This window comes from Delphinapterus leucas, chromosome 7, assembly GCF_059928025.1.
Source record: "Delphinapterus leucas isolate spDelLeu-1000000601 "Yukka" chromosome 7, BTC_Dleu_Yukka2, whole genome shotgun sequence".
Classification (NCBI taxonomy): Eukaryota; Metazoa; Chordata; class Mammalia; order Artiodactyla; family Monodontidae; genus Delphinapterus; species Delphinapterus leucas.
Genome location: NC_143135.1, coordinates 28,812,779 through 28,884,867, shown reverse-complemented (window position 1 = coordinate 28,884,867; position 72,089 = coordinate 28,812,779).

The window sequence follows — 72,089 nt, the reverse complement described above, 5'->3', positions numbered from 1 at the left end:
AATGAAACTGAAATAAAAAAATATTTAGAAATGAGTAACAATGAGGACAGAGCATTTTAAATATCTGGGAAGAGATCAGAATAATAAGAGGAAAAATTATAGCCATAAATGCCTTTGTTAGAAATAAATATTTATTTAAAAAAATATGAAATAAGCATTTAAATCAAGAAATTAGGGATGGGAGAACAATAAAATAAATCCAAAATACTTATAAATGTGGACTTTATAAAGGTTAAATAGAAATTTTTAATTCTTTTAATTAAAAGAATAAAGTGATAACAAAATAGATTTGATCAATAAAACTGTTTTTAACAGTGACAAATTAGCTGAAAAATTGACAAGTCTACTACAAAAAACAAGGGAAATTATTGATAAACAACTAAGAAAAAATGTACTTATAATAAATACAGTGTACAACTTTAAAGCATTAAATTTAATAATCAGATGAAATGGACAGTTTTCTAGGAAGAGCTGACATAAGAATAAGTAGAATCAATTTTTAGTTTTAAAAAATCTAATTAGATCAATAAACTGAGAAGATATTTTTAAAGCAGTAGAAGACCTATTAAAAAGAAAGCACAAACTCATTTATGAGCATAATCAAGATTACTTCCAGGATAAAAACCACATATTATATAGAGGAAATTCTCTTATCTAAGAGAGAATACACTGGAGTATATTTTTTTAAAAAAGGAATAGTGTGCTGTGCTTCAACGTGGAAATATCCTGTATCATAAAGATGTCAGTTTTTTCCAATCAACATTTACAGTGCAATTCTACTCATAATCTTTAAAGGATTTTCATGAAACTACCAAGAATATTTGAAAACCAACCTGGAAGGTCAAACATAAAAATGGCAAAGAAAAACCCAAAGAGAGAAGAAAAGCTAGTTGCATACAAAAGATGAGGAATTAGAACAGCATCAGATTTCTCAGCAACACTAGAAAGTGGAATACAGTAAAATTCTGAAACAAATTAATTGTGCCAGTTTTCTACCATTTGTTCCTCCAGGTATTTCTCCACTGTAGTCTCTACCTCAGGAAACAAATCTGTATGCAAAACTTCAGTGGGATCTCTCGGCCCCCTCCTTTAAGGTGTGTGTGTGGCCAATGCAAAGCCAAGCAAGAAATTCAAGGAAGAGGCAGCCTTGTATAGCTTTGACATTCAACTAAAGATTGCTCCTCCTGAAAGCTGCATTCTCTACACATACTTTTCTTAAGAATTTCAATAACCACCCCCTCTTTGTTCCCTTGGGCCTAAAAGTGGTAATAGTTTGACTCTTAACTATTCCAGGGTGCTGCACTATTCACGGTAAACATTTTCTGTATTAACTCTTTGAATTATTCTAATATGATACTTATTTCCCTCTGCGACCCTGACTGGGGCAGTGTTAGATAATTAGAAATAAGAGATAATATAACAAAAGGAGACAATCAATTTAGGGGATGAAATACTTAATTGAGAATAGTTCTAAAATGAGAAAAGTGAAAATAAGGGAAGATGTTAACTAACAATTTATTCAAGAAAACTTTCCCTAAGTGATAGACTTGACTTCTAAAAGTCTCCCAGATTACAGTAGCCTTCTACCTGTTTGCACAAATGGGTAAAAATCTCGACTGATGGTGGGTGGATGGATGGATAGATAATGGGTAGGCCAAAAAGTTCGTTTGGGTTCTTCCATACAATGTTATGGAAAAACCCAAACGAACTTTTTGGCCAATATAGAGAGATATGTCAATCCTAATACATTTGTTTTATATATATATATATATATATATATATATATATATATATATATATAAAACAAACTATTAAAAACTTAACTAATTAAAGTAGTAGTACTGGCTCAAGAATTGATGTATAGTTCTATGTAATGAATAAATAGTTCAGAAACAGGTCTTCGTGAACATGAGGTTTTATTTCATTGCATAAGTGACATTTCAGTACAATTGAGAAATAAATTGTAACATCAAATAGCCATCCCTTTGGAGAGGGGAACAGAAGGAAATAAAATTCTGTAAACTAGAGAGTATTTAAAGAAAAATTACTTACATAATCTTAAAAAAGGCAAATTAGGACAGAAAAAAGGTGGTACACATAAATAGTAAGATGGTAGATTTAAATATGCATGCACACGTGTGTAGATGATTATTCACGTGTAAATGAGTTAAATACTCCAACAGAAGACAAAGTTTGTTTGAATTCTTAAAACCCTATATATTGTTTTAAAAAATAAAATCTTAAATATGAGTAAATAGAAATTGAAATAAAAGTAAACAGCAAAGACATATGATGAAAATGCCAACCAATATAATACAGATATAAATGTACAAATATTAGAAAAAGTAGATTTAATAATTTTTAACTTTGTGTGTACCTGAAAACAGCTGTAAATATATATACAGCAAAAGTTTACAGAACTAAAGTCTATAGTCATAGAGTGAAATGTCCACAGGCTTTCATAGTATTAAGTGAAATATGGGGAAAAATTAAGTTTATAGGGGATTTGAACACAATGAACAAATTTGACCTTATTGACATATATAGAGCATTGTTTCCAACTTCTGCAGAATATACATTCTTTTAAGAGCACATATAGAATTTACTATAATTGGTCATATTCTGGACCATGAAACAATTCTCAACAGCTTTCTTGGGGCTAAAATCATAGTAAAATCCAAGGACTTAACACAGTGTGACTAAATTATACATAATAACAAGATCTACAAATGTTTGGAAATTAAAGAATTAACTTCTAGATAATACAATGGAATAACATGTTCGGATCTTACATCAACCTAAAAAAAATGCACATCAAATTAAACCAATGGAAGAAGATGAGAAAAATTATTAAGAATAGAAATTAATGAAATAGAGATAAAATGTTCGAAAGAGAGAATCGATAAACTAAAAGTTGGTTCCTTGAAAAATGATATAATAAAATGGTTAACCTCCTGGTAAGTCTAATCAAAAAAAGACCTGTTACAAATATATCAAAAATGAGAAAAAAGATAACATTACACATCACACAGAAAATAAAAGAAAGATATTATAAACAATTTTATGAACATAATTTTAAAAATTTAGAGGAAATGAACATATGTCTGATAGAATAAAACCTGCTAAAACTGACATAAGAAAAAGAGAATATCTGAATATTACTATTATCTGCTAAAGAAATTGAATCTGTAATTAAAAACCTTCCTACAAATAAAATTCCAAACTTAGATAGCTTGGCCAGTTTAGAAAAACAATCATATATTTATAAACTCTTTCTGAAAATAAAAAAATTGAGTTGAATTTCTGAGTCATTTCATAAGGCCAGCATAATATTGATATAAAACCTGATAAAAACATTGCAAGAAAGGATATCATAATCCACCTCAAACACAAAAACATAAAAAAATTCTAAACAAAATATTTGAGGATTCCAGTGAAATGTATCTTTTAAAGTTTGGAGGGATACTAAATTATGACAAAGTTGGATTGATTCCATGAATGCAAGGTTGATTTAACGTTTGAAAATTAATATAAGGGATGGCGCATTAATAGCACAAAGGAAAAAGTAATAATAATTTCAAAAGATTCAAAAGAAGCACTCAAGCAAAAAATCATCAATTTACACTTTAAAAAATAGAAAACTAATAGTAAAAGGAAACTTCTCCATCTAATACTGAGTATCTTTCAGCAAATATCTTATTTAATGAAATGATATTGAAAATTTATCCCCTAAATTCAGGCAGGAGAAAGGAGATGCCCATTGTTATCATTCATATTCCACATGTACTGCATAAACTTGCTAGTGAAATAAGGCAAGAAAATAAGTAAAAGATACACTGACTGGAAAGGAATGAATAAGACTACTCATTCATAAACCTGATTATACACATTAAAATGTCCCCAAAGAATCTATAGATAAACAAGTAGAATTAATAAATTATTTTATCAAAGATACAACTTGGCTTGTGGATACATGGTCATGTTCATTTTGTGATCATTTATTGAACTGTATACTTAATGACTTATTCAATTTTTTTGTCTATATGTTATACTTCAATAAAAATTGTTAACAGAAAATGCAGAGAAGTATGGCTATAATCTTGGAATAAAGACCTTCCTAAGGAATTTGTAACTTGCATAAAGAAAGATAATTTTGCTTCACAAATCAGAAATCTTCTAAAGTATAAAAAATAATGAAAGACAAGTGGTACATTGGGAAAATATTTGCCAAAATAAATTAAAACATAGCATAGCTATCCAGATTACAGAACAAAAAATTTCCTCAAAACAAATTTTAAAAAGAAAAGTCAGAGAAGTACCTAAATATTCCAAAAGCCCATGATCAAGCATCTCACAGGAGAAGTAATTGACTAAAAAACATATGGAAATAATTTCAACTTCAGTAATACTTAGGAAAATGCAAAGTAAAGAAAATATAAGATTTAAAAAATGATTACCAATATCAAATGTTGGCTAATATGTGGGGAATAGATGTAAGTGTGTACAGCCCTTTTGGAAGGCCAATATGATAATGCCTATCCACGATAAAAATGAGTATTGTCTTTGACCCAGCAATTACATTCCAGTGTGCTTACTTGTAAAATTATACATGTGCTCACAATTAGTCATTTGCATGGACTTTCACTAATAGGAAAAAATGGAAATAATCTAAATTCATCAATTCATGAATAGTAATACAAACTCTGGTATATCTGTATTGTATAGCTCCAAGAATAGGGTAGATGTTATGTGTAGTGATATAAAAAGATCCTTAGTCATATTAGGAAGTAAAAATAGTAAATTACAGAGTAATATGTCTAGTTGGATTCTATCTCTCTATTAAAGAAAATAAGCTATCAGTATATTTAAGATTGTATGTGCATTTATGTGCTTGTTTTGTTTTTGTAAAATAAAGGAAAAAGTCTAGAGAAATATACAACAAAACAACTGCAGGGTCAGTTCTGGGGAAGGAATTAAGAGGATAAAAGAATTCAGGACCTTTGCTTTTTTTCCTATTGCTGGAATTTGTTTTAATTTTTTACATAAAGTATCTATTCTTGCATTACTTGAATAATTAAAAGGGAGGAAGAAAACAATGAAAAGCTCAGTACAAATGTGACATGGTTTTTATTGTAATGTCCATGTTTTATAATATTGCTTTTTGGTGGTATATTGAAGGGGTTAGCATTTGCACAAGTACTTAGTCATACAATAATACAAGAGATTCAGAGGTGATAAATAACATTCCCACTTGTAGTGACTGCAAGGGAAAGTGCTAATGAAATTACACAGGAAATGCCAAGAGAGACATCCAGGTGTAGACAGAACACTAGTAGTGAATATAGACAAAATCAACATTTCCATGGTCCTTACTGTATGTTTTTTGGTTTCCTCTAACTTTTCTTCTCTCTTTTAGGGAGACATTAAAAAATGGAAGTAGTTTCTTGCTACAAAGAGACTACTTTAAAAAGTATGCTTAGAATGCTAAATACGGATTTTGATGAGTATCTAAAGAATTCTCAAAGCCAAGGCACATTTGTCTGAACATACAGTATATATATTTTAATTACATTAAGTGAGATTTCTAAGCATCTGACATCAGTTTACTAGTAAACATTTAATTAAGTATTTGAACATACAGTGTCAAATAAAATGTTTTAAAGAAGCCATTAGGACTCTGCAGTTCTAACTGCAGTCATAACTGATGCGCGGAAGAGCAGTAGAATCTCTTCCTGTAATCAGGGACAATAGAGCCCATTTGCTCTGTGTTCTCCCTTTATTCGCTTGATTCCTTGACTGTTGTCTGGTTTTTCTTACACCTCTTCCTCAGTGATGTTGCATTATTCATCAAACCCTGTGTTTGAGAAGAGTTGCATCTTGTAATCAGCGCAGTGGGTCCTAAGTTTTTCACTCAGAGACCATTGTGCATATGTACATTTAAAAATCATTTGTTCCCCTAGTAAAAGTAAAAAGTGAGTCTCATTAAATTTTTTCACTTGGGGCATTGTCTAGCTACTGGAAGTTACAAGACTGACTTTTATCTGGTGATTAAATATGAATCAAGCATTGCAGCTTTAGCAGATTCCATGTAAACACTGCAGACACAAACTCTTTTATCCTGTGCTGTACTGTTTTTAAGAGGGAGTGTATGAGGTTAGATACATGGGAACAGGCCTCCCAAGTGCAGGGTATTTACATACAGCTATGATGACCTCTCTCAGGACAAAGCTGCAAAGGGGGTATCTGTAACCTCTCATATCGGACACCCTATTACATTCCAGCACCCTTGAGGGCCTACAGCCCTACTATTTCCCAGTCCATACAATGTCACTTGGGACTTTCCAGTGTGGTCCTCCTGAGAGCCCAGGCCTCCAAAACAGCCATCATTATGCAGACTTTCCAGATCCTGCTCTCCTTATTGAATATCAAAATTTACTATTGCTCATTTCTTTTCCCTTAAGATATACTTATGTGACTATAGTTCAGCTGGGGATGGGTGAAAAACAAATTTTGGTCTTAGTAGCTGATAAATGACTTAACCAGGTCTCCCTTTCAAATAACACTGGTATTTGAAAAGTAATTTTTTAACATCGTTAGACAGCATGAAATATTGCATGCAAGCATCTAGCACAGAATCCCCAGTGCCTGCTTTTGTTGATGACTATAGAAAATGCTGGCTGGTCTGGACACATTTGCCCCAAATTCCAACTATGCATGAAAACTTCAGAATATTTTTAAAATCCAATTTTTTTTTTTCTTAGGAGCAGGAAGAAAACACTCCTTGAAAGGGTGTTAGCAAAGGGAGGTGAGGGTAGGGAGAACCTTAATTTGGATCCTTTTTTAGTTGAAATGCAACCTTTAAGAAACTTTTGACAACCACAGACCAGAACTTTATCTAAATTGCTTCCCTATCTATCAACTGTTTTTGGAAGAAAAACCCATCCCTGAAACCACTTCTTGGAACTGTCTTGATTTTTTCATGTGGTGAAAAATTTAGCATGTGGTGTCTGGCAAATAAGGTGGCTATCGTTATTGTTGTTCTGCTGTCATAAAGAGCACAGGGGCAGCAGGTTGGGGGAGGGTCTCATTTTGAGATTTGGCTTCTTTATCTGCAGTGCTTATTGGCTCTGTGGTTTGTATTTGTTCTCTAAATGTTGGCTCATTGTCTAGTTGTCAGTACATTCTGGCCCTATATCCTCAACAACAGCAAAGTATAATCCAGATTCTAGAAGGGCTTAAATATTGTTTTCCTCTAATGGTAATGACAATGATGGTTAATATTCACTGGTGTCATATGATGTGCTAAGGGCTACATTAAGCCCTTTCTGTAGATTATCCTGTTTAATCCTTACAACAATTCCATGAGGGAGTTATTATTATTACAGTTTTATAGATAGAGAATCCACAGGTCAGAGAAGTTAACTAATTTGTCAAAGGTCATATGCTAGTAAGTAACAGAATTAGAATCAAAACTCCAGGTCTACATTATTAAGATACTCTGCTTCAGTCATTCCTTGAGTGGTCTCTTCCTCCCACTCCACACATTGCCTGCCCTAGCTTGTTGCTAAGTTATGTCTGGCAGAAGATATCTCTTCCACCCATGAAATGGAAAACCACTGCCTTTGCAGCTTATCTCCTTTTACAATAAGGGCTGCTTCCTCATCTTCCTTTTCAAAAATCATTAACCACAATTCAGGTGTTTTAAAGGGGCAGAACAAAAACATTCATTCAACAAATGAGCTTCTACCAAGTGCCAGGCACTGTTCTAGGTAATGCGGATATAGCAAAACAAACAAAATATCTGGCTTCATCGTGCCTATACATCAGGGTGGGAAGACAGGAAATAAGCAAGTCAATGATCAAGATAACTGTTGTAGTGATACATGCTTCAAGAAAAATAAAACAGAATGATAAAAGCAAGTGACTTACAGAAGGCTACTCTACTTCAGATTGCAGCAGACGACTGGCAGCAACACCAGGGACCAGCAGTAAGGGTCTTGTTGACTGGGTTTTGCTTTATCCACACATTGGAGCACTAATTAGCTGCAAAAGTAACAAGCGAAGGGGGGGTGCATCTCTGAATACTGATACGGAATGATTGCCAGAGTAGTTTGTTCTTTAATATTACTACCTTTTGCATAAGAAAGGGGAAATATGGCTCTCTCTCTATATATACATATGTTGATATGTGTGTATACAAAGATATACATGTATAAACCAAAGCATATATTTGCTTATATTTTTTAAAAGACACAGTGGCTGAATAAAACAAAACTAATGAAAAAGGTAACTCGTAGGAGAGAAGGGACAAGAGCAGAATGGAAAGAAATGGGAGTGAGATTTTTGTGAATGTGTGTGCCTTGGTACATAATTTTGACTGTAGAAGATAAATGTTTTCCAAAATTTGAAGAAAGTTATTGATTCCAAAAATAGTGAAGAAGATTGAAAACAAGATTCAATGAGATTTTTAATAAAAATTAAATACTAAGTAGATGCCATCTATACTGTTTCCTTACTGGTTCTTGAATCCACAAGCATATTCCTGCCTTAGGGCCTTTGCATTGAACACACTCTGTTTGGAGCAATCTTCTCCTGTATCCCATAGCTTATTCCCTTACTCTATCAGGTATCTGATGGTATTTCCTGAGTCATCTGTGTAAAGATGACTTCACTCTTTTACAGCATTTATTACCATTTGGCAAGCCATGTGATATGGGAAAAGGGTGGCTGAAACACTGCAAGAAGCTGTTAATATTCAGCAATAGCTGTATTCTTCTGTTCTTTCCAGGCGTAGAGCTACATTATATTTTCCAGCCTCCTTTGCAATTAGGTATATGTGGCCAGTCATGTGGGTAGACTAAGTTCTGGCCAATTGAATATGGGTAGAAATGATGTTCAAACAATTGCAGACCTGGTCCATACAATTACTTTACCCAATCCTCCATCCTTTTGCTGTTTTCCCATATATCACTGAATGGAGGAAACTTCAAAGACATAGATATGGGTAGAGTTTCAAGAGCAAAGGATGTTGAACCTGAAGACCTAGGAGCAGGGGCCCACTACTACCATATTTTTCCCTGGAACATGAGCATGACATAAAACTTAATTTTGTTAAGCCCCATATCTGTCAAAGTCTAAACAGTAAAACAGAAATAACAACTTCATTTACAGCAAAAGAAAATTAACTCAGGGAATTAGTTGACATAGATGATGGCCAAGATGAGAGCCAAATGAGACAGAGATAAACCAGAGGTTAGTGTCAGCAGGAACCTCTGCCATGCTAGCCAAGAGATCCCAGGGCCTGGCAGAAGCCTGGACCATGTACAGGGTACTCTGCGGGACGTATAGCCACTGTATCTTGGAAGGGTTACCAGGGGAAGGAAATATCCTAGACTCTCCTTTCCCTGACCTCCAGTCTCTTGGCAATGCCTTCCATTAGCTGGATTGAACTGGAAGTGAGACGAGAATGGAACCCGTGAAGAGCAACCTGTAGGGATCAGCTCACCTACAATCAGAGCAGAGTAGGAAGAGGGTAAGGCTCAGGCCGTTACTAATATTGAATTTCTCGGTTTCTTTAGGTCTTGGTGAATATGCTAGCTTCTATTTCCAGTATAACAAAAAGCTTCTGGAGGGTTGGAGGCTTGTGAGCAGAATAATGCCATGATCTGACTTAAAATACAATAACATTACTCTGGCAGCAATGGAGAATATACTATAAACCGTGTAGGAGAAGGAGCGGGGAACGGTAGGCTATACTGAAGAAATCTAGGCAGAAGATACAGATTGCTTGGACTAGGGTGGAAATGGTAGAGGGAATGAGAAGTGGTTGGATATTTGGAAGCTTGAGCTAACAGGGTTTTTGAAAGATTGAATATGAGGTGTGAGGGAAAGAGAGGAGCCAATGAGGCTTCAAGATTTTTGGTCTGAACCACTAGGTGAAAGATAGTACAAGTTACTAGACTGGGAAACCATTAGGTTTAGAGTTTAGAGGAAGGAATGAGGAGTTACTAGATTTTTGAGATGCTTATAGGAATACCAGGGTTCATTGGGTGCCTTAGACAGTTACTCACCTACTACACTTCCAGTAGTGGGGAGTCTCCACTAGGAAGTACGGGAAGATCTCATTTCATTGACAGTATCTACTTCGATCATCGCCATCCTTCTAAGAGGTAAAAGAAAAAGCCCTATCTATAGTAGCTAGAGATACCTTTTCATAGAATCATCATTTCACAGTGTTACCATGTCACAATAATAACGTCAAGCTAAATCTGAGTTCCTTTGGTGGATAGATTAGTATTACCATTTTTCTTCATGAAAAATTGTAATGAGATCTGAGCCTTGGAATGGAAGGGAAGAATTTGAGGAGAGAAGGAAGAAAATCAGGTTTTAGACCAAAGTGGAACTGAGTCGTAAAATTCAAATACTCAGAGTAATGATTTGAATTAGTTCCCTAAGAACTGAAACTAATCAATATCTCTTCTATAATTATAATCTCACCTAAAATACTAAAATTAAGATATATAATTTATAAGACTCACCTATAAAATATTTTTAAATAATTATTAATGATAATGATGACCTGAGAATGATGAGATTTATTATACCATATTTTAAAAAAGTATTCTCACATCTTTTACTTTGGATTGCCCTTAGAATAGCTTCTTATGTAAGCATGGCTGGAACTAGTAATAAGAAATGGATTTCAGTTTGTTACCACCCTAGTCTCCTTTTTGAGGGTGTTCAAATTAGTGTTTCAGATAAGTAATGATGTCTTGAAATGGACACAATACTCCTGATGAGGTCTAAGTAAGGCACTATGGTTTCTTTGATCTGGATGCATGACTAGACAATGGCAGTATAACATGGTGATTTTAACTAGGTACTCCGCTTCTATCATTCCTTGGGTGATGTGTTATTTCTTTGCTTTTCTGTTTTCTTGTCTAAAAAAGTCATATCCTAGGAGGCACTGCATCTTAGCAATTGGGTTATAACTCTCTTCACTTGCCTATCTCTTTCTCTGTGTACTTTCCCAAAGTAAAATGGGAACCTGATAACTCAGAGCAAAAGTCTATAAAAACTGACTTGCCAAATGAATGCAATGATCCATGATGAAAGCCATCATTATCTACCCCTGGGGCAAAAAATCAGGTAGATGAGAAGTCATTTTTTTGCTGGCTGTGGGTTGAGGGGGTCCTGTAACTATATTCTTGTGTATTACCCGTCGCTTTCCCTAGGGTGAATTATTGATAACTTTTTTGGTAAATTCTCCTTAGATTGATTAAAGTTTATAAATGAAGCAAATAGTCACAAAACATGACAGCTATTGTGGGGGTAGGACGTGGATAGATTAAGTCAGAATGGGGGAAACAGCTGTTTCTTTAGTAACAACATATATGAGATACTGGCTTCATTAATTTTACTGCCTTTGTAAACTTAATTAACAAACATCTGTATCCTGTTATCTATTCCCCGAGGTTCTGACATTTTCCACATATTCAAATACATTCACTTTTATTGATTGAACATTTCCCAAGCAGCTATTTTGACAAAGTTACCAACTGGTGATGTGTCAGGGGTAGAACTATATTTTTGAGACTTTAATTGGTCAGAATATCAGCACAATTTTTGACCACTAATCATGGGATATGGGAGAAAAACTGGGTACATCACATTTTTCTTTCTTTCTGTCCAATTCCACAGATGTCAGCAAAAAATTCAAGATGACTTCCATGTCTGTAGTGCACAGATAACTAAGTTTCAGATCAATTCAGTTTCAGTTTTAAAAATAACCAGTGATTCACTATGCAGATCTTAGATGTATTTTTATCCTCCCAGGCATGTGCCTTTGTCCCTTTGGTGCCCCTTCAAAAACTACCCAGGGCTTGATCTCCTCAATAATGGCAGATTTATTGCTGTGATTACAAGGAATGGGGAAATCTGTCTTCTTCTCTTTCATATGAATGTGAGGGCCTAGAAGTGGATTTTGATGGAGGTGGACAAAATTATTTTACCTCCTAAAGACCTCTGGTGAGTGAGTTTGTGGGCAAAAGATACTAACTGTGTCTAAAAGCCCTCTGAACTATGCCCATTTCTCTTAAAGTTATTTCAAAGGACATCCCTGGCAACCAACTGATCGCTCAGCCTGCATTATCAATGGCCTTTGTAGGTGCCACAATTTAAATTGGCTCCCTGGCTTCTTGGGTTGATAGTTAATATTTTCGAGGGATATATCTCAGTGCCAATGGAATACAGTTTGGAAATGGAAAATTACAGGCATATAGGTAAAAAAAAAATTATTCATTTTTATGGAAGAAAATGTGTTCTTTTAATATGCTGCGATTATTTTTAGATGTTAAGATGAGAGCATGACTCACCACCCTTCCATTTCATCCACCGCTTGTGCCGGCCCCCACTCATCTTTCCTGACACGTTGTGCTGATGAAGGGAGTGACAGCCTGTTCTCCACAGTGTGGTCATCAGTGCATGTTGCAGCTGCTTTGGGAAAATATGAGGTGCTCTACATCTTGAATACAGACTCCCAGACCGAACATTAGTATTCTGTGGGTCAGTCCACTCTGTGACCTCAAGTGTATAACATCGCATAGGGCATTCACTGGGAACACTTCTTCCTAGCGTTTTTTTTTTTTTTTTCTTCGCCACACCTCGTGGCTTGCAGGATCTTAGTTCCCCGACCATGAGGGCCATGGCAGTGAAAGTGCCAAATCCTAACCATTGGACCATCAGGGAAGTCCTCTACTGGTTGACAATAATGTTTCACAATCTTAGAGATCTGGGTTCAAATCTGGCCCTCACCTCTTAGAAGTTACTGACTCTAGGTGGGGTTTGTAACCACACTGAACATCTTTTCTGCAGGGCAATGAATAATACCAACTCAGTGGGGTTATTTGAAATATTAAATGAGATCATGATTACAAAGAATTTAGCACAGTGCTTTGCACAGAGTATGCAAGCCATCACTCTTATAATACTGAGAATCACTGTTGCAATCATGATGATTTCAACTGTAGCCCCTCCCATTTTCTCACCTGCAAAACTAAAATATGCCTATAGCACCCACTAGAATATCATGAGGCTAAATTTCTACATCCTCATATGAGCATGGTGTGCTTTTGGAGAAGGAACCTTAGAAAATCCAACTCGTTATTGCTGTTACTGATATTTAAATCCAGGGGCTATTTGATTTGTGGTATTAAAAATTTTCCTTTGCTGTTTATTTTTCTTATGCTTAAGAGACAATTGTTTATTTGCAGTCAGTTTTATCAAGCCTGAGGCATGATTCATGTCCTGTCCCATCCTTGGCCAAGATGCCTGTCCACCTGCTCCCCACACTCCCCAGTTCTGTTTCTTTACTGGCCCACTGCTCATATTTTCTGAATTACCCTTTGTGCCAGTCTTTCTATTGCTCCTCTGCCCACCTTGCTTCTTCCAAAAGTAGTCTGTCCTTAGAATAATTTCACCGACTGACCAGAAGGAATATAATCACTGTAAAACACTCTTTAAAAAAAAAAAAAAGAAAGAACAGAAGATTGTTCAAAATATTGTATACATCATTATCCTCATGTGAAACTCCTCCCCAGGGTCCTTGATTTTCATTGCTTGTAAGACTGGTGGTTAGACAGGTGTTAGAATTTCTTTATCAAGCCAGCAAAGGGACAAACAATTATTGTAGTAAGATTATATCAAATTATTATATTCAGAAGGATTTATGCTACAATGTATAGTTCTCCCTCCTTAGACATCATGCTTCATCATATAAACCTAAATGTCATAAAATTATAGGGGACGTTTCAGAAAAAAACATGCCCATAGTGATTTGTCTGGTGATCCCTTCTTTTCTCACCTCCTTTTCTCTCTTGGCAAAGAGAAAGAGAGAGAAAAAAGATTCTTAAAACTAGCAACATATTGAAAATGAAACTGGCAAACTGCCCTCCTTCTAAGGGGAGGGTGAAAATACCAGTTGACTGTTAGTGATTCAGAAATGAAATTTTGGTATATTTAAGACCATTTTAGAAGGAGGGATGGAAAATGTGAAGCTAAGAAGAAAAATAAAATTTAGGAAAAAGATTATTCTAGTTTCTACATTGGTATGGATATCTGTGTGGTAAAATGAAGGAGAGAAATGACCAAATATAGCTTTCCCACTACTGCTTCTGGCACCCCAGATCCAATCCCTTCCTTAAACAATGCCTTCAAAAGTGAGTCTATTTTACTTCTAGATGACGCCTAGATTAGACACCCAAAACTTCTAGAAGTCCTAAATGGTAGAAAACATGGTAGTGCCCACTGTCCAAGACCTGTCACATAGAATCCGAATTAGATGTAATACTAAACCTTAAAACACAAATATTAACTTAGCTTCCTTTTAGAATGAACTTTTCTCATTGTGTTTATCTTAATAATATGCTATGTATAGACTTAGTGTGAAAAACCTGCATTGCCTTAAAGTTTAACAGATAAGGAATGACAGGTTGTAAATAGTTGAAGTGCTCAGTTTTAGGGTAGTCCTCTAGCTTTTTATTGATAAGCTTGGGGTAAGTTCCCTAAGCCTCAGGTTTTTATAAGGGACATGTAGATAATAGTACATACAGCATAGAGTTTTCGAGAGAATTAACTGACATAATGCTCAATAAATGTCACTGTTATTATCCAAATTATTTGAGTTCTCACTTCTTAATCAAGTAATCATGAGCAATGGGGCCAAATACCTGAGCCACCAATACTTCTCCTATAAAAAAAGAAAATGAATATCAGCAAAATGGGAGTCATGAAAGAGTGATATTGTGGAGAGGTGGAGAGAAATCATATATGATTAAAAAAAGTAGTCTGGCACATAATAGACATGCAATAAATCTTGATTCTCTTTTACCGGCCTACCTTACCAGTACCAGTGCTGACCAGTGGCTTTATTTATTTATTTGTCTGGAAGTGTAGTACAAATTGTGTGAGAGTTGCTAAGGAGAGGGGATGGAGAGAAGGTCACAGGAATCAGGAAATTCTTTTCTTCATTTTGCTTCAAGTTACCTTGATGATCCGGAGCTACTTTACCAAAGAGAGATTAGAGAAAATCATCATGGGTATAGCTTGGGCTCTTACTCTGTTTCACTGGGATTTTACAGAATTTTAAGTAGAGAAATAGTTTCATAATAGTATAGAACATTAAACCTGGAATTGGTTAGCAAAATAGGAAGATCTGAAAAGGACAATTTTCTTCTCGAGTTGAAATTAAACACCTACACCATCAGCAGTGGCACCAGGGGGTAGACTTCAGGAAACCTGAACATTTAATTGAAGTAAAAGTTTGCCAGAACAAATGGATTGTCTTAATTCTTTTCTTACTTTCTTGATAGTTGTTTGGTTTTATATTGATTACTAGTAGCTTTGCTGTGTTATTTATAGGAATTTACTAAAATTAGAAAAATTTTAAGGCCTAATAAATATTTTTTAAAGTGCTCAACTAAATATCTAATATTCATAATAGGACATTCACAATAAAATCTAGCCATATTTTGATGAAAGCCCCACGTGCTTGTTGTGACTGTACTAAATATATTGTTATAAAGGCAAGTCTCAACTATTGTATCTTCAAAATGTTTTCTATAATTAACTTTTATAGCAAACTTACCACTTGCCAGGTTCCATTCTAAAAACTCTGTGTTTACAACATAACATATATTAACTTCTTTAATAATTAGTAAAACTTGTCTAGTAGGTAGTGTTAATTTCTTTACTTTATACATGGGAAAATTAAGGCACATAATGATTTTTTAACTCTATCAAACTTCTGGAGCCAAGATACAAATCCAGTGCCTATTTGTAATTATTTTGTTGTATTTCCTCCCTGTAAAACAGACATGGAACAAAAAAGTTCATTTCTCCAACCCCATTTGGAATTCAGAGCCAAAATATATTTCTTAATTTGTGGGGGGAAAGCCATTGGGATCTCTCAATTCAAATCATAATTGTTCAAGAAATAAAGAAATAGACAAAATATTTGAAAATAGTTTTAAAACTGGGCATGAAGGGATGAAGGACAGTGAACCCTGAAAGAAGGAAAATAAATAAAGTGAGCCGAACAAATTCCCCAGATTACTAATTTAAGAGAGTATCAAAGCCCTCATACACGGGGGAGAAAACTATATGAAGCCTAAGTTAAGGAGTTAGGGAGACAGAGCTGTGAATCCAGGCAGACAAATGCAGCTATAGTACAGGATAGATGACCAGAGAGAACATGTGGAAAGAGGATTCCAGAGATCTGTAGAGGCTTTCCCTCAAGTATTCAGTTGCACATGCATGTGGGAAAATGCTTCAAGACTAGGGAAATGACTACCAAAGAGGATTAGGAGTAGCAATGTCTGGCATTCACACGGGACCAGGAATAGTGCCTATTTGCATCAGGCAGATTGAAAAATCTCATGATTCACAGAGAACTGGGCAGATCTTGCCTCACTAGTGGGGAATAATTATTTCTAGGATGAGTATTTTTCCAGAAGGAACTAACAATCATTAAGCAAGACATGAAGGAATCAAACTATTTCTAAGTAATTGCATCCCAGAACAAAGTTCAATGATATTTATAAGAATATAATAGTACTCAGCATCCAGTAAAGTAAAATTTGTAATGTCTGGCATTCAAAGATTATCTGATATATAAGAAAATATTACCCACAGTGAGGAGAAAAATAGTCAGTTGAAACCATTCCAGATCTAAGCCATATGTTAGAATTAACAGGTTAGGACTTTAAAAACAGTTATTATAGATATATTCTGTAGGTTTAAAAAGTTAAATAGGGCTATAGAAGATATAAAAAAGACCCAAGTCAAACTTGGTGAGATGAGAACAATGTGTGGGATGAAATATACACAATATATGAGTGGATGTGATTAACAGCATATTAGTGTAGAAGAAAAAAATGAGTGAATCTGAAGACATAACAAAACTGAAGAGAACATTACGGAGCTGTGGGATAACTTCAAATGACCTAATGTATATTTGGAATCCCTAAAGGAGTGAGAGGGAGAAAAATATTTGGAAAAGTTGGTCTAGAAAATTTTTCCAAATTTGATGGAAATTATAAACTTACAGTACCAAGAAGCTTAATAATCCCCAGGCACAAAAAACATCGAGAAAGCTACACCAAGGTACACAATACTAAATTACTCAAAATCAGTGATAAAGAGAAAATCTTTAAAGCAAATAGAAAAAACTAGTAAATACAAAATATCAAAAATAAGTATGATGGCAGATTTCTCATCAAAAACAATGCAATCAGGAAGACAGTGAGCAGGGGCTTCCCTGGTGGCGTAGTGGTTGAGAGTCCGCCTGCCAATGCAGGCGACGCGGGTTCGTGCCCCGAGCCGTGAGGATCCCACATGCCATGGAGAGGCTGGGCCCGTGAGCCGTGGCCGCTGGGCCTGCGTGTCCGGAGCCTGTGCTCCGCAGCGGGAGAGGCCACAGCGGTGAGAGGCCCACGTACCGCAAAAAAAAAAAAAGAAGACAGTGAGCAACCTCTTTAATGTACTGAGGGAAAAAGATGTTAAACATGAATTTTGTATCCAATAAAAATATTTTTTCATACGTGAAAATGAAATAAAAACTTTTGTAGACAAAGCTGAAAGAATTCATTGCCAGAAGACCTGCACTACAGGAAATGTTAAAGAAAGTTCTTTAGTCAGATGGATAAGTAAGCAAGACAGAAATATGAATCTATACAAAGTATGAATAGCATTAAAAGTGGCAACCACATGAATTCTGTTCCTAGAACACTCCTCAATAATCTTCTTGCATGCAAATCTCAGAATATCAAATTATACAATGACCTGCATCAATAATGGGGAAAATGGTAGTAATTAAATCCTAATGCTTTAAAATATCAAACCAAATCTAACTATTGACAAAATTTTTTTTAAAAAAATTAAAACTAATGGCAAATTCATTAATTGGGTAATATTTACTATCTCTTCTGAGGTATGCTGTTTGTTTATTTGAAGTTTCTCTAAGAAAGAGACTGTATGTACTTGAATTTCACAAATGTGTGATAATTACACAAGTATGATACTTTCTTAACAAAAACCAAGTTCAGGTTCCTTTCAGATATTGACTTTTCTTAGCAAGGCACAGAGTCTTTGTAGAAAAATTTATTCTTTACATTAGGAAAAAAACTGAAGACTAATTCATGAAATCACTAATAAATCTTGTTTCCTATTTCTAGACTTCCTACATTTGACCTAAGTCATATATATATATGTGTGTGTGTATATATGTGTGTGTGTGTGTGTGTGTGTGTGTGTATATATATCTTCCATTATAAAATCACTTAGACAAAGTAATATTTTAATTAATAAAGTTGTCATATTAACAAATGCACTTGGGGAGGTGTATAAACATTTATAATACATGGAAGGATCCTGGAAGAAGGCATTCCAAATTGATAACAGAAGTCCCTTCAAGAGAAGGTACTGTCTGGAACTGGGGATTGGAGACTGAAGATGAGGGGCAAAGAAGAATTATCAATTTTCTACATTCTGTGTGTTAGCGTTCATTTAAACCACAATGTATTGTCTCATAACAAAAAAAAAGTCACGACAAGTTGGCAATGTTAAATCAATATATCTATAGAAAGATATAGATATATATATGTTATTACATTTATATATTATATATAATTATAACATATAAACATATATCCCATAAGTTATATATGCTTGTTATATATACACATTATATATACATATATACATAGTTATACATATATGCATGTACACATATATGTATATGTGTATGTGTATTTGTAGTCATATATAAAACTTACGATGCCATAAGCACAGCCATTTTTGGGGAGAATACACAAGACACCATTAATAGTTGTGCATCTGGGGAGGGGGCTTGTAGGTCTAGGTACGAGACTTCCTATTCTTTGTTCAGTACCTTTTGTACTATTTGAGTTCTCTTGAGCACTTGATGTGTGGTTAGTCCAAATTGAGATGTGTTGAAAATGTAATATATACATTGGGTTTTGAATACTCAGTATGAAAAAATAAAGGAAGGTAAAAATCTTACGAATAATATCAATATTATAATGATTATATGTTGAAATTATAATATTGTAGGTATATTAACTAAGTAAAATCTACTTACTAAAATTAAAAAATCATAACTGTCACCTGAGTTGGGTGTACATTCAGAATGAATACTTTGTATAAGGGATAGTATTTCAGTATTCCTACATAGCAATATTTCTTAGAACATGCCTTAAAAGTGTCTTGATGTGTGTTATTTTCTTCACTTTAAAGATGACAAGATAGAGGCAGAAAAGGTTTAGGAGAATTTTAAAAATTTCATAATGAATGAAATTTAACTTTATGAGTTAATTTTTTTCAGTTGGCAAGATATATGAGCAAATTACATTTTCTTAGAAATATAGATGAAACAGAAATATTAAACATTTAATCAGTTCATTACTCTAGCATTTAAAGGAAGGTTTTTAATGTCATTTCTACAGAGAGATCTTTCTTTATCCCAAACTAGGTTAGGTGACACTGGTATGTGCTTAAAGAAGTCTGGAGATCTCATAATTCTTGCTATAATTTCAGTGAATTATTTTTCTCTTATTAAACTAAGCACCAAAAAAAACCCCACTAAGCACCAAGAGAGCATTGTCTTTCTATGTTGTCTACCATTTTACATCTAGTCATTAGGGTATTAGGAAACTAGCTGATACTCAGCAACCATTTAACAAATGAATTAAGCAAGCAAGCAAGCAACCCTGGAAATTAGGAATTCTTTATTTTAAAAAATATAATAGATCTCTTTGCAATGCTCCATTGCATTAATTACTCATTTATTTATTTTACAAATAATTTATTGATATACCTTCATAGAACTGTGCTAGGAAACATACTCAGTGCTCATGGACTTGTGTACTTGAGTAAAACCTAAATCTGCTTCATAGGTTTTTTTCATTGTTTACAGGGGTAGAAAATAATTGCACTTTCCTCATCTCACACCTGGAGTTAATGCTAACTTCTTTTATTAGTAAACACTTAACATTTACATTTCAGAAGCTTTCAAATTCTCTTCTTGTCACAGTGTCATGCTGGCATTAGCAGAAGTATTGGATGCTGTTGCATATCTCACCCTCTTTTGTGGGTGGTATGACATTAAAGATGACATAGTACTCATCATGCAGATGAAGAAATAAATATTTTGTAACTCTAAAGAGTGAAGATTGATAGATATGTAATTTCTCAGTGTGCCAAGAAGGACATTCTACAATCTGCGTAAATCTTGAGGTTGTTAAACTTATAAGGCAACGTGAAATAAATCAATGCCTTAAAGATAGCTGGTAATGAATTGTTATGGAATTGACAATAGCATGATATTTTACAATTTTATAAGAGCAAGCTAGCTCTGTATCTCATTGGCTGTACAAGTGAGCAGCTTTGCTTTTCCTTCTTAGGCAGATATTTAGATCTCTTTTGAGATGAGGCAAACCAGGTTCTCCCTTTCCCCAGCGTGTTGATGAGAATGCACAAATATTCACGGTTTATTAATCAATTTTAAATCTTTGAATAATAAATGAAATGAAATAAACTAAAAGGATAATGTAGCAAGGTATCATGGATTTTTAAAATCAAACAAATCATCCCCTATGGACAGATTCTGAAGGCTTTAGGACTCACAGGACTTATTTATGCAATTCATTGAAAACCTCTTAGAAAGACTGACTCTTGGGGAATCATTTCTTCAAAATGATGAGCTTTCCTGCATTTCTGTATCTCCTCCTAGAATGCGCACTTTACAATACTGATGCAGTACAGCCTCTGATCTTTGCTACCTGACTCATGAACACACACACACACACACACACACACACACACACACACACACACAGGGATAGCAGCCACATAAAATCTGATAAAGAGAATTTTGGAGAGATATATGGAATAAATTACAGAAGTATGAGAATCATTCTCAGTTTTAAATAGGATCTACATAACACGGAAGAAACCAATGAAAAACATTCAGTTAATAAATGTTATATTTTTCACATATGAAAGCAAATACATTGTTTTGATCTTTTCTTTCCAAACTGAGTTGACATTTTAATATCTTATTCACAGACAATGAAAGCATTAAGAAAGTTGCTATATTTGCCTCTGGAAAATTATCACTTCTGACTTCATGAATTTCTTCAAGTGATAGGACTATGGCTGAATAGAAAGAGCAAGGGACTTGTACTAGAAAACATGGGTTCAATTACTATTATTTTCATTTATTATCTCTGCAAACTTTTGTAAGTATAATTTTAAAGAAATACATTTAGAGATATGATCAAAGTCTCTTAATGTACCATGCTGCACTTTCTCCAGAGAGAAAATAATCGCTCTCTTGAAGCAGTGTGGTATTCTCATGGAGATTTTCATAATTTGTGTTCTTTCTTGCTCTCTCTTCATATATATATGACAAAATATTCAGTATTTTCTGAACTTTTTTTCCCATAAATGGTCTTAAATTATACAGATCATATGATACTTTATTCTCATTATTTATATTATGACATTTTTCCAATTTAAATTTTTACAATTTAGCAGTTGTATTTTGTATTACTATTTTTATAGCTGTTTGAAAAACAGATTTCTAGATCCTTACTCTGCCTTTGCTTTGTTAGGTGACTGCTTTTCCTCTGCCCCAGTAATGTCTAGGGATTTACTACACTGAAAGAGTAATTAAGAGCATCTTTGAACTGATGATGCTGGTGCAGTTGAGATCAGGGGAACCCCCCTGAGAAAGAGGAAGATGAGGTAACAATATATATACTGAAGGGTAAAAATAGAGACCATTAAATCTATACCCCCATTTGACCTCCTGCATACTGGGAATCAAATTCTTTCTCCAAAATTATGGAGATTGGAGGACTCTTCTAAAGATGTCCGACTAGCTCAAGAAACAAATGACACATCTCTATCATGCTGTAAAGCACAATTTTAAAATTGCCAATTCTTAATCATTTCTACAGAACCAAATATGTTCATACAAGATAGGAAAGTTAACAAGGAAGAACTAGACAAAAACAAATAAACCAGAGAAACCAGCTTGGTGGAAAAGATACTAAAAACAAATCTTCTAAAATACTATCATTAATATTCTTAGAAAAAATAGAGAATATATTGCATCTATGAAACATGATGCTATAAAAAAGAATATTCAGTCAACAGTAAAGGATTCTTGGAAATTATAAATATGAAGATAATATAAAAATAATAGTAGAAGTTTTAGAAAATATAGAGGAATTATTCTCAAAGTTAGAGCAAAATTTTTAAAAGGTGAAAAAGGGAAAAGGAAATTGTCATATAAATAATAGGTGCCATAAAGAAAGAGAACAGAAGGGAGGAAATTATCAAAGAAACAATACAAAAAATTTTCCCAGAATTTCAGACTAGAAATTGTCAAACTGAAAAGGGCAATTGGATTAAACTAATTACTATTGAACATATAGAGACAATGTTCTTGAATATTCTTGTTCTTGGAATAATTAATATCATACGTATATCAATTATTTGAACTGGTCTGTAGCTTCAATGCAATCACACATACACAGAAACACACACAATAATGATAGTCTTTTCAAGGAACAAAATGGTTTTATGATATTTATTGCTGCTGAGGGTACTTTATAAAAAATTACGATTGCTAATCATTTGTTATTGTTAAGTGGGAAAGCTTTGTTTTTGTATATTGATCTTATTGTAATGAAACAAACAACCTTAGTTAATTTTTTTTACTTGCTTTTAATGATGTTTGTATAGATATTTCCAAATATGCTCTGCAGAAAATTAAACTATCCATGAGTAAAGACAATTACATTTCTTCCTTTGCTATCCTTAGAGCCATTCTTATACAATGCAGTGGCTAGAATTTCCAGTTCAATGTTAACTGATATATTCAGTGAATTCTGTGAATTGAATTCAGCAGGTTAAGGAAAACTTTGCTACTTCTAGTTTGCTAAGAAGTTTTCTTTTCATGGCTGAGTATTGAACTTTACCCTTCTTTTTAATCTATTAATGTGGCTAATTACATTAATAAGTTTTGGGTCATGCTATGACTTTTGAAAAATGTATTTCCTGAATTTACTTTTTAATATTTTAATTAAGATTTTGTGTATATGTTTATAAGTGAGATCTGTCTATATTTTTACTCTCTCGCACAGTCACTTTTGGGCTTCGTCACTAAGCTCGTACATGCTAAACTCAAAATAAGTTTGGAAATCTTCACTTTTTTTCTGTTCTCTTGAACAGGTTATATAAAATACAGATTATTTTATCTGTTCATTGAATATTTGGAAAAATCTACTCTCATCAGGATATGATGTTTATTCTGTAGATAGATTTTTTTAAAAATATAGCCTATTTATTTATTCTTGAAAAGCTTATCCAATTACTACAGCATTAAATTGGAACTCTGACTTTAAGTTACCTTTTAATCATTATCACATGGGAATTATGAGGATTTTTTCTTTTTTAAATGTTTTGCCCTGCTTAATGTTCAAATTTTCTAATTCAATTAATTAATTTTCAGATTAAACTGATTCAGTGGGTGTAACTTACTTCCATAAAAATCTTTGAAGGGATTGCAACAGCTATTGGTTTTCTCACTGCTTAATATTTGAGTATTTTAAGCCAAACTCTTTTAAATGTCAAAGAATAGAGCAATACAGTTGATATCTGGATTTCATTAGGACGAATAAGGCACTGCCTTGTCCTTGAGGAGCCAAAGGATTTAAGACCAAGCAAATGTAGATATATTGAATAAAACATTTCAGAACAGGATAATGCCCTAGGAGAAGTTGAAACACATTGCTGTGACCTTGTATGATCGGATTCCTACTCTGTGATTTCTCCTGTTTGACTTATGCTCCTACTTTTTAATGTCACGCTTACTATGCTCTGACCATCCTGAACTTTCTTCTGAATCTCAAACATTCTAAAGTGATTTGCACCTTAAGTTCTTCATACTTCCTACTCTCTGTATGAAGTGCTTTCCCTAGATCCCACATGCCAGCTCCTTTCTCATTAGCTGAATTTCAGCTCAGAGGATTTTTATCCCCACCCTAGTTATAGAAGCCCCTACACATAGTCATTCTCTATTACCCTGTTTTATTTTCTTCAGAACTCTAGTCTGAAATGATCTGTTCGCTTATTTGTTCATAAACTTATTGCCTGTGTACTCTCACTAGAATGTAAGTGCTATGAAAGAAGTGTTTCCTTCATTACTGCATCTGTGGCACCTCTAAAAGCACCTTGCAAAAATTATGCTCTTCCATAAATATTTGTTTAACGAAAGTTAACTTTGTACTTTCTCTACTTCTGAGCCTTTGTTGGATGTTGAATTCTTTTTTATTTTTAATGTTTTTACATTTTATTTTATTTATTTATTCTTAACATCTTTATTGGAGTATAATTGCTTTACAATGGTGTGTTAGTTTCTGCTTTATAACAAACTGAATCAGTTATACATATACATATGTCTCCATATCTCTTTTCTCTTGCATCTCCCTCCCTCCCACCCTCCCTATCCTACCTCTCTAGGTGGACACAAAGCACTGAGCTGATCTCCCTGTGCTATGGAATTCTTTTTTTTAAATCTTTAAATGGTGGTTATCTTTATTATTTTTCAGGCAGTTTCTACCTTTTTATTTACTTATTTATTTTTTAATTGAAGTATAGTTGATTTGTAATGTCCTGTTTCAGGTATACAGCACATTGTATATTCTTTTTCAGATTCTTTTCCCTTATAGGTTATTACAAAATATTGAGTAGAGCTCCCTGTGCTATACAGTAGGTCCTTGTTGGTTATCTATTGCATATATAGTAGTGTGTATGTGTTAATCCCAACCTCCTAATTTATCCCTACCCTGCACCCTTTCCCCTTTGGTAACTCTACGTTTGTTTTCTATGCCTGTGAGTCCTTTTCTGTTTTGTAAATAAGTTCATTTGTATCTTTTATTTTTAAAGACCATATCAAAGCAGTATCATATGATATTTGTCTTTCACTGTCTAATTTACTTCATTTAGTATGATAATATCTAGGTCCATCCATCTTGCTGCAAATGGCATTATTTCATTCTTTTTTACGGCTGAGTAATATTCCATTATATATATGTACCACATCTTCTTTATCTATTAATCTGTCAACAGACATTTAGGTTGCTTCCATGTCTTGGCTGTTGTAAATAGGACTGCTATGAACATTGGGTGCATGTATCTTTTAATTACGGTTTTCTCCAGATATATGCACAGGAGTGGGATTGCTGGGTCGTATGGCAATTCTATTTTTAGTTTTTTTATATTTTTTTCGGTACATGGGCCTCTCACTGTTGTGGCCTCTCCCGTTGCAGAGCACAGGCTCCAGACGCACAGGCTCAGCGGCCATGGCTCACAGGCCCAGCCGCTCCGCGGCATGTGGGATCTTCCCAGACCAGGGCACGAACCCGTGTCCCCTGCATCGGCAGGCAGACTCTCAACCACTGCGCCACCAGGGAAGCCCTATTTTTAGTTTTTTTAAGGAAGCTCCATATTGTTGTCCAGAGTGGCTGCACCAATTTACATTCCCACCAACAGTGTAGGAGGGTTCCCTTTTCTCCACACCTTCCCCAGTATTATTATTTGGAATTCCTTAAATTAATACTGGAAGATGCATGCTCTTCATTTTAGAGACAATAGTATAATAAGGATTAGGTGTTCAGCAATAATACCCCAAACAGCCCCAGAGAGCTCATAATTACAGCACAGCATACAACAAAATCATTTCATACATAAAAAATAACAAGGAATATTTTGAATTTTACAATAGAATAAAGGTGAAATTTCCCAATCTTCAAATTTCATTTGGTTGTTCTTATAATTTGACAAACTTTCTGAAAAGCAAATTGCCTGAAAAATAACTGTCAATTTTTAATATGTACTGTTTTCAGAAGGTATACTCTAGAGCTATAGATAGAGAATGATGTTTTAAATTATATTTACAGGGAAACAACCTCTAAAAGGAGTGTTTCCGAGATCAGGTACACAACAGCATCTCGCATCACTTCAAGTCCTTCACAAGTAGTGAGTTCTATTATAGTTATTGCTGATACCAAATTATCTCCTTTGTAAAGGATGTTCATCTAGGTCCAACTGTATTTTCCTGTTCCACACGTAGCAAAGCTAATTGGCTAAGTAACATCAAGATGGCATTTACTAAATGTTTTAGACTTCATTTCTCCCCTATAGCACCAATAGTTCTACACTATATTGAGACCAATGTGATCTCTTCATTGTTATGGCTCAAACAATACTGTATGCTCCTATAGATGTTCAATAAGGCGATTTCTAGCTAGACAGATGAAATGGATATGCTATGTACATCATCATCATCTATTTTTAAAGACATGTATGGGGAATTGCTCAGTCAAAAAGAACACAGATGGCAAAAATCGGTGAAAATCTAAAATATATATATAAAGAACTCAACTTCTCCAAGGCAAAATCAAGTATAAAGCACGATACATTTTATTTGTACTCGTATTCAGATCCAGATATTCCCCAGCTTGTGAGAGTGAAGAAATCAATTTTAATGTAATTGAGCACTATCTTCCCACCGTGGAGAAGCACTCAGTAAAAAGTAAGCAGTTTTTAGGACTGATTCTGACTGCTCTCCCCCAGCTTTGCCATCCTGTCATCCAGCCACATGTGCTCCTGAGACAAATCACCATGCATATGCATGGCCATATGTTTCCTCCTCGTGGGCCTCCTCAGTCTCATCATTTGGTTCAATGTCAACATTCCCATCCTCTTCCTTGCAATTCCACACATTACATTTCACTCATTACACCTCTAACCACACCTCAGGAAAACTGTCGCTCTCAAGAGGGAAATGGTATTGCCTGGGACGTGTGAAGGTTGTCATATTCTGACCATCTATGCTATAATGCTGTTTCTGACAGCCTTCTCCTCTGACTGTCATCACAGAAAAGCCAGTGTTTTTCTCTGCTTTGTAAGTTGGAGTGTAGGCTGAAGTTCTTTGCCATCCTCCGGTTCTCAAGTGAATTAAGGTTCTCAGAATAACTCTGAGGGGAACTGAGTTTTGCATGTGTTTCTAGCAGCTTTGTCTGCAATGGAGGTGATCTAAACTGCGAGGATACCCAAGGGAGCTTTGGCGAGAAATGCCATCTGACTCGTCATCACCCATGAAATTTAAGTGTGAAGTAGTAGGGGTGGGGTCCAGTGGGAAGGGAACAAAACAAAGTATAAATATGGAGAGAGAGTGGTGTTTCTTTCCATGCATGTCAACAGGGAAACTAAACAAACATTTCAATAATAAACAGTTGTTCTTTTTAACTAAGATCTCCTGAGAAACACAGTTGCCCAGAAAAGCAAAATGCTATGTAGCTTTAGAGAAAAAAAAAGCACTTCAGAAAAGGAAACTAAGTGCCAAGACATGGCTCACATTTCCTACATCAAATTTCTTAGTTAATTGATTTTACTCTTAGGTCCAGATACATAGTTCTCAAGGCCCAGTGCAAAAGGAAAATGTGGGTTCCCTTGTACAAAAAGCAGAAAAAAAATTATGTTAAATGTACTAAAAATTGTTTATTTCTTCCGTGATCTCGCTCTCAATTTGTGATGGCATTTATTATTGGCTGTTACATGTGATCCTAAGTAAACAAAAATTAAAATGTTAAACTCTTAGCATGGATTTTGCCATTCATCCTAATATTGTGCAATGCCAGTTTTAAATGCAATTATATAAGCGTTAACTCTTATGTGGACTCTCTGAAGTTTTATAATTTGCATTTTGTAGCTCATACGTTCATATGTGTTTTGTTCTTACGAACAGTAGAAACATTTCACAAAACTAACTCAACTTTTAAATTTTATTCCTTGATAAAGTTCCTTAATTCCTTGATGCTCATCTACCAGTACTTTCTATCTGTGGATTGTTGATAAGTAAGGAAAGACAGAAAGGAAAAGAACAATTGTTGCTCTATATTTCCCTTTCCCAGCCCTAAGTAGCTGACTAATACAGGGAAGTAACATGAGTAAGAAGGATATGATAGGGTTCCTTGGTCACTCATTTCTTAGAATGCCGTTTTCTACTTTCTACATTTGGAGCAAGTTCTGGTTCAAATGAAGTGTGGCCTCAGGGCTGTCAGCACCCCTGATTACTCTGTTCTAAGCTTAACAGGTTTACCTTTCACTTCTGTGAGTTTCAATAAAATACCACACATTTTGAGTCTATTGGAATTCTGTCCTCATGGGACATCATGAATGCTATATGCAAATGGAGTGACAAGGAACAGGGGACACACAGATTGTAAGAATCCTCTCTGCTCTAGTGTTCTGTTGTATTTCACTTTTAAGGTTCAAGTTTAAAAATAAAATCATTAAGAATTGCTGAGACAGTGACAAAAGAGCGTTAAACCAAGTACAAAGCCTTTCTGATTTCAAGGCCCTGTGTGACTACACAATTGTACTCCCATAAAGGTGGCCCCACCTACTCTTGTTTGTTGCCTTTGTAACTTGGAATCTCAATCTGAGGACCTAAAGTTGAATATTATGTTCACCTTTGTATTCAGTCATGCCTGGATATATCCTGAAACTATGAGTATAAACTCTCCAGTCTAGTTACTTGAAGACAAAGGAACTCCCTGAGAAAAAAGAATTGAGAATAAATTCATTCAGGTAAATTTTGCTCAAACAGTTGTTGGAGGTTAAAGATATATGAATCTAAGAGTACCCAGAATCAGTGGATTTATCCTAACGCCTAAGGAAAGGATGACATATTAAAAAGTGAGCACAACTCAGTATAGGGATGTCTTAATACAATCTCCATAACACTTTAGAAGCGAAAGTTTCTATTGTTTGTCACCTGTGTGAGGAAGATTAGTACCACACCAGGGGGAAGAATACTTGAAGTTCTTAGAGGATTAATATTGAAGTATGAAATTCATGCAGTGAGATCCTCCAACCCAGAGAAGAAACTTAATAGTATTTCAGGCTCTAGGTGATATTAATGCTTTTAGTACAGTTTGTCACTAGGAATAATAGTTATTGTAATAATGTAATAATTGTAATGATTATAAATAATAATTATGGCTAATATTAGAAGAGCAAAAATTTTAAACTCTGTGCTATAGTGTGCCCAGAGTATGAATTATCTGATGGAAAACCCACAATAAATCTGTAGAAGAGACAGAAAGTAAAATTTATTAAGAACCCATTTAAAGTATGATAAATATGAGGTCCAGAGAGTTAATTATCTCGCCTAAGGTCACACCGAGGTTAGGTTCTGGAGGCAAGGTTTGAGAGCAGATGCCATGGATGACTCCTGGGATTTCTGCACCATCTATGTGTGATGTTTCTCTTCTTTAAGAACTGTACTACACCCCTCCCCAGAGGTGGAATCCCATAGCCAGGTATATAAGGCATTTTAGTTCCTTTTTCAAAGATATACATGATTCGATTAGTTAGGCATAAACATCTCCTCCAAATTGTTCTATAAATGTGTTTTCAAACTTTTTGACTCAGACATATAGTACATTTTACATCAGTACCAAGTATACATGCTCACATATATATATGTATATATGTGAAACATCTACTATGTGCCTTGCTGTCTGGTATTTTCTGTTCAAGTTTTCATTTCTAAAAATGCAAATTACACAAATCACTCAGTAGACTGAGTAACAAATTCATGGTAATTTGAAAAAAAATTACTAGCTGACAAAAATCTGTCTCCCAGGATTTTGGAATTGTGACTGAGAGACAGCTTAATTAGGATGGCTAATTAAGTTTTATGTGACTCTAACAATGACACGTGAATTTTATTTATTGTTGTTCTGGGGCAGCCATGTCCTGCCACCTTTGACCTGCCATAAACCAAAATAAGTAAATTCATGCATACATACATAGAAGGCTGATATGGGAATAGAGGGAGGGAGCGAGAGAAAGAAAGAAAGAGAGGAGAGGGGACAGAGAGATCATTTTCAGAAAGAAACAGATAAATGTATTGAATAGGAGCAAATGAGACAACTACCCAGTTCTTGGTTCCGTGTCTTCCTGAAGGCTGGTTATATTTCTGTCTTTGAATTTTACTGAGACTCCTTTAGTTTAAATGGGCTCTAATTTACTTTTGCTGGGTTTACAACAAGTAGAGATTCTCTGGTTGCACAAACAGGGGAAACCCATCAAGATAGTCCTGAAATAGCTGGGAGGAATTTGATGAGGGAAGAAGTCTCCGCACCCTCACGCTTGCCATGTTTGTAAAAGGTGAAGAGGAAGAGGATGAGTTACTGCACTAAATTTTGACTTTTGACTCCTGATTAGTCCAGCCAATTACTGGTTTGCTGTCTGCATTAGAGCAGTGGAAAGACTAGACTCCAAAGAACCAGATGAGAGTCAGTTCTCTGACTCTGCCTGGGTTTTGTTAAGTCATCGTCTCTTACTTCTACAGGTAAAACAGGAGAAGTAAATATTGCCCAAATATAGAAACACTCCACTTACCCAGAGGACGAGATTATAACAGTCTCGATAAACTGGAAACAGGAACATATTCCACAGTCAGAAATATGTGAGTACTGTAAAAACTAATAATCTAAAGCCTTGAGTAAATATTTTAATTTTTTCCCTTTTTTACTGTTGATTCTCACAGGAGTGCCTAGAAACAATACATTTGAGAAATCCTTATGAATCCTATAGTATGGTTAGCTCTAGTTGACTGTAAATTCAGTGTTGCAGGAACTGCCAATTCTGTTTTTGTCCCCTCTTCTCGACAAAAGGGAGAAGCCATTGCCCATTGTTTCAATGACACTTGTAAATCCCATAGTTAACAGGTGGCTTATCCTGTGGGATGCATGGATGTTTCAACTAATCTTGAGTGACAGAGGCAATTCCAAATACTACTTACTGGCATTAACCTCTTCTAATCACCACCCACTCATCCCCCAAAGTGATGATCTCTTGTATCTGTAGGAAGAAGCTGGCACAATTAAGAACCAAACTATATGCCGTCTTCAATTCAAATTCGTGGGGATGGAGCTGGTTTGAGAAGTTTCCAGCCATCTCTAACCCTTTCTCTAGTTCATAGGCTTCAATACTTATATAACAGAAAAACTCACATGTAATAGTGACTGAGTTGCCAGGAATCCAGTGAATTGTATGCTGGGTCACATCTCCTTAGAACAACTTAAAAATATCTGGGAATGAACTAATGTATTCTACATAGGACATTTCACATTCTAGCCTTCATGATTTGGCCTCTTAACTTCGTCCATTAATTACTCCATTCAATAGATTTTAATGAACACTTACTACATACAAGATGAGGTAATAAGATTATAATAATGTGTGTGGACAATTGTATTTTCCAAAGATGAATATGTGTGGTGTGCACAAGTGTGCATATTCTATTCTATGATGCTTTTCCTACGATGCGATTGACGCTCTTCCCACTAAGATGTGGGTGTGTGGGGGTGTCTCTGCACCCTTACCTTGAACCTGAACAAACTTTCACAACTACCTCAATCAATAAAATGCAGCAGAAGTGACACTACATGACATCTAAGGGACGCTCATATAAGGCGATCTAGCTCCACCTGGCTCTCTCTCAGAAAGTTCATTGGTGGAATCCATGTAGGCATAAAGTTTACATGTAGAGGTCCAGGAACATTGGAACTGAGATTCCCAGCCAACAGTCCGAACCAATGATCCAATATGAGACTTACGATAACTCAAGTCCTCAGTGTTTGATCCTCTGGCTAAGGTCTTTGCTGTCCAACCTCCTGATTCACAGAAACCAGGAAAGATAAGAAATGACAATTACTTGTTTAGCACCACTAAGTTTTAGAGTAATTTGTTTATTAGAATTAGAATAATTTGTGAGGCCAAAATAACTGTGACAGAGAGGAAAAAGAGGCCTCCATCCTCATGGTGACAATAGTTTGTTGAGAGAGTCAGATATTAATTCAATATAAATACAAACAATTGTAACTCTAATTACAAATTACTGAAGCTAGAATTGTCAATGCAGTGAGAGCAGAAATAGCTCCTGTTTCATTCATTGTCTTATCTGCAAGGCCTATTGCAACAACATAGTAACTCCATAATTGTTGAATGGGTAAATGAATTAATCAAATGTTATGAAAAAAAATATCCACAGAAATATGGAAGCATGTTTCCAAGGAACCTGAATGAGCCTGGGGTATTGTGGCAGCTTTTCTGGAAGAACATTTCATGAGCCTGCAGGAATAACGTGTTAAAGCTGATTGGGAGTAAGGAACATTGTGAATACAAGGGTCTAAAATAAGGCCAGGGTGGCTAGAATGCATGGGGTAAAGGTAAAAGGAGTCCATAATAGGAGAAATTGTTTTATTCTAAGACTAGTGGGAAACCATTCATTTACTTTAATCAGGGACACAATATGACAAGGTTTTTTTGTAAAGTATATTCTGACTCAAGTGTGAGGGCATAGTGCATTTTTTCAGTAGTCCAGATGAGAAATTTAGATTAAAACAGTTGTAGCAGGATGGATAAAAATCAGTGGGTTCAAAAGATACTTGAGGAATGAAATCTGTAGGACTTGGAGATGGATGACTTCTGGAGAACGAGATAGAGGTATCAAGGACATATCCAAGTTTTGAGAAATGGATATATCTAGTTTTCATACATTGAGAGACCAACAATCGAACGAAAATGAAGTTTAGGGATTAAGATCACAAGTTTCAATTTTTAGACATCTGAGTGGAGATGTCATGTAGGTGGTCAGATATGTGGATTTGGAGCTCAGAGGACATGACTGAGCTAGAGATAAAATTTGGGACTTATGGCATATAAATGATAATGGAAGTTTTTTGGCAAAGATGAGGTCACTTAGTTTAAGGGAAGAAAAAACAAGACAGTGCTTTAAAACTTATAAAGGATGAGTCTAGAAACAAGACTGAAAAGATATAACCAGAGAGATAGAGAAAATTGAAGAAAGTATGAGGTCATGGAAACCAAGGAAGAGATTGTTGTAACAAGGAAAGTATATAGTATTGGATACTGGAGAAAATCCAAAGGAGAAATAGAATAAAAACTAACCAATTTTACAGTGACCTGAAGTACATTGTTGACCTTACACAGTACTCACTTATGCCAGGCATTAGGTTAGGCTTTATCTCATTTATATTTAAAAAATGAGAAAAGAGATTAGGAAGGTCCAATAACCTATTTCAGACTGCAGTTTAACAGAAGTGAGACACATCTACAAAATTGAAATTGTCTATGGTTTCTATTTTGGGAAATGGTGATAAAGATTGGGTACCCCATCAAAGAATTAATTAAGGAAAACTTGAGATTTACATTTATCTGACATTTAGAGAAAATTTAAGGGGGGAAGATTTAAAAGCGACCTAGAACATCAAGTACACCACATCAGCTAGCATTAATGGTGAAACTACAGAATAGTATGCAAGATGTTACAATTAATTTAGCAAAATAATAAACTATTTACAAACCTGAAAAATATAGAAAACAGTTATGCTTCTGTTGCATGCCATTCTGCTTGGAGCACAAAGAGGTCATTTGAAGTTCCACCAATGAGTTAATCTGTGTACTGTTGTCCCTCAAATAAAAGTATATAAAGTTTTGTAAATAGGCAGTTTACCCTGATGTGAATATCTGGCCATAGCAGTGAAATCCAGAAAACAATCAAGTTCATGAAAACACATGGTGGTGGACAAAAGACCATGGCCTCTAGAATGTCTGCAAACAAGAAAGAAAGCTAAGGGTAACTACATTAGAGAGCTATTCCACTCTGGGTGGCAACTTTGCTGACAGTGGCTAATATTACTTAAAGGGACCAGCAGACCCTCATGGACAAGAACTGCACCAAGAGTGAAAAGTATAAGATTATGTCTGCTGAGTACGGATTGCAAATTTCAGATGAAATGTGGCCCAGAGTTGACTTCTTCCTATGATTGGGCTCACCTATAGTTTCATGCTAGACCATTCTGGTTAATGAGTCCATGGAAATGGGTCACTGCCTTCTTGTTAATTGCTCACAATTTCCCTTTCCTATGCCCAGGTGGGCCTAGTATGTCTTGAAACATATTGAAGGTAAAAATGAGTCAATTCATACCCAAAGGGGATGGAGAGAAGACCTGGAAATAGAGGAGGGATGTGGTCAGAGAATATATTGGAAGACTGTTTATCAATTCATGTTTTGGCATGAAAAAAATAGCATATTCAAATTGGGGAGTCTGAGAATAATTTAATAAAGGTACGGGCATAGTTGAAAAAAACAATCAAGAATGACACAACAGGGCTCCCCTGGTGGCGCAGTGGTTGAGAGTCTGCCTGCCGATGCAGGGGACACGGGTTCATGCCCTGGTCTGGGAAGATCCCACATGCCGTGGAGTGGCTGGGCCCGTGAGCCATGGCCGCTGAGCCTGCGCATCTGGAGCCTGTGCTCCGCAACGGGAGAGGCCACAACAGTGAGAGGCCCGCGTACTGCAAAAAAAAAAAGAAAAAAAAAAAAAATGACACAATATCCTGGGTATGTGTATGCTTGTAACAGTAAGCAGCCACTGGGACTCAGACTTGAAGCAGCCATGGGGGAAGCATTTATTGGAACTCAGTGGTGACCTGGCATGGAGAGACCCAAGGGAATAAACATGCTTAGCTCACTCTTCTTACTTCTGGTCTTCTGCCATGGCCTCTCACTGGCTAAACCCAACTGGAAACCAGAGGGCAAGGGATCTTGTTGGTGGAGACCATTGAGATCTGCCTCTCTACACACAGAGCAAGATGGAGAGTACATCTGAAGTGTCCAATTGGAGAATCATCCTAAGTGTCTTCTCTAATGAAGGATTGGGCTGGTAGTTTCCTGGTTTTATGTCCAATTAAATTGAACAAACTTTTATTCAGAGCAGAATAGGTACAATAGGTACACGCTTTGAGGTATAAAAAGATGCATAAATATCAGATTCTATCCTTAGAGGACCATACAAGTAGCCAAGAGACTATATGGTAAAGTACAGAAAAAAAGAGAGGAGAGTAACTTAAAAAAGTGATATATTTCCCTGCAAGTATTAGGAGATAAGGCTCTGGTATTTCTTCTTAGCTGGGAAAATTGCAAATTTTATTTTATGGTTGTTTGTTCAAATTAAATCTTAGTCAAAAGTCCATTATGCTATTTGGATAAAACAGGTGCACTGATTAAAGTAAGGATAGGCTGAAAATATGTCTATAAAGGGCAAAAAGTCTGCCATTATGTGTAAATAAGAAACAACAGAAAAATTGGGAAATGAACAAATGTTTCTTTCAAGTGCTTTCTGTGTGATAGACACTATGCTAGGTACTGGAGTTATAATAGCGAACAGTAATGCGATACTCCTAGTCTTCATGGAATTAAAAATCTAGTGGGCAAGGCAGAGAAGTGGCCTGACAATTGCAGTTCAAGTTGATAAGAATTATTATGAAGAAAGTAGTGATGCTATGGGAGCATGGATGGGGGAATAAGTGTTGGAGATTTGGAGCGCAAGACACATAGGTCAAGAAAGATGTTATATCTAAATTGTTACCTGAAACGTGTTACCTGAAAAAAATCCATGCAAAGAAGGCAAAAGGAGAAGAACTTTCTAGGCAGAGAAAATGGCATATATAAAATTTGAGAAAATAGAACTGGTGTTAGCATGATGCTTCCAGGGAGAGGCAAGAGATTGAATATTACCGAAGTTCAAAGGGAAAGATGAAAGAGCTAAGGTCAGGGAGATCAGCAACGGTGAATTCATGACAACATCTGAGGAAAGAGCTTAGATTTTACCTGGAGGGTACTGGGAAGTCCTTGAGGGGTTTTAAGTAAGGATGTGGCTTGACATATTTGCATTTTAGAAGACTAGTCCGATGAATGGAGTAGATTAGAAGAGAAAATGATAAATTAATACATGTAATCCAGATAAAAGATAATGATGACCTGCGCTAGGCTGGTAAGAATAAAACTGTAAGAACTAGATGAATTTCAGAAATATTAAAGAGCTATAATGATCTGGGTTGATGATGGATTCAATGGAGCCATGGTAAAGAGAGAAGTACATGCCTCAGTTTCTAACCTGGCAATCCAATGATCAGTGCCATTTACAGAGATAGAAATTACAAGGAAAGAAAGAGGTATGGGGTGGGGAGAAACGGGGTTAGTTTTTGATATTTAGACTGAGGTACTTGTAAGACATTCACATGTAAAAGGCTAGTAAGCATTTAAAACATAGATCTGAATTTTCTGTGAAAGTTATTGGCTGGAACTCTAAATTTAGGAACTTGTCAACATTTGAGTGGTAATTAAGCTACTCACCAGGATCAGACTATTGTGAGGATGTATCAGTGATAGGGGGGAAAAAAAAAAGGTAAAAGATAGTCTAAAACATAACAATTGAAGAATAGCCAGAAGAGGTGCCTACCAAAGACTGAAAACAGGTGGTGTGAGAGGTAGGAAAAATTTATAAGAATGTGTTGTCAAAAAACTCATAGAAGAGAGTATTTCCAGAAGAATTGTTTTTTGATGATAACATGGACCATAGTCGCTTTTCAGAGGCACGAAGGACAGACCCGTGTTCTTGCTGATGCCAGTCCTAAGGGGAGAGACAGTTTTTTATCCTTTCTTCCAGTTTCAAATTTTTATTTTCTTGGTATCTGTGGAGAACAATTTTCCTCACCTCTCTAATATTTCAGCAGGTCAGTAGACACACAAGCTACCAAGATAACAGACTTACTAAAACACTATAAAATGGATGAAACAGGTTCAAGAAAGTTCCTATCACAGAGTTATTTTAGTAACTGCATATGGAATTCTTACCATTTTATTTAATGCTATGTTGCCTATTCAGATCAGTATTTCTCAACATCACTGTGTAGGACTCCTTTGACTAAAAAGCATTCATATGCCAATGTGAAAAAAGGAGAGGACAGTGACAGGACTAGAGGACTATCATTTCACAACCAGTTAATATATTATTTAAGTTGCATATACATTATATAAGACATACCTATATATATTATAAAACATATAGTATATTAAATCATATATATGTGTAACATATACATATATATGTGTATATATATGTAACTTTTCTTGGTTGAGTACTGCTTATATGAAAAAAATCCAGCATATTTGATGAGAAACTTAGGGGTTGTTGGGTTGGCTGAGTCAGAAGACTAGTGCAGAAATTTATTAGACTGACAGTATTGAAGGACTCTGGCCTTACATTATCAGCCAGATATTTCTCAAAAGTTGTCAGCTTCCTCCTTTTATTAGTTTAGTGTATGGCACAAAATTTCAGAGCTCTCATTAAGTTAGACACAAAGTTGTAAGACAGAGTGTAGGTGGGCAAGGCACACAACTTCTCTTTGCTGTATACACGCTTATTGACTGATTCCAATCCACCTAAATTAATTAGACCTCTTGATACAGAGAATCAAAAGATTTACTAACCAGGTAATATTAATGACTTAGCCCTGAGTGACAAGGGCATTATTCTGTTGGATCCAAAAAGTTAAACTTGATTACTGAAACCTTCACAGCAATATTTCTTTTTAAAGCACTCACTAAACCTTATAAAGAGGTAAAAAAATAAAGAAGTTTAAAATATCTGTTTTAAAATTTTTAAAAGAGATCCAATCAGAAGACTATAAAAGTATAGCTATATTGTTAGAGATAAATTATTTTGGAAAATAAACTCCCTGAGGGCAAAGACCATGTCCATTTCGTTTATCACTATGTTGTTACCTAATATTGCCTGGCACATGCTAGGCATTCAAAAACATTTCTTAGATAGATGTTGCATAATCTCAGTTTGATTCAAGAGTCTTATAAAAATATTTGGCTGAAGAATCCTGAAGCCTATGCTAAGTATGGCTTCCATTAGCAAATAGTTTTTCTCTACCCATCAATCATGATAGAGGTCTAACCCACATTATGTTGAATTGGAAGAAATATTCAGGAGCTTCTGAGCAACAGCCATAGTGGAGCACCAAAGATCTCTAAAACTGCCATGTGCTTTCATATATACATATGGAAGAAATCATCAAAACAATGTTGATCCTTTAAAATTGTATAACACATTATATATTACAAAGCACATCTATAGACTTTTTGTTTTCATTTGAGCTTCACAGCGACTCAGTTGGAGAAGAAAGCAGAATACTATCTCCAATCACACCTCTCCATGTAATTATTTATTCTTTCAGCAGGCATTGATTGTGTTCCAAATACTGACAGTACCGTGTGCCAGATAAATATATAGATTATTAGACATGAATCCTACCCTTAAGAAGTTGGCATTATTTTAGAGGAGATATCATAATGACATAAATAGGTATAATGAAGTAAAGAGATCAATGTCAAATGAAAGGTATAACCTCACTCCATAAGGAAGTTGAGGAAGAACACCCATTTTTGGCTGGGAATTTTTCTTTGAGATGGAAGGTATATGTAAGTGAGACTTTGATATATTTATTTAATCAATTTTTGGAGATTATTTATTTAATAAGTAATTATTAGATGCCTACTGTATTTCAGGCACTGTACCAAGTGTTAGGGATACAAAAAAGAATGAAAAACCTATTACTAACTTTTTGGTAAGGAAATTTTAGTGTTAAATTGTATAGACCTTAAAGAAAATCATTACCTTAATGAGGAAAAATTTGTAACAAAAATCCCCTATGCTAGAGCCAGTACCACTCTTAGTCCTGAACAAATGGGGACCCTGCCTCAGCCCCTAGTTTATATAAAAGGATCCACATAAATATATATATCAGAGATGAGACCTCGTGTATTCTAGGGGAGGCCTTGGGTGAAAAGATGAACCAAGCACTCCTGGAGGACAGATATGGAGGAAAATAACTGATTGAAATGGTCAAAGAAGACTTCCAGAGGAGATAACATTTTAAAGGAGAGAATTTTATATTAAGAGCATTTTATTGCTATTTTTAGCTACTGTAATTATGACTTCAAAAAATATGATTAGTTGTTATTTCTACTCCTTCCAAAATACATTTTGTGAACAATATCATTAATAAAGATATAAATGTGGTACTATTTGCAACATGGCTAAAATGATATCAGGCTTGAACCTAAGTCCTGAATAAATTAGACCTGCTATATAAAACATTACCAACTTTCCAAGATTAATTTATATTTTACAGAAAAGGGTTTTATTTCATTCATACAAGGGTTAGTTAAAAATAATTTTTTGAGAGCAAAGACTAAAAATGGCGTAAGAGAAATATGATGCAGTGGGGAAGAAAGCTGGATTTTTATTCTAGCTCTACCAGAAAAGTGAACTATTGGACGATTGAACATTTACTTGCCTCCTGGTGTTCAGATTTCCATAAAGGGAGGTAGGGGCGATTAGATTAAGTATAACTGAAATGTTATGTACATGCTATAACTTTTCCCTCCTATGACAATGATAAACATTGCTATAGGATCATTGGTCTCTTTTCCAGTAAGTCACAGTTGACGTACAAGGTGAAAAGCATTTGCCATCCCTAGATTAGATAATCTTCAAAATTCCTTCAACCTGGAGTATTCTATAAATCTGTGATTTGTGTAACTCAAATGACATAATTGAATGTAAAATTAAATTTCTTCAGTTTCTTGAAAAATTATTGACTTATTCATGAGCAGCACATCAAAACTTTATTAAAGATTTAATGGTAAATCAAAATACATTTGCTTAACAACTATTATTGATAGAAATTTTAGTCAATATCTCTCATCTTTGCCCAATTAGACTGTCACTTGTTTTATACTTTTTTGTTGTTTGTTTTTTCATTTAATTCTCAGAAAGAGGAAGGAAAAATTCTATCCAATTCAGTATTCAGGTTTATTTGACTGATAGTCCTCCAAAGGATTGTAAACATAGCGAAACTCCATTTAGTACCTTCAATTAATGTTGAATAATATATAGATCCTACAATATAGATAGAAAAAATTATTTGATTTTTGGAATGTTGATAAATTGATGTGTAATGCAGCAATCAAATATTACATATGAACAGCCAGCTGTTACACCTCCAACATGCTATGTCTGATTGGATTCTATTGAATTCACTACTGAGCATCAGTTATTCTTTCTAGCTGAGAAGAAGCAGAAAATATGAGAATTCAATCTCTTTCTTTCTATAACTGTCCAAATATCTTAAAATTTATCTGAACTAGCTTCCTATAAGATTCTTTAAGTGCTTCACCCTACACCAATATTTATCTTTCCTAAACTGCCATAGTATACTAAATACAATAAAATGCAAAAAGTTATCCCTTATTTTTTAAAATTTCAGCTTATCTACATTAAGCCCTCATGATGTGAATAGTAGTATATTGTCCATTTATTCTTTTTTTTCTTTTTCCACCACAATTAAATTATACTATTCTTCTGGGGAGAAATGTTGTTTATATTATTCAAAATAACTATCACCAAACTTAGCACATAAAAATATATTAAAAATGGTCATATAAAATTTAACAAGTAGGAATGAGTATTTCCTTTTTAATTTCCTCTTACTGTAAATTGTTCTTATAGAGACTTTTAAATTAATTTTGATGGAATGGATTATTTATGAAACAACAGAAAAAAGGAAACTTAAAAATACTTCATGTAATATAGAACAAATACTGGTTTCACAGATTGATACTCATTTAAATTTTATACTTTCAACAGAAATTTGTTATTATCAATGAGGAAAAAAGTCTTCAAGTCACAAAAATATTCTAGGAATGAGATTCTGATAAAGGAAATTTATACAACTAAAAATTATAGGGGGGCTTCCCTAGTGGCACAGTGGTTGAGAGTCTGCCTGCCAATGCAGGGGACACGGGTTTGTGCCCCGGTCCCGGAAGATCCCACATGCCGCAGAGTGGCTGGGCCCATGAGCCATGGCCGCTGAGCCTGCGCGTCCGGAGCCTGTGCTCCGCAACAACAGTGAGAGGCTACAACAGTGAGAGGCCCGCGTACCACACACAAAAAAATAATAATAATTATTTATAGGGGCTTCCCTGGTGGTGCAGTGGTTAAGAATCCTCCTGCCAATGCAGGGGACATGGGTTCGAGCCCTGGTCCGGGAAGATCCCACATGCTGTGGAGCAACTAAGCTTGTGCGCCACAACTACTGAGCCTGTGCTCTAGAGCCCATGAGCCACAACTACTGAGCCCACGAGCCACACTACTGAAGCCCGCACACCTAGAGCCCGTGCTCTGCAACGAGAGAAGCCACCACTATGAGAAGCCCACTCACCACAACTAGAGAAAGCCTGTGCACAGCAATGAAGACCCAACACAGCCAAAAATAAATAAATTAAAAAAACAAAAAGAATGAAAAAATTTTTTAGTAAAAGTCATTTGATTTTTAAAAGGTAATTCTGTTAGGGAAATATCAGAAACATACACATCAGTTTTCTCCTTGAAGAATTTTAGTTAATAGAGTTATTGGAGGCTTTTGGAGTCCCCATTTCAGACTTGGATATTACTTTCTCAAGAAAGTAATTAATTAAGTATTAATTAAGTAATTAATTATTAATTAATACTTAAGTATTAATTAATTAATAATTAAGTATTTATTAATTTCTCAATTATAGATGCAGGTTTAGAGTGTGTTTAATTAGTCGTCCAGCATATTATCTGGAACTTTTTGTTTCTTAACAGTTCACTGTTTATTTGTTTATAAAAATATCCATTGTTAACTCATATAGAAGTAGAAACAATGTTAATGTAAATAGCTCAATTGAAAAATAATTAACCAAATAAACAAATGAAATGACACCACACGTTTGAATCTCATCTTCATAACTAACTGTATGCATGATTTAGAGGAGTTGAATTTAAACATAAAGTGGTGTTTGGAATATTTATATACCAGTTATGGTGAGGTAACTAGTATTGGGCTTCCATATTTCCTAAGAATAGCTATCAAAGCTGGGTAAGAAAAAAAAAGCATCTGTTTGAACAGATAGCAGGTAAGGGTTAATGAACCACGATATCAGAGATAATCAGAGATCATGTAAACATGTAGATGAACTATGTATTTATGCCTAAATTTTCTTCTCAGGGAATTTGTTGATTTTAATGGTGAGTAGTGAGTGATCTACTTGCTGAATCTGGATATAAAAATTTCACTGAACAAGTGAAACTAAAATTTGAGGTGGTGATCACAGAGAAAAGAACCAGAAAAAAACAAAAGTCATGAATTCTGCATGTGATTTCCTCTTGAGGCATTTGTTGGTTCCTAGGTTGAACATCTGGAGGCCAAAATGCTGAAAATGTAAAATGCAAAAGGTTACTGAATGGCTAAAATGTAAGTAAATATTTCAACAGTTCTAATGAGCTAGAGACACAAAAATTGGAGTCGAGAGCCCACTGAGAAAGAGAGGTACTGGTAAATACTAAAGACTTTTTAGTTATGAACCCAGAAAAGGATAAGCTTAAGACTAATGGTAAATTGGAAATAGACTAGTGAAGGTGATGCCGCCCAGAGTTGATATGCTGCCAGAAGAAAATTAGTCTATTACATCACCCAGACTCTCTACAGTTTTTCATGTCAATTTCCAAAATTCATGTCAATTTCCAAAATTTGGCAGGAATAATAGAAAATAGATCCAAATGACCAAGACCATACAAAGAAGGACTATACAGAAAGACCTATAAGGTATCAAAATACTGGAGTTATCATCTAAGGACTTTAAAAGAACTATGATTAATATGTTTAATAAAATAGATAAGGAATTTCATCAAAAAGTTTAATATATTAAAAAAGGATTTAGAAATGATGGAACTGAAAAATAGAATAACTAAAATTAAGAATTCAGTAGACTCAGCAAATTAGCTAGTGTAGAACAGATGATTAGCAAACTGGAAGCTATGTTAGTAAAAATAGTTCAGCTGGAAAAATGTGGAGGGAAAAAGAAAATTAGAGGGGGAAAAATAGTAAGAATCATATAGGACCCAGTGAAAAGTTTTAACATAAATGTAAAAAGGGAGTAATAGAAAGTAAGTGGATCAATAACAGTATTCAAAAAGATAATGAGAAAGAAACTTTTCAAACTACTGAGATACCAATCCAGAGATTCAAGAAGCTTTGATAACCCTAAGCAGAGTAAATACAAAGATTAACACTTAGGAACATCATAGTAAAACTAGTAAAAAAAAAATTTAAAAAGAGACAAAAAAGCAGTCAGAGATAAAAGATACATTATGCTTAAACAATAAGACTCAGGAGTTTTATAGTTCTCAGCATATGGCTTTCACTTCCTTGGTCAGGTTTATTCCCAAGTATTTTTTTTCTTTTTGATGCAATTTTAAAAGGGATATTTTTTTTTAACTTTCTCTTTCTGTTATTTCATTGTTAGTTTAAGAAATGTAACCGATTTCTGTATGTTGATCTTACCCTGCTACCTTGCTGAATTTGTTTATCAGTTCTAACAGTTTTTTTGTGGAGTCCTTTAGAGTTTTCTATATATAATATCATGTCATCTGCATATAATGACAATTTTACCTCTTCCTTTCCAATTTGGACACCTTTTACTTCTTTTCTTCTCTGATTGCTGTGGCTAGGATTTCTAATACTGTGTTGGAGAGAAGTGGTGACAGTTGGCATCCTTGTCTTCTTCCAGATTTAGCGGGAAGGCTTTCAGTTTTTTACCGTTGAATATTACATTGGCTGTGTGTTTCAAAAGAATGTGTATTCTGGGAGTTTTCTTTTTGTTTGTTTTTTTGTGTGTAGTGTCCTGAAAATATCAATTAAATAATTTAGGCACTGTATATGTGTGTGTGTATATTTATGTATGTGTGTATATGTATGTATGTATGTGTGTGTGTATATATATATATATTTTTAAATTGAATTTAGCAATGTGACTAGATTCAAGGTTAATATATGTTTTATATTTCTATTTCTACCAATAAACATTATAGATACCTAGGAATAGATCTAAAGTAAGATGACCAAGATCTCTATAGACATTGCCACTTGGAGGCAAGATTTCACCATTTTGGTTTCCAGTGTCAGCCAGGCATTAAGTGTGGTCTGTCTTCTGCTCTTGCCCCATGATGGATGTCAGGAGACATAATCTCCCTTTGTGGTCATTTCCAAAGTCAGCTCTCTGGAGAAGGTAGCAACTGTGAGCCATTAACAGCCAGTACTCACAACCCTCAGTTGCTAGTGTCTGGGTGTACTGGCATAGTAAATGGGATCTAGGAGGCATATGAATATGGTCCTCCACATTTCAGTTTCTGCTAGTTGTCTCCTGCTATGGGCTAAATGTTTGTGCCCCTCAAATATTCATGTGCTAAAAACCTAATGCCCAAGGTGATGGTATTAGGAAGGAGGCCTTTGGGAGATGACCAGGTCATGTGAGTGGAGACCCTGTGAGTGGGATTAGTGCCTTTATAAAATAGGTCCCACAGAGGTAACTTGTCCCTTGAGCTATGTGAGGCTACATTAAGAAGTCTGTGGCCCAGAAGAGGGCACTCACCCAGATATTCTGGCACCCTGATCTTGGACTTGCAGACTCCAGAACTGTGAGAAATGAATTTCTGTTGTTTCTAAACTATCCAACCTGTGGTATTTTGTTATAGCAGCCTGAATGGACTAAGACATTTCTCCACCAAAAAAGAAGTCTAATATTCCTCTGAAAATGATTTATTATATATCAGTCAATAGTTTTAGAAGATAACATGAAATCCTCTGTAATAAACAAGAAAACATGACTTTTAAAAAGGAAGATGAGAGTTACTATTGGGTGAAATGTAGAGAAAAACTATGAGATCCCAAACTAAAAATTATTGAAAATGTGATACCAAAATTTAAAAATTACTATAATAATACAAAATTGAGAATTAAGAAAGCTGGAATAAATATCTATATAGCCCTTTTAGTTTAAGATGGCATCTCACTAACAGAATATACTCTACCAAATTTTTTTTAACATCTTTATTGGAGTATAATTGCTTTACAATGGTGTGTTAGTTTCTGCTTTATAACAAAGTGAATCAGGTATTCATATACATATATCCCCATATCTCCTCCCTCTTGCATCTGCTTCCCACCCTCCCTATCCCACCCCTCTAGGTGGTCACAAAGCACTGAGCTGATCTCCCTGTGCTATGCAGCTGTTTCCCACTAGCTACCTATTTTACATTTACCAAATTGATTTTTAAGCTAAACTGATTAAAAACTAAAAACTGATTTTTAAGCTAAGATATACAACCATGAAAACAGAATCAAAGAAAAATTTTTACTAATTATGGATTTGACAATATGAAATGAAAATCACCACCAGTGATTGAAGCTGAAAAACAGTTTTGTCCCAAAGGGAAATAAAATTTGGGGAAAGAGATGGGAAGACATCCTTTTCTCTGTTTCAGAGATCAGGATCTTTACTAAGAAGAAAAATAGTTGTGCTTCTTCTATTCCACTAATCTGGTAATACATTCATGCATTTGGGCATTCTGTTTCTTGTAATAAAGAAATATATTAATGGGTAGATGCTAATATTATTTTTCTAGAATTTGAAATCAGACTAGTAATATTTTGTGAACAGAAAAGTCATGGGAGTGGTACTCTCTTAAACATCTCAATTTTTATTCAGGCTTTTTGGCAAGAGGAAACTAAGTATTAGTTTAAATTACTGAGGAATAAATTTTAATTTTCTTAATTCCAGTTAGAGCTAGCAGATAATCCCTTGTCTCAATTCTGTAGCCACATTAGAAAAATTATTGCTAGATACACAGATTTTGGCTAGAGGTTCTGTACATCTGTGGTCCTCTAGCTTAAGTCCTGAGAGGAAACTCCGTTACTTGTAACCAGGAAACAGGGATAGAAACCAAGATAAATGCCTGTTTATGGCAAAATGATAGGAAGGACTGGATCTCTTTTCATTCAAGGATGTGTAAACAGAAATACAAAGCCAAAGCCGTGTCCATGAAAGAACTCTGTACTCAAGTCATAGACAAAAAGAACAGAGGACTCAAGAAACAGAAGGACATACTTTATTAAAAATGTAATTGTAAAAGTAAGAAACAAATTTAAGGAAAATATTTGCTTTGTCTTGGTAATATAATTCAGAGAATTCAGGGCTTCATAAAATTAAAACTGATGAAACAAAAGATCAAGACCAAAAAATCTTGTTGAGAGGAGAGTAGAAATGAAAAGGCAGCTATTTTAGCCATGGGATAATTGAAAGAAACATAAGTATTCATAAACATACAAAAAATACACAATATAAAAGGCATTAAAAACAGTAAATTTCAAAATGAATTTTAGAGAAAACAGATTTGATCATTTGTAAGATAACTTTCCAGTAACTCTTAGAATACTGTACAAAAGTAAAGAATAACACAACTGGGGAAAATGGGGAGAAAGCATGATCAGTATGAAAGACACAAAAGAAAACACATATGGTTTGTGGGAGTGTTGAATAATAGACTCATATATAGTTACTGGTAGTATAAGTCAGTGTGTTCATTTATCCAACAAATATTTAGCACCTACAGTGTACAAGGGACTACTATAGTTGAATCAAATGCATCAGTGAACAAAAGAGTTAAAGATTCCCTACCAATATAGAGCTTCTAGAGTGAGGAGACAGACAATTCAAAATAACACAATAAATAGTTAAATTATATAGTCAGCACTTTGAAGGTGGAAACTGCAGAAGAAATAAGGTGTTAAGGATATACTTCATTGAGGAGGTGAAATTTGAGGAAAAAATTACTGGAGATATGTTAGATTCCAAAAAGGTTACAGAGAGAAGAGTAGTCGACACAGAGGATCTAGCTAAAACAAAGGCTCTGAGAGGTTAAAACATGCTTGTTGTAAAAAGAGCAGCCAGGAGTCCATGTGTGCTTGCAGTGGAATAATTGAGAAGGAAAGTAGTGAAAGGGAGGGCAGAGCTTTAATAGTTGGCCAGATATGTAGACCTTATAAGGATTTTTGGTTTTTACTTTGATTGAAGTGGAGAGCCACTAGAGTTCTGAACAACATTTCTAGAGAGAATTTTAATAAGATGAAATAAGAGATTTAAGAACATTCACATCCATTGCCTTAGTAATTAAATTTCATAGATTTTATCCTGAAGATATAAGCAGATATGCAACAATGATTTAGGTCCAAGAATACCATAACTTCAATGAATATATTATAACAAACAATTGGAAACAACTTACTGTTCCAGTAGTAAGATAATGATTAAATAAAGTGTGAATATTCTGCAGGGCTTACAAAACATGCTTTTTTGAAAAATATTTAATGACATGAAGAATGCTTATGGAATAAAAGATGGTAAAAATGGAGGCCAACCTGTAAATAGGCACTTTTGTTAATAAAGTTTCAATTAATATAAGTATGTGAATGAATATATGAAGACAACTAGAGGAAAATACTAGCATGGTAGGAGGGTATGTCTCTGGATGCTGCTATTATGGAATTTAAAAAATTCTTTCTTAGACATATTTACCAATTTATTTATTTATTTGTAAATTAGCATGCATGTTTGAAAGCAATAATAAACTGTTCTTCAAAGTAAGAAATTGACTGTGAAGCAAATTACTTTTTAAAGAATGTGTTTGAGAGATCAGACATGAAATAGACTATTTTAATGATGATGATGGCAAAGTTCTTAGTATGATCTAGGCATTGTCCAAAATGCTTGCCTTGCTTAAGGCAATCAGCTTTCTAATCTACTTATTCAAATTAACTTTATGAAATATAAGGAGCTATAGGAATGCATTTCATTTCATCTGTTGGATCGAAAGATGCAAAATACACAAGACATCTTGATAGCATTCTAATGGCCAAAATTTTCATTTTTTGCACGGTATTTTAGCCTGTAAGTCTCTCTGATTATAAACAAAATGAAACAAAAACACTCTTACTTATTGCTGAGCATATTCATGTTTCAGAGGTTGTATGAAACATTCACACACACTATAACTTTTAATCTTTGTAATAGCTATGTAAAGTAGGCATTATTTATAATTTGCAGCTTATAAAACTGAGTCTTTGGGTGGCTGTACTGCCCGAAACATCTTACCTAGCAAATGCCAGAAGCAGGACACAACCCAAGGTATATCCAACACTCAATCTCATTTTCTTAGCCACTACTGTGAACTCTTAGGGGTACGGTTTTAACCTTTACAGTGCTAGAATTTCATTAGCATGCTGAATCATTTGTTCAATGCATTTATCTATTTCATTACATTCTCATTTAGAAAATTTTAATGACCACATTAAACACTTAGAATTATAGAACGCTAGAATCCAAAGAGACTTTGGATACCTTGTCTAACCTTATAACTCAATACCAAAATTCCATTTTAATGTGTATTTGCTATGTCAGGCATTAACCTTGCTCTAAGTTATAATAGCTTTGGGTCTCTTGTTGGCAATATCCCGACTCTGCTTCCTACTCAGAAAGAACTGTTCCCACAACATTTTCAAACATCATTCTGTAGTTTCAAAAGCATCCTCCTAAGTTTTGGCAAATTTAATGTGAGCTTAGGCTCAGATATGTTTGCTTTTAGAACAAGTAACAATATCCTTAGTAGCAGATTTAGTTTAGGAATCGAGTACAATGTGTTCATTCATGTGATGAGATATTCAACATCTGGACACACACTCACACACACACACACACACACACACACACTTTCTCTTACTCACTTAGTAGCAAGTATTTATTGAGCACCTATCATGTTCCAGGCAATGTTGTAAATGCTAATGATACAGTAGTGAACAAAATGAATAACACTCTTCACCTTCAGACTTCAGGGAGATTACATACCAGAAGTAGTCAAGGGAATTTTTCGAATGGAAAAGATGAAGTTTGTACAAGTGCTAGTAAAGCTAGAGCCAAAGTAAATGTTTGAAACTACTAATTTAACTTCATTAATTTAAGTGACACATTTTATTGCAGGGCTGGCTGAAGCCTGGGAAATATGTATTATATTATTTTGTAAAATTTTGGACTCGAAAAGAACAGTAAACCTGACCTATACTCAACCTCCCCGCTCATGTATAGGATTCCTTTCTTTAACTTCCTCTAATTGATCTGGGTTTTGACTACTAGAGCAAATAAAATAAGAACAAGAAAGTACGACATAAGAAAGGAATTTTAATCACTAAAGTGCTCTTGCCATTCATAAAAAGTTAAATGTTAAATATCTTGTTTAAGAGCCCAAACTGCTAACAACTAGTCAGAATTTGAATCTAAGACTATTACATTCCTACTTTCAACCAATAAAATTTTCTGCCTCTAGGAGATACTTAATTTGTATTGTTAAGGGCTTATGGTACAGTTTAGGAGTATTGCAATATCACAGGCACAGTTTCTTTGGCCCAAGAAATGCAAGGTGGACCAATGTGCTTGCAATTTTCTCTCCATTGCCAAGTGTGAGTCTATATATCAGCCTCCTAATCACAGGCAATGAACAGGCTTTGGTCAAACTCTAATTAAAGGATTTTCTCTGTATTTTTTAGTAAAAATATGTTAAAATTGATGGATATAATTGGAAGCAACATTTCATACTTTTTATCTCAAAGGCCACCATATCACCAGTGCTCTCTCTCCTCATCGAAATGATTTGAGGACTGCCAGAAAGTAAGTAGGGCACAGTCAAAGTCACAACTTTAAAGTTTCCTGTATCAAATATACAAGCAACTGGAGATAAATAACAGCTCTGCAAAATCCTTATTTGTAGCCCTGACACACTATGACTTCTTCATAAGGACTCCCATTAGGCAAGAATAAAGTAACCCTTTAAGAACATAACTAAATAAGGACATCCTTTGTGTTGCTGGATTTGATAACTATATACATGAGACTGTCACAAGTCTATAACATATGATCTTTAAAATAAAGTTTTAAAGTGAGGTAGAGAAGGGAATTGGAAGCCAAATGCTGGGAAAGATATTACCCCCGCAATGATCACATGATGATAAGTCAGAATTGAGCATGGCCTCTGTCCCAATTGTCATCTGCCCTCTATAAGGTGATGTTTTTCAGAGACCTGATCAATAAAGTCTCTTTCTGCTCCTTCTGTTTGGAATAGGTTCTATTTAAGTACACTTCTGTCTTATATATGAGTCTGGGCAGTGCAGCTTACAAAAAAAGTATTGTCCTTTATGATACATGTAAACAAGTCATGGTGCAATTAAAACTTGATTGCAGTGACTAGAATTAATATATAAATGAGTGAAATGCGATTGCTCTAGTTACAGCAGAAGAAAAATGCCAGATCTGAGGTCAACCAAGAGTTGTTACATCAGTGGCTATCCTAAGTAAGACACAATTGAATTATCTGAATGGGGCAATAACTGAGACTAAGTTTCATTTAACGCTCAATGAAGATGTGATAAGGCTAGACTGTTGCAATAATGTTCTTCAGTGTTCATTTCTGGAAAATTTCTATGCATTCCTGAGTTTAATGGAACTGCAAAGAGAATACCTGTTGAGGAAACAAGTCTTAGTTTAGAATAATCACTTTATGTCCTTGATTAGAAACAGGTGCCAGAGTAAATGCACACTGACCATTTAGAAGGACAAAGAGACACAAAAGTAGCAAACTTGAATTTTTTTTTATCCATACTGAATTTTTAGAATTGAAATCACTGTGATAAACTGAACAGATTTTTTTTTTAAATTGCCTGGATTCTGTTTTTCTTCAATTTTCTAGTCCTTCAGGAGGATATCTGATGTGACCATCTCATCTTTTCCTCAACAAGCTCTTTGAATTGCTTTAGTACACTTGAGTTTTATTTATATAAACCAGAACTGTAATAACATGGAAGAGAGATCTCCCATCATAAATTCTTGTCCTCTAAAGAGACAACATATTCTCCTTTTGCCAAAACATCTCGCCTCACATTGGAACACTGGAAATTTCCCAAACATCTTGTGGTGTTTCTTATATTCATACATGCCTGGAATACCTTACTCCTTTCATCAGAGCATAAAGAACCACGAGGAAGTGCTCTGAAGTCAAACTCCCCTGTTTAAAATCCCAGTTACACCATTTCCTCATTGTATGATATTTAGCAAATCGCCCAACTCTCTAAATTTTAATGTCCTCAGCTATAAACTTGGAGTACTACTAATAGCTACTCATAGAGCTGTTGCAAGATTAAATAAGATAAGGCATGTAGAGGATTTAGCTAAATGCTTAGCTATAGCATACAAAGAATGATGGTAATTCTTATCATTGTTATCATTATCCATATAAAAATTATGTTCGGCCTCTTTGAGTAATACAACCGTTTCAAAATCTTGGTCACAGGCTCTCATGATACTTTGAAGACTAATGTAGACTAAAGTCAAAAGCAGACTGAAATGTCAAATAATTCCTTAAGGTTGCCCAAAGATTCAATGTGGAAGGATTCTAGAAACATAAAAAGGGCACAGGGATGCTTTATCTTGGTGACTTGGCTGAAACTGGCAACTCTTATTCTCACCTATGGACATATCTAAATGCAGTGACATTTTGTTAGTATTTCATTAAAAAAGATGATTTTAGTCTCAGAATCTCAAAAGCAAAAGAACACTCTTTACTTGTATTTAAGGCTTGTGAGAATTCATTTCCCTAGAGGGCTATTGCCATTAAAAGTATTCCCTGATTCTATTTAATAACTATGGCCACTTATGTCCGGAGATAAGTAAGTACTTCTTACTAGCTACTGGTACTACTTACTAGCTATGTGACTCCAGACAACTTACCTAGTTTCTATGAATCTTTCCTTATCTACAAAATGTATAAAATGTTCTTAATAATATCTCTCTAACCTGGTGTCTATGATAGTTTAAGATATATATCACATCTCGTACACATACTATGTATACGCACCATATGTAGGTAGTATATAGCATAATGGGTAGTTGATGTTAGCCGCCAAAGGGTATATACAAATATGAATATCTATATCAAGATATCAACATCATAATGTCTATAGCAGGATATCTGCTTTTATATCATCTTCCCCCAAATCAGCACAGAAGCCTTACCCTGAATCAAATTAAACCTGTTCTAGTTAAAATATAAGTGTTTACCTAGGAAATATGTATTGTGTGCAAGACCATAGGCAAGATTTTAAGGAGGAGGCAAGAAGCACAGTCATTGTTCCTGTTTTCAAAAATGTACCCTCAAATTGAAAACACGACGCTTAGACATCTCAAGAGTTATGTGATAACATGGCAATAATAAGTACTGCCACAGTGCAGTATTGCATTATTTGCCTGTTAAATGTTATTATCAACAGATGCAAAATTTTCACCTGGGAAGATCTCTACCACCCCTTGAAAAGCCAAAGGTAATTATGGTTTAACCCTTTGGGGACTTCCCATAATTTTCAGGGGAAAGCCTGTACTTCTGTTCAACAAGGTCTACAGACTCTTCTATATCTGTCTTTCTTTTCTGGCTTTACCTCCCTCCTCTCTGCTGCAGTGAGTTCTGTGTCTCTCCTTTACACACCAGTCACATCCTATGTGTACATAATTCACCACAGTGTTTGACTGTAGCCTGTGTTCTGCCTCTCTTTGTCACTAGAATATGAACTTGAAAGCAGAGGTCTTGTTCTTCTCTGGATCTGTGTATAGAACACAGTACTTGGCATGTAGTAAGAGTGTTCTAAGTGGGTGTTTGATAGGTTTTTATCTCAAAAAAGGTGGTATTTTGACTGGGCTTTGTCTGTTACAAAGGAATGTCTCATGCCTATTAACTCAGGATGAAGAAGGCTCTGATAACGAGGATCCCATGGAGAAGAAATACAATCATAAGACCAAAGAAATTACAATCACTTTGGCTATAAAGTATAAATTACCCAAATCCTATTTCAGTGAGGTCAGTAGGTATACATATTTTAAACTAGAGAGATAACATCTTGCACAGTCAACACTGAAATTCAATTTTAATAAGTTTTTAGGAGAATCAGTTGTTGTATTTTGGTAACAGAACTTTTTCTGCTCAAATAATGATAGTAGGCCTACATCTCTAATTACTAGAACTAAAAGCCTTCATATGATCAGAATGCCCGTGGAAAGGAATGTTCTGGGCAATTATATTTCTTGATTGGACTGTAATTATAATAATAATTTCTTCTATTTTTTTTCACTACACTGTCACAAATCAGGTTCCTTTAATATTGACAAGACTGTTATGAAATAGCTATGGTTCTTATTTTTCACAGAGGAAAACTGAAGTTACTAGAAGTGTGAATGGTCACATTAATACAATCACATGTTTTTGTTTCTATCATGTAGAATATCTTTGTAAAATGGGAAAATTATAACAATGTAGAATTGGAAAATAACTTTGAAATCTTTTTCCATTCTTATATCAAGCTAATTTCCTGCCTTATGCAGAAGAAAGAAACTTACCATTTGAAAGAAGTAAGTCCTGTGTCCTTCATAAGTACCCAAATTCATAAATAACAGTATAACTCCTTTTGAAACAGAGTTTTAAAATTATTTTTTGATCATCCCTAAATAGTCAGCAATGAGTGTAGAATGACAGAAATGGATATGGAGAAGCAGATATAGGCAGCAACTTTATCCTCTTAGTACTGTGATTCAAATTTGTGACACCAAAATCACGAACTGCTAAAAGTCATGAGTCTTTGAGGTGGTTTTTGAAACCATAAAGAGTAAATTTACAAATGTCAATCCACTGAAGATTTATAACCCTTTACTTGACATTTAAAGGCTTTCCAGGGCTCTAGGGTCTTGTATCTGAGTCTAATTTCTAGTTTTGTGGAGGCATAGAAGGACAAGTTAAAGGTATATGGAGTGAAAGTCATAAATTGATTGATAAACAAGTTGTTAGGGATCCAAGAGAAAGATCTTTATTTTTTTCACTAGCCTGCTATTATCTTGATTGTTATTTTTCCTATCCTGAAAACAAAGAACAACAAATAAAAATTTCTCAATATTCCCACCACATTTTCTCTAGCATTCTTACAGAGTTCCCTAGAGTAAGGTATTAAAGACTGAGACCAGTCTGGCTAAGAGAATTATATTTATCTAAATATACAGTTCCCTACATATCAAGAAAGTATATAAATTTTTTAAGAAAGAAATTGTATTTCTGAGTTGTTACAATTTAGACAGTTGCAGTAGTATCACAAGTGTTTTTACTGTTTTTACATTGGTCGCCTCTAATCTCTTCTTCATATTGCAAGCATGGTGTATTTTGGAATGTGGACATGATCATCTCACACCCTTACTTAAAGTAATAGCCTTTTCTTTGGACTTTCTTAGGATAAAGACACAGATGTCTCTTAAGAGGATCTGCTCTATGGGCTGGCCCTGGTTATCTCTCCAGGTTAATCTCCAGGAAACAATACCAGTCTCTGAACAGGGGCTTCCCTGCCTTTGAATTTCTCCAAATGACTGTGCTCTTTGCCCTAGATCTCTCTACGCAGATCTCTCTTCTCTATCCCTCCTCCCTACTGTCTTTTTTGTAATTAGCACATTTTTCTTTCTTCCCATCACTCTCAGTTTCCTCAGAAATATATTTCCTCTCCATAGCATTTATCACAATTGTAAGGTTACTTTGTTTGTGTAATTATTGATTTTTCTATGCTCTGTGCAGGACAGTAAGCTGTATAATGAGAGAGACTCTCTGCTTTACTGAGGTTATATCCCAGCACCTAGCAGTATGTTAGGAACAAAGTAAGTGCTATCAGTGGGCTAATACGAGGATTTGTAGAAACCGAAAATATATATACCTAATATTATGTAATTCAGCCATGACTAGAAAAGATAACTGAATATGAGCTCATAAGACTGAATTGGTAGTTAATGAAGAAAATTGAAAGACTGGAAATCTTTTCACACAAGTGGTTTGAGTTTTTAATTGATAGGAAATTGATAGGTTAAGAGAAGTTTCAAAAATGCTTGCCTACTAGAAATCAGAAAACATAATTTTCTCACCTTGTAATTAATAGAGTTTTGTCTAAGTTCCTGTTGGATTTATAACTTAAAGGATACTGTCATAGTCAATTTTGGCTGCTATAACAAATTACCATAGATGAGTAGCTTAAGCAACAAACATTTATTTCTCACAGTTCTGGAAGCTGCAAATCTGAGGCATAGGCACTAGCCAGTCAGGTGTCCGGTGAGGGCACTTGTTTGGTTTGCAAACGGCCTGTCTGCTCATTGTATCCTTATATCGAGGGGTGGGGTAGCGGGGAGAGAGAGAGAAAGAGAGAGAGATCATCTCTCTCCTGTCCCTTCATTTAAGGTTACTAATCCCACTCATGAGGGTTCCACCCTTATGGCCTAATTACCTCCTAAAGGCCCACCTCCAAATACTATCACATTGGGGATTCAGGCTTCAACATATGGATATTGGAGGGATATAAACATTCAGTACATAGCAGATACAATATTGTTATGAGAAACAGCATTTGTTATAATGTTTATTAGATAAAATGCTACCTGTTCACTTATAGTTATAAACCGTATCTGTCATAGGAGGATTATTTTTCCTTCTACCTTAGTGATAATTAATTTAGCCAACATCACTAATCTAGCTTTAATTAATTCAACTGATGAAAAAGGACCGTGGGACTTCCCTGGTGGTGCAGTAGTTAAGAATCCGCCTGCCAGTGCAGGGGACATGGTTTCAAGCCCTGGTCTGGGAAGATCCCGCATGCCGCAGAGCAAGTAAGCCCGTGTGCCACAACTACTGAGCCTGCGCTCTAGAGCCCATGAGCCGCAACTAGAGAAAGCCCATGAACTGCAATGAAGACCCAACGCAGCCAATAAATAAATAAATAAATTTATAAACAAAGAAAAAGACCATGAAGTCCTTAAATTCATTAAAATGAGAAAATAAATAGAGAAATATTAGCTCCTTATAAAATATATTTAGAAATAGAGTTAATTTTAAAATAAATCACAACACCTAAATATTGTCAAAATAGTGATATGTAATAAAAATTGTTAACAAATAATTTTGTGAGGTTCTGGGTTAATCAAAGTTAAATTAGTTTCTTTATTGCAAAGTATCTCAGAATCTTTAAGATAGTAATTTTCACTGTGTGAATATTAGGGTGGGAATAGCTTAAACTGCATTTAATAAATTCATCTGAACACACAATTCTTTTTCACAAGCACCTCCCAAAGAATATATACTTGAGAATGCTGATAGTGGGATACTTTCCATCTCTGTAATGGTACATTTCACGTCTTAGATGTATGAATATGCCTAGAAAAAGGAAAGGAAGAGAGATAAATCCTTTAAAAACAAAGTGAGAATATCACACCTAGACAAATGGGAAAAGTCTTTCAAATTTAGAACTAGATGGAAAATGACACTCTAAGCACTTTCTATTCCACTCACTCAACTCTGAATTTGAGATATTATTCTTTTATTGTAACGTGTGCACACTGACATATAAAGCCAACCCTAATGCTTGATAGTTGAATATGGATGGCACAGTGCTAATGATATTCTCATGACTGTGAGAGGAATCTAAATATTTTCTTCCTTGTATAATTGCACACTGAATGCCTAGTTTTGACAGATAATTTTTAATATTTAAATTATAAGGTAATTAAGTAGAACTCTTTTCAGGGCCCCCTAGCTCAAGCACCAAATTGTATTAATTATATAAGATGCTTTGTCGAGAAATGTGGCCAGTTTAAATTCATATTGCCAAATAAATTTGAAAGAACACATTCATTAAATTCTTTCATTATGTTCTTGTCATTTCTGTTGGTATGAATGTTCTGACCTTTGAAAACGATGAACAATTCAGAAATTAAACATTTTAAAAAGCAGTATTAAATTGTGTTTGAGGATACTGAGGAGTTGTTTTGATATTACTGACTTTTGTAATTTGTTACTGGTAGTTATCGAGTTCATCTAGACTTTCTCTCAATAAAAATAAATACACTCCAAAGTATCTGTAAAGCAGATGTATGAGCACTTTTATTGGAATTTCAAGTATGGAGTCTTAGGAGTCTTTCTAAGCACCATGGTCTAATAGCAAAACAGGTTCTGAACTGTGAATCATAAAATCTGGTCAGGTGGCAAACGCTGGTATTTTTTTACCCACCACATTCTGTTGCTTCTGATTTATTTACCAAGTACCTACATGCAGGAGGTAAATGCTCAGTTACCTTCTTGGTAATTAGTACTTTTAATCAAAGACTCACAGAACTTTTGGGTATAGTAATATATAAACAACTAACAAATAATGTAAATGTTTAAACACAGACTATTCAACAAGTGATGACATCACAGAAGAAATGTTATATGTGGATTTCATTGTGTCCACAATGTTATATGTGGAAGAATCCTGAGTGTGTTATTATAGTTGGTCTTAGAACATGAGTAGGGCTTTACAAGTGTAAAAAGATACTGTTGTGAGGTTGGGGTGGTAGTGGGTGAACCATAGGATTGCCAGATTTGGCAAGTAAGAATATAGGGTGCGTTTGGAGTTCTTTAGTTTATTCGGTACTCCAAATTACGGGAAAGCAGTACACACATATGGTTGATTGACATTAACTTGCTTATTTAAGGGGTAATCCTGGGTCACTACATCCTTGAGTTTATCAATGGTGTGAAATGCCTAGCTACCTATAATAGAGTTAAATGGGAGTCAGTGGGGCTCCGTATGTGGATTCAAACAATTAAAAGTTTGGAACAACCATTATGGGGTATGGCAACAATTACTGACTAGTACCTACCTAGAATTTCCTCATGACATTGAATTTTCAGCAAATTAGAAACTTTCTGTCTATTTCAAATATTCATATACTTTATGCAGTGTAGGAAGACACACAGATATACAGTTTACATAGATGCTTCTTACATGTTTTATTATATTTTATAAATACTTTATTCTATTATGATATTAATACATATGCAATATAGGAAAGTATAAAGTATATATAATACATCACATCAACACACAGAAATAACATTTTGTTGTTACATATTATGTATGAATATATAGATTTATAGGTAACTGTTATGTACATATGTAGCTATAGATAGGTAGTATTTTGATTAGCTTTGTACATTGATTCTTGTACTTAGTATCACAAGGAGAGCATTTTATTTCATTAAAGTAATCTGAAAATATATTCAATGGCTTCATCGTATAATATTTTTTGTATTGATCATTACTTAAGCAATTCCCTATTGTTTAATATTTAAAATGCTTTTCAACTATGCACTGTTATAAAAACACTGCAGTAAGAATTTTTTAGCATAGAATTATTGTTTACATTTTTCATATGTTCTTAGGATGAATTCCAAAAAGCATAATTAGTTGGTTAAAGCATATGTGTCTTTTAGATCTTGGGATTTATTTGGCCAAATTGCTTTCTAGAAAAGTTTTATGAATTTAACTCCTCCTGGGAGTGTAAGAGAGTATTTGCTTCACTGTAAATTCACAAACATTCAATATTTTAAAAAATTCTTGACTGTTCTTGGCACTTGCATTTCTTTGTTATCTAGGAAGTTTTGTTAGAGGAGGCACATGTTTCTAATTCTATGAGTTATCTGCTCATGTCTCTTCCCAGGTTTCTGTTAGGCTATTAGCTTTTATTTTCTTAATGATTTGCAACAAGTATTAATATACTAATGTTTTTAACTCTAGGTCATATCTCTTGAAATGTATTTCCAACTTTGCCATTTGCTTTTCATAGTAATAAGATGTATGATATATAGTAACCTTAAAGTTTTATGTAGCCATATGTTTCAATATTTTATTTCTTCATTTTTCTTATTCACAGAACAGATTTCTTTAGCCAAAAAGTAGATGGATATTCATTTAAAACTTCTGGTATTTCACTTAACCTTTTTTCTTTTTTATTAAACTCTGAACATCTGAAATTTATTTTGGTGTAAAATCTGAGGTAAGGATGTAACAGTCTACTAATTTAGGATAGTCAAGTCTCCCAGCAAAATTTATTGACTGACAAGGTTATCCCTTCCCATTTCAATTTATAGTGTTTTATTTTTTAATGCATCAAGTTGATATAGATATAAACATTGACATATAATCTGTTTTGAGACTATCTATTCTATTCCTTTCATTTTACTGTTAACTCTTGAACTAGTTTCACACGTAATAAAGTTGTCCAGTTAGTGTAACATGAGGTGGTTACCAGGCCATCACTCTCAACCTCTCTCCTTGATACCACTATACTTAAATGTCCAAAACCATTCCCCTGTTGACTTATTTTCCAGACAAACTTTAGAATAGTTATGTCAACTTCTTTTGTTAAAGGAATTTTATTGAGATGCATTCAGGACTATAAATTTACCTGGTAAGAACTAAGTTTTGAAACAATGGTCTCTTCCAGGATCATAATAATAATAACTAACATTTATTACATATTTATTATATATCATTATTTGAAGTCATTCCCATTTACTAACTCATTTAAAACCATATACCCTCACTTCCTTGGTGATTTGATTGAGTTCCAAGGCTTTGAATTCATTTTCTATGAGAGCATCCACATTTGCCTTTCCAGTTATGAGCACCCTGCTGAACTCTGTAAAATATATCCCTTTCCTACTTAACACCTCTTCTTGTATGTCTCATAGGCATTTAAAACTTGATGTGTCCAAACTGGACTTCACTGATGCCTTCCCCATCTTAGTTAATGGCTCCATTTAAAAACCTTACAGTATCAATTGACTCCTTTTTTTTTTAATTTATTTTTTTATATAGCAGGTTCTTATTAGTCATCAATTTTATACACATCAGTGTATACATATCAATCCCAATCTCCCAATTCATCAGATCACCACCCCACCCCCCGCTTTCCCCTCTTGGTGCCCATACGTTTGTTCTCTACATCTGTGTCTCTATTTCTGCCTTGCAAACCATTTCATCTGTTCCATTTTTCTAGATTCCACATATATGGATTAATATACGGTATTTGTTTTTCTCTTTCCGACTTACTTCACTCTGTATGACAGTCTCTAGGTCCATCCATGTCTCTACAAATGACCCAATTTCGTTCCTTTTTATGGCTGAGTAATATTCCATTGTATATATGTACCATATCTTCTTCCATTCATCTGTTGATGGGCATTTAGGTTGCTTCCATGACCTGGCTATTATAAATACTGCTGCAATGAACATTGGGGTGCACGTGTCTCTTTGAATTATGGTTTTCTCTGGTATATGCCCAGTAGTGGGATTGCTGGGTCATATGGTAATTCTATTTTTTGTTTTTTAAGGAACCTCCATACTTTTCTCCATAGTTGCAGTATCAACTTACATTCCCACCAACAGTGCAAGAGGATTCCCTTTTCTCTACACCCTCTCCAGCATTAGTTGTTTGTAGATTTTCTGATGAGGCCCATTCTAACTGGTGTGAGGTGATACCTCATTGTAGTTTTCATTTGCATTTCTCTAATAATTAGTGATGTTGAGCAGCTTTTCATGTGTTTCTTGGCCATCTGTATGTCTTCTTTGGAGAAATGTCTATTTAGGTCTTCTGCCCATTTTTGGATTGGGTTTTTTTTTGTTTTTTTAAATATTGAGCTGCATGAGCTGTTTATATATTTTGGAGATTAATCCTTTGTCTGTTGATTCATTTGCAAATATTTTCTCCCATTCTGAGGGCTGTCTTTTGGTCTTGTTTATAGTTTCCTTTGCAGTGAAAAAGCTTTTAAGTTTCATTTGGTCCCATTTGTTTATTTTTGTTTATTTCCATTACTTTAGGAGGTGGGTCACAAAAGATCTTGCTGTGATTTATGTCAAAGAGTGTTCTTCCTATGTTTTCCTCTAAGAGTTTTATAGTGTCCAGTCTTACATTTAGGTCTTAATACCTTTTGAGTTTATTTTTGTGCATGGTATTAGGGAGTGTTCTAATTTCATTCTTTTACATGTAGCTGTCCAGTGTTCCCAGCACCATTTACTGAAGAGGCTGTCTTTTCTCCATTGTATATCCTTCCCTCCTTTGTCTTAGATTAGTAGAGAATAGGTCCGTGGGTTTACCTCTGGGCTTTCTATCCTGTTCCATTGATCTATATTTCTGTTTTTGTGCCAGTACCATATTTTCTTGATTACTGTAGCTTTGTAGTATAGTCTGAAGTCAGGGAGTCTGATTCCTCCAGCTCTGTTATTTTCCCTCAAGATTGCTTTGGCTATTCGGGGTCTTTTGTGTCTCCATACAAATTTTAAGATTTTTTGTTCTAGTTCTGTAAAACATACCATTGGTAATTTGTTAGAGATTGCATTGAATCTGTAGATTGCTTTGGGTAGTTTAGTCGTTTTCACAATATTGATTCTTCCAGTCCAAGAACATGGTATATCTCTCCATCTGTTTGTGTCATTTTTGATTTCTTTCATCAGTGTCTTAAAGTTTTCTGAGTACAGGTCTTTTACCTCCTTAGGTAGGTTTATTTCTAGGTATTTTATTCTTTTTGTTGCAATGGTGAATGGGATTGTTTCCTTAATTTCTCTTTCTGATCTTTCATTGTTAGTGTATAAGAATGCAAGAGATTTTTCTGTGCATGAATTTTGTATCCTGCAACTTAACCAAATTCGTTGATTAGCTGTAGTAGTTTTTTGGTGGCATCTGTAGGATCATCTATGTATAGTATCATGTCATCTGCAAAAAGTGACAGTTTTACTTCTTTTCCAATTTGGATTCCTTTTATTTCTTTTTCTTCTCTGATTGTTGTGGCTAGGACTTCCAATACTATGTTGAATAATAGTGGTGAGAGTGGACATCCTTGTCTTGTTCCTGATCTTAGAGAAAATGCTTTCAGTTTTGCACCATTGAGAATGATGTTTGCTGTGGGTTTGTCACATATGGCCTTTATTATGTTGAGGTAGGTTCCCTGTATGCCCACTTTCTGGAGAGTTTTTATCATAAATGGTGTTGAATTTTGTCAAAAACTTTTCCTGCATCTATTGAGATGATCATATTTTTTTATTCTTCAATTTGTTAATATGGTGTATCACATTGATAGATTTGCATATACTGAAGAATCCTTGCATCCCTGGGATAAATCCCACTTGATCATGGTGTATGATCCTTTTAATTTGTTGTTGGATTCTGTTTACTAGTATTTTGTTGAGGATTTTTGCATCTATATTCATTAGTGTTACTGGTCTGTAAGTTTCTTTTTTGTAGTACCTTTGTCTGGTTTTGGTATCAGGGTGATGGTGGCCTCATAGAGTGAGTTTGAGAGTGTTCCTTACTCTGCAATTTTTTTGGAAGAGTTTGAGAAGCATGGGAGTTAGCTCTTCTCTAAATATTTGATAGAATTCACCTGTGAAGCCATCTGGTCCTGGACATTTGTTTGTTGGAAGATTTTTAATTACAGTTTCAATTTCATTACTTGTGATTTGTCTCTTCATATTTTCTATTTCTTCCGGGTTCAGTCTTGGAAGGTTATACCTTTCTAAGAAATCAATTGACTCTTCTCTTTCTCTCATACTCCGCATGTAATCCATCTGGATATATTTTGTTCTTGATATATTTCTTAGCACTTCCATTACGGCTACATTGATCCAATCCATCTCTCGCTTGGATTGCTGCAGTGGCCTCCTTGGAGGTTTCCTTGCTCTGATCCTTGCTCCACTAGGGTCTTTTCCCAGTAGAGTAACCAGAATAAAGCCAGTCTTACAGTAACCTAAAATGCTATCCTAGCATTTAATTTACTTATTTAATTTTCTCATGATTTCTTTTCTTTTTTAAAATTAATTAATTTTATTTATTTATTTTTGGCTGCATTGGGTCTTTGTTGCTGCATGTGGGCTTTCTCTAGTTCTGGCGAGTGGAGGCTACTCTTCATTGCGGTGCACAGGCTTCTCATTGTGGTGGCTTATCTCATTGCAGAGCATGGGCTCTAGGCGCATGGGCTTCAGTAGTTGTGGCTCACGGGCTCTAGAGAGCAGGCTTAGTAGATGTTGCACATAGGCTTAGTTGCTCCACGGCATGTGGGATTTTCCCAGACCAGGATTCGAACCCGTGTCCCTGCATTGGCAGGCGGATTCTTAACCACTGCACCACCAGGGAAGCCCTATTTTCTGTTTTTCTCTCAAGAATGTATGATGCCCAAAGGCAGAAATCTGTGTCTGTTTTGTTCATGGATATGCCTAAGCACCCAAGATAGTATATTCTTGGCACGAAATAGTTGCTTAGTTTTCATAAATTCACAAAACAGATATGCAACTCAATAAGCCATATACTATTATTGCTTCTACTTTTCAGATGTGAAGAACAAATAATAGCAAGGTGAAGTAACCCAAGGATACTTAATGGCAGTTGCAGAGCCAGGATTTGAGCCTAAGCACTGCTTCTGGAGTCTGAATTTTTAATCTCTAGACTGGGTATTGCAATCAACCATTATATTTTTTTCAGTTAGATTGTGGCTAATATTTTACTACCTTACCATTTTGAAATTAGGCATTACATCTGCCTTGCTTTGGCCAGTGTAAAGCAGAAGTGGTGAAGGAATCTGTTGAACAATTTTCATCTTCCATTTTTCTTATGCCATGGTGCAGAGATACCAATACTTAGGACCCTGAATATACACCATATGTAATAGATTGCCCTTCCAACTGACCAAGGACATGAAACATGAGTGAGAAACAAACCAAGGTTATTTAGAGGGATTACTTATCACCATAACATAACCAGTCCAGAATAATACAAGCATTTATAATTTTCTTCATATAGATTCACACAATGATATTCCTAGGCAGTGGTTGTTTGTTTATGTGTGTGAAGTATATGTTATTTTGTGTGCTTTCAGGGTGGTATAATTTTGGCTTTAGAATGTTTGGTTGAAATATTTTTTAACATATTTCAGGTACTGTATTTCAAGTAGAGTAAGGCATCTGATATTTTTATATTGATTTAAACTATAACTACTGTTCTTAAGATAAATTCAATCTAAGATGTTATACCTCAGTTCTCTTCCATTTCCATATATATAATTCTGCCACCTGCAAGTAATGCTAATTTTGTTTCATTTCCAATAGTAATATCTCTTATTTCTGTCTCATGCTTTATTACTTTCGAGAGAATGTCCAGATAATGTTAAAAAATAATGATGTCTTTGTCTTGCTCCTGATTTTAATGGGAATGACTATAGTGTTTCACTATAAGTATGTTGTTGGCATTTTGTTTAAAAAATTTTTTATCATGTCAAGCAAGTAACTTTCTATTCTGATGTTTCTACATATTTCTTTTCTTTTTACCCAAATGTGGGTAAAATGCCTTTTTTTTTTTACTTATTGAAATAACCACATTTTATTTACTTTAACCAGTAGGATTGATATTAATACATTAATACAGATTAATACAGATTACACTGATTTCCAAATGTAATGATGGTAGTTTTGAATTATTATCTTGCTAAATGACACTTCTCAGTAATTTTTTTCCCTGAAGACCTTCCACCTTTAAGATGAGGCTTATAGCCTCAGAAAAGAAGAATATGAATATTGCCTCTGGAAGGAGAAGATATTAAAGTAGCTTCTTCCAGACCTTAAGGGAAACTGAAAGCCCTTTCTGTTGGAAAGATGGGTTTCCAGGAAGAGCAAAGCACATGGTAGTTTCTGGGGTGTTAGAGAGCACAGGCTGCTAAACATGAAATTCTTACTGTTCTATATGCACAGATGAAACTAGGCATGGGGAATAAAAACATTTCCTAATTTTTCCATACTTAATATGTTCTTAGAATTAAAAAAAAACATTTTTACTACTAAATAAGGGCAGAAGTTTAAAGCTTCTGAATGGTGACTACTGAGTACTTGTGGTCTAGGAGCTGGATATTTTTAGAGATTTTTGGCACATTATTTGGATGACAGATATGTTTAGTGAAGTAATCAGAAATCTTTGGTTGCAAGTAACAGAAATTCAGTTTAAAGTAATTTCTGAAAACGTAATATTTATTGGCACTCTTATCCTGTTTGTGGTTTGATTTGGGGGGCTAATAATTCTATAAATGATAATCTATAAATAGTATAGATTTTAATAATAATATATTCTATTAATATGTATAACATATTAATATTATATAATATATCTATAAATATAATATATAATGTATTATAATATATAATAATATAATATATTCTAGAAATAAATAAATCTAGTCCTAAGTGGAATCAAAGACTGCTCAATCTCTTTCCATTATCTCACATCTTTAATTCTCTCTACATGTTACCTTATGCCTTTCAAGTCTCTAGTTACCAAGAAAGTGAAGTCCTGGGTACTGGTAATTCCAATTAGAAGGTGGGGCAGGTAGGTCCCAGAATGATCTTGATTGGGTCATGTGCCTATTGCTGGCACCAATATTTTATCTTGGAGACAGGATGCTGTTGTTAGTGCAAGATGGGCCATATGTTGGCCCTTTGGCCGTGCGAGTGGGAGGCTATGATTTTTAGCTCCCATGTGAAATACATGAGTGGGGACAGGGTGAAGCATTTCACTAAATGGGTATGTGGTTACCAGGAGAATGGAGAAAGAGCTCTTTGACTGCCCAAACTAGCAGATGTCTATTGCAACTGGGGAATCAGAAGTGATGACCAAAAATGTACTGATAATACAAAAAGACAAAGCTAGGATGCAGAGTAAATATAGGCTGAGTTAACCGTTCAAGAAAGAGGATGTAATCAATCGACAGTTGACAACTGATAGGTCAAAAAGAGGAAGTAAAATATCAGTGAAGTGTTGATAGGGCAAATACAACTGGGATTTGCCAATTGAATGTCAATAATGCAAGAAGGGTTTAAGAAACTGAAGACAGTACAGCCTAGTGAACGCTTACATTTTTGGTGTTGGTAGATGTCAAATTACAAACTTATTTACTTTGCTACTAATAGGCAACAAAATTTATGGTATGAGGAGGTCTGAGAATTTTCTGATTGAGACCAAAGGAAACATGGACTCTTAGGTGCTGATTGTAACTCTCTGCCTCCTGATCTGTGAGGAATCGCAAACCCTGCAGGCACAAGAAAAACATCCACTGAGTCATGGTCCATCTCTACTCATCTGCCTTCTACCTGAGAATGAATAACTGTTCTTAAACAGTCACACTCTCAAGAGACCATAAAAAAGAAGGTGGCTCTTAAAGGATGGGCTAAAAATTAAGTAGTGTTCCTATCAATAAAAAATTAAGCAGCATATTTGTTAAGTAGGGTATAAAATTACTGTTTCTATCACAAAAATTTATAAAGATGAAAATAATAATCTATAAACAGTTGAAGATATTGTGGTTACATAGGAAAAGCTCAGATGAGATAAGATTTCAAATCAAGACAAAAGATGTATATATTAAATGATGTTTGTATCCATCCCCACATGCTCTCAACCTACCATTTCATTCCAGTCTTCACTGTGGAACCCAAATGTGCGCAATTATAAACTAAGAGCATCTCACCTCAGCTACTCACTTCTGCTTCCAGCCTTCCATTCAGCCATTTTGATGCATTTGCCAACAAATATGAAGTAGTTATGGGTCAATCCTTGACCGTTGGGAAATGGAGTCCAGAGGATTCTCACTTGCCTCTTCTGATCCTTAGGCAAAAAGTGCTGAAGTGTGTTGTACATGAATCCTCAGAGAATTCTAGCAGAATTGAACCCTAGTTACCCACAACAGGATCAGCTTGTAACTCACTCTTTGGATCAACTGCACCTGCTTTCTTCTCACACACCTTTTGGTTCCCTCCTCTTATTCTTTGGAATCACCCCTCAAAATAAACTACCCTATTTCTGCTTTTAAGGAAAACCTAAAATAAAACAACTGGATAAAGATGAAGCAAGTATGAATGTCACAAATGAATTCAGGGGGGTAAGAGCCAAAACAGATGAAGTTTGCATATTAAATGGAAAAAGTGATAAAAATGCTGGCTTTGTGAGTTATGATTTGGCCAGTGAAGTGATAATTCCACTGTTTTTCACATATGGTGTAATGTGAAGAGATTACATTTATGTAGTTTCAACTTTATTATGAGATACTCTACTACAGTGTATGGAGGCAAGTGACCAAGAGCAAACTACTTAACTTTTACCAGCCTCAGTATTCTCATTCTCTATAAAATATAAATAATGATAATATCAAATTCATTTGGTTGTTATAAGACCAAATGAAGTAACATCTATAAATCAGTGTTGTATTTTGAAAACACAAGGACCAATTTCCCCTCCCTGGATAGAAGGAGAAGTGCCTTACATTTTATTCTGATGAATCAATACCCACCCTGAAAAGAGATGAGGATTCTTCTAACCAAAGTAAATAAATAACTATAAGTTAATTATAAGAGGGTCACCCCACTGTCCAAGAATTTCTTAGGATACCCTTCTGCTGTTACTACAGCTGTTTTACTTCTACTTTATCAATACTATTACACATCATATATCATTAAGATATTATTTGTATCTGTACTTTCAGCATTTGGCTAGTCCCTGAACTAAGTAGTCAGTAGATATTTGTTGAATGTGTAAATAAACAGTTTGCTAACTGTGAAGATTGTGGCAATTCTAAAGAAAGAATTGACAACTGTGATAGTATGGGAGATCTGCCAGCAGATTTCAGTAGCACCAGGTTACTATAGAGAAAACAAAGATTAATGTAGTCTGATATCATGACGTATGTCTACATCACAGGAGGAGACAACAGGATATCTTAAGCTCTACTGGAAGGAGCAAGCTTATTCAATTTCAATACATTAGAATGTTAAAGAAGAAATAAAACACCAAATTTACATTTAACTTACACAGCATGTTTCAAAAAGGTAAAGAATTTTAACTCTGACACTAAGACCACAATCTGGAATTCTAAAATTCTCTGAAATAAAATGGAATGCAGAATCTCACAAAATAGCACTTAGCCAAAAATACAACATACGTGGGTCTTTACCTGTAGTTGTTATCATATCACACAGAAAAAAGGCAGTCTCTAGGGTAGAGCTGGGAAGGTTAAGCCACTGAGGCAGAACTAAATATTCCAAGGAACGCTGTTGGCTTTCAAGCCTCTGGACTGCATAGCCTGTTCTGTTTCCATTTATATACCCTTATTTTTAATTCTCTTCAATAAAACCCAATGTAAATGAGAATCTATTAAGAGAGTCATGTAGCTGCTCATTTAAAGACCTAGATATTTCCTGTTAGAGTGGGAAGAATAACTTTCTATTAAGATCTCAATATCACAGATGCTTAATTTTGGAGAAATAATGATTAATTGAAGCACTGCACAGTACAGTAGACAGGCAGATGTCTCAGCTGATCAAAGGCAGAACAGGAGGAAATGGTGACATGTGAACCTGGTGAACCTGATGTCAAACATTAGTACAACTCTGGAGTGGATTATTAAGCACAAGCATGATAAGCATTAAGAACAGAAGGTGTCAACCTGGGTTCACTGGCAAAAGCGATGTCAAACTAATCAGACTTTTAAAACGACTGTGTTCATAATGTGCCATAGGTTTACAGTGGTTAAATTTCATCAAAATGTTTGATAAAATGACAAGACTTTGGAGCGGGAGAGCGTAGGGTAAGCTGAAGCCTGTCTGAGTGCACCATGTGACAATCTGATGAAAAAGTGTCTTTGGGTGAAGAAACAGCGATGGCAAAGGTCTTGAGTTGAGAAAATATTGTTTGTGTTCAAGGAACAAGGAAGCCAGCATGAATGGTGTGATATGAGCAAGGGAGAGAATAGTAGGAGATGTGGTCAGAAATGAGGGGACAGATCGCATAGTAGTGTGATCACAGTAAGATGTCTGGTTTTTATTTGATTATGATAATAAGCTGTTGGAATGTTATAAGCAGGAGAATTACATGATATGATCTGATCTTTTCAAAATCACTCTAGCTATGGTGTAGAGAATTGATTATAGGGGCCAAGATTATAGGGGTCAATTCTACTATCTTATTATAGTAGAATCAGGAGGTAAGTTAGGAAGGTAATAGCAAGGTTCCAATTGAGCCCTGTGGTACTTTGGAATGGTGTCATAAAGGTGGAGGTAAGGGGTGGTTAGATTCAGGCTTATTTTGAAAATAAGACCAATGGACTTAACTCATGATTCCATGTAGAGTCAAGAACAATGCCTGGCGGGGGAGTAAGACGTGGAGATCACCTTCCTTCCCACAAATACATCAAAAATACATCTACATCTGGAAAACTCCTACAGAACACCTACTGAACACTGACAGAAGACTTCAGACTTCCCAAAAGGCAAGAAACTCCCCATATACATGGCCATGTGGCTGACAGGGCCTTGGTGCTCTGGCCGGGTGTGAGGCCTGAGCCTCTGAGGTGGGAGAGCCAAGTTCAGGACACTGAACCACCAGAGACCTCCTGGCCCCATGTAATATCAATCGGCGAGAGCTCTACCAGAAATCTCCGTTTCAAAGCTAAGACCCAGTTCCACTCAACAAACAGCAAGCTTCAGTGCTGGACACCCCAGACCAAACAACTAGCAAGACAGGACCACAACCCGACCCATTAGTAGAGAGGCTGCCTAAAATCATTCTAAGTTCACAGACACCACAAAACATACCACCAGACACAGCCCTGCTCACCAGACACACAAGATCCAGCCTCATCCACCAGAACACATGAAACAGTACCTTCCACAAGGAAGCCTACACAACCCACTGAACCAACCTTATCCACTGGGGTCAGACACCAAAAACAACAGGAACTACAAACCTGCAGCCTGTGAAAAGGAGACCACAAACACAGTAAGTTAAGCAAAATGGGAAGACAGAGAAATACGCAGCAGATGAAGGAACAAGGTAAAAACCCACCAGACCAAACAATGAAGAGGAAATAGGCAGTCCACCTGAAAAAGAATTCAGAGTTATGATAGTAAATGTGAATAAAAATCTTGGAAATAGAATGGAGAAAATACAAGACATGTTAAAGAAGGACCTAGAAGAACTAAAGAACAAACAATGATGAACACCACAAGAAATGAAATTAAAAATACTCTAGAAGGAATCAATAGCAGAATAACTGAGGCAGAAGAAAGAATAAGTGACCTGGAAGATAAAATAGTGGAAATAACTACAGCAGAGCAGAATAAAGAAAAAAGAATGAAAAGAATTGAGGATAGCCTCAGAGACCTCTGAGACAACGTTAAACACACCAATATTAGAATTATATGGGTACCAGAAGAAGAAGAGAAAAAGAAAGGGAATGCAAAAATATTTGAAGAGATTATAGTTGAAAACTTCCCTAATATGGGAAAGGAAATAGTCAGTCAAGACCAGGAAGTGCAGAGTCCCATAAAGGATAAATCCAAGGAGAAGCGTGCCAAGACACATATTAATCAAACTATCAAAAATTAAATACAAAGAAAAAATATTAAAAGCAGCAAGGGAAAAGCAACAAATAACATATAAGGGAATCCCCGTAAGGTTAACAGCTGATCTTTCAGCAGAAACTCTGCAAGCCAGAAGGGAGTAGCAGGACATATTTAAAGTGATGAAAGGGAAAAATCTACAACCAAGATTACCCAGCAAGGATCTCATTCAGATTTGATGGAGAAATTAAAACCTTTATAGACAATCAAAAGCTAAGAGAATTCAGCACCACCAAATGAGCTTTACAACAAATACTAAAGGAACTTCTCTAGGCAGGAAACACAAGAGAAGGAAAAGACCTACAATAACAAACCCAAAACAATTAAGCAAATTTTAATAGGAACATACATATCAATAATTACCTTTAATATAAATGGATTAAACGTTCCAAGCAAAAGACATAGACTGGCTGAATGGATACAAAAACAAGACCCATATATAGGCTGTCTGCAAGAGACCCACTTCAGACCTAGGGTCACCTACAGACTGAAAGTGAGGGGATGGAGAAAGATATTCCATGCAAATAGAAATAAAAAGACCTGGAGTAGCAATTCTCATATCAGACAAAGTGACTTTAAAATAAAGACTACTAAAAGAGGCAAAGAAGGACACTACATAATGATCAAGGGACCAATCCTAGAAGAAGATATAACAATTGTAAATATGCACCCAATGTAGGAACACCTCAATACATAAGGCAAATGCTAACAGCCATAAAAGGGAGAATTGACAGTAACACAATAATAGTAGGGGACTTTAACACCCCACTGTCACCAATGGACAGATCATCAAAAATGAAAATAAATAAGGAAACACGAGCTTTAAATGACACATTAAACAAGATGAAATTAATTGATATTTATAGGACATTCCAACCCAAAACAACAGAATACACTTTCTTCTCAAGTGCTCATGGAACATTCTCCAGGATAGATCATATCTTGGGTCACAAATCAAGCCTTGTTAAATTGAAGAAAACTGAACTCATATCAGGTATCTTTTCTGACCACAATGCTATGAGACTAGATATCAATTATGGGAAAAAAATCTAAAAAATACAAGCACATGGAGGCAAAACATCACACTACTAAATAACAAAGAGATCACTGAAGAAATCAAAGAGGGAATCAAAAAATACCTAGAAACAAATGACAATGAGAACACAATGACCCAAAACCTATATTAGATGCAGCAAAAGCAGTTCTAAGAGAGAAATTTATAGCAATACAATCCTACCTCAAGAAACAAGAATCATCTCAAATAAACAACTGAACCTCACACATAAAGCAAGAAGAGAAAGAAGAACAAAAAACCCCAAAGTTAACAGAAGGAAAGAAATCATAAAGATCAGATCAGAAATGAATGAGAAAGAAATGAAGGAAACAATAGCAAAGATCAATAAAACTAAAAGCTGGTCCTTCAAAAAGATAAACACAATTGATAAACCATTAGCCAGACTTATTAAGAATAACAGGGAGAAGACTCAAATCAACAGAATTAGAAATGAAAAAGGAGAAGTAACAACTGACACTGCAGAAATACAAAGGATCATGAGGGATTACTACAAATGACTCTAAGCCAATAAAATGGACAACCTGGAAGAAATGGACAAATTCTCAGAAAAGCACAACCTTCCGAGACTGAACCAGGAAGAAATAGAAAATATAAACAGACCAATCACAAGCACTGAAATTGAGATTGTGATTAAAAA